Here is a 72,089-nt window from a genome sequence, read left to right as displayed (position 1 = left end):
TCCTTTCTATAATAGGGTGACCAGAACTGTACACAGTATTCCAAGTGTGGCCTTACTAATGTCTTGTACAACTTCAACAAGACATCCCAACTCCTGTATTCAATGTTCTGACCAATGAAACCAAGCATGCCGAATGCCTTCTTCACCACCCTATCCACCTGTGACTCCACTTTCAAGGAGCTATGAACCTGTACTCCTAGATCTCTTTGTTCTATAACTCTCCCCAACACCCTACCATTAACGGAGTAGGTCCTGGTCCGAATCGATCTACCAAAATGCATCACCTCACATTTATCTAAATTAAACTCCATCTGCCATTCATCGGCCCACTGGCCCAATTTATCAAGATCCTGTTGCAATCCTAGATAACCTTCTTCACTGTCCACAATGCCACCAATCTTGGTGTCATCTGCAAACTTACTAACCATGCCTCCTAAATTCTCATCCAAATCATTAATATAAATAACAAATAACAGCGGACCCAGCACCGATCCCTGAGGCACACTGCTGGACACAGGCCTCCAATTTGAAAAACAACCCTCTACAACCACCCTCTGTCTTCTGTCGTCAATCCAATTTTGTATCCAATTGGCTACCTCACCTTGGATCCCGTGAGATTTAACCTTATGTAACAACCTACCAAGCGGTACCTTGTCAAAGGCTTTGCTGAAGTCCATGTAGACCACGTCTACTGCACAGCCCTCATCTATCTTCTTGGTTAGCCCTTCAAAAAACTCAATCAAATTCGTGAGACATGATTTTCCTCTCACAAAACCATGCTGACTGTTCCTAATCAGTCCCTGCCTCTCCAAATGCCTGTAGATCCTGTCCCTCAGAATACCCTCTAACAACTTACCCACTACAGATGTCAGGCTCACCGGTCTGTAGTTCCCAGGCTTTTCCCTGCCGCCCTTCTTAAACAAAGGCACAACATTTGCTACCCTCCAATCTTCAGGCACGTCACCTGTAGCTGTCGATGATTCAAATATCTCTGCTAGGGGACCCGCAATTTCTTCCCTAACCTCCCATAACGTCCTGAGATACATTTCATCAGGTCCTGGAGATTTATCTACCTTGATGCGCGTTAAGACTTCCAGCATCTCCCTCTCTGTAATATGTACACTTCTCAACACATCACTATTTATTTCCCCAAGTTCCCTAACATCCATGCCTTTCTCAACCGTAAATACCGATGTGAAATATTCATTCAGGATCTCACCCATCTCTTGTGGTTCCGCACATAGATGACCTTGTTGATCCTTAAGAGGCCCTACTCTCTCCCTAGTTACTCTTTTGCCCTTTATGTATTAGTAGAAGCTCTTTGGATTCTCCTTTGCCTTATCTGCCAAAGCAATCTCATGTCCCCTTTTTGCTCTCCTGATTTCTCTCTTAACTCTACTCCGGCAATCTCTATACTCTTCAAGGGATCCACTTGATCCCAGCTGCCTATGCATGTCATATGCCTCCTTCTTCTTTTTGACTACGGCCTCAATCTCCCGAGTCATCCAAGGTTCCCTACTTCTACCAGCCTTGCCCTTCACTTTATAAGGAATGTGCTTACCCTGAACCCTGGTTAACACACTTTTGAAAGCCTCCCACTTACCAGACGTCCCTTTGCCTGCCAACAGACTCTCCCAATCAACTTCTGAAAGTTCCTGTCTAATACCATCAAAATTGGCCTTTGCCCAATTTAGAATTTTAACTTTTGGGCCAGACCTATCCTTCTCCATAGCTATCTTAAAACTAATGGAATTATGATCACTGGTCCCAAAGTGATCCCTCACTAACACTTCTGTCACCTGCCCTTCCTTATTTCCCAAGAGGAGGTCAAGTTTTGCCCCCTCTCTAGTCGGGCCATCCACATACTGAATGAGAAATTCCTCCTGAATACACTCAACAAATTTCTCTCCATCCAAGCCCCTAATGCTATGGCTGTCCCAGTCAATGTTGGGAAAGTTAAAGTCCCCTACTATTACCACCCTATTTTTCTTGCAGCTGTCTGTAATCTCCTTACATATTTGCTCCTCAATTCCCCGTTGACTATTTGGCGGTCTGTAGTACAATCCTATCAAAGTGATCTCTCCCTTCTTATTTTTCAGTTCTACCCATATAGACTCAGTGGGCGAACCCTCGGATATATCCCCTCTCACTACTGCCGTGATGTTCTCCCTAATCAAGAACACAACTCCTCCTCATTCAGATAGGGTGCTGGAGCATTGTGGGTAACTGCGCTCGGCAACTGTCTCCCGGTATGAGTAACTGCGTTTAGGAAAGGGGAAAGGGAGAAAACAGGATAACATTTTTTTAAAAAGCCACACAACTAATACTCTGGAATTGAATATTTGCATGTTGAATAATTATCTTGAGGATAGGTCAGGGTGGCCTGTCCACAAAGTGCAAATAAACTTCCTTGCTTTTCTAAACCCTTGGACACAGACAGACTGTTTGAATCTACATCCATTAATTGACTGAAGAAATTAAATTCAGCATGGACCACTTGTTTTACACTTACCAGGAGAGTTGTAAAACTGTCATGTGTTGATGAAAAATTACAACTTAAGAAGTGCAGCCGTTAAAAAGACCTGACTCTGGAGTCTTCGAAATCCCTACCCTCTCATTTATGGTTAAAAGTCTGTAAATCCAGAGAGAAATGAATTATCCCTTGACTCAGGCCAATTTCGGGGGTCAGGGTGTTTTGCATAATTTTGGTAGGCTATCAAGTCTCTGCCAAAGAATGAATGCTGCAGACCTGTGACCAGCCGTCTCAGGCTAGGCCTAGACAAAAGTTTCTTTTTTAGCAAGCAACCTTACGATCAAAATAAAAATCTCCAACCTCCATAGCAAAAAAAAGCACTAGCCAGACTGGGAACATAGAGTCAGACAAGAGTGTTCAAAAAAGGGAAAGTCTCCGAGACAATTGGATGATGCTCTCCCTTCCAATCTGCTCCACCATAGTCTGTTCCTCTTGCTTCACTCCCATACCCTTGCTCGCATCCATTTAAAAACAAAATTAAAAATTGGAAACCCATCAAAACACTTGGCTGTTCAAATCCTTGGATTTTTTTTTGGTGTTGGATGGGTTGTTTAATAAGGACAGGAACATTAAAGTACATGTCCTTTTAAGGCTATAATCTATGGATTTTGAAATGGCAACAGGGATTGATTACGGGTCAGGCTGCACATCAAGGTCGGCAACCTTACAGAATTGTTCTGGAGTCTTCAGGAATTAAAGACTAATCTCTTGGACACTGCTGTGAGCAACCCAGGAGAAAAATCATAGGTCCATTAAAAGAGATGTTTGTATTTTTTCATTTTCTTCTAACACTTTCGCTTATTAGTTATAAAAATATTGGAGATGGGGAAAAAAAGCCGTTTGACCGGGTGGGCGGTTGGAGGCGGGAAGTTATGTGATGAAACTTCCAGGAATACGTCCAACCAGAGTTGGTAACCATACCGCACATCAGAAACATGACTTTGTTTGATTGACAGGCCAATTAAGAATGAGGGAGCATGGTAGAAACAGTATGTTCTTGGAGAAGAGGAGTTGAAACACAGCTTTCTAAAATTACGTCACACCTATAAGAAAGAGAGCGAATCGCCGAATGTACAAAGTGTAAATTATCCCAATTATAAGAATCATTGTTTAACAAGTTTAATCTTCCCATTATTAAGGAAGTAGTAACAGGGCACTTAGAAAAGCATAATATGGATTAGACAGAGTCAACATGGTTTTATGAAAGGGAAATCATGTTTGACAAATTTATTAGAGTTTTTTGAGGATGTAACTAGCGGGGTAGATAAAGGGGAACCAATGGATGTAGTATATTTAGATTTTCAAAAGACATTCGATAAGGTGCCACATAAAAAGTTGTTACAAAAGGTAAGGTCTCATAGGTTGGGGGTAATATATTGGCATGGATAGAGGATTGTCTAAAGGACAGAAAACAGAGAGTAGGAATAAATGGGTCATTCTCAGGTTGGCAGGCTGTAACTAGTGGGGTGCCGCAAGGATTGGTGCTTGGGCCTCAGCTATTTACAATCTATATTAATGACTTGGATGAAGGGACCAAGTGTAATGGATCCAAGTTTGCTGATGATACAAAGATAGGTGGGAAAGTAAACTGTGAGGAGGTCACAAAGAGTCTGCAAAGGGATATGGACAGGTTAAGTGAGTGGACAAGAAGGTGGCAGATGGAGTATAATGTGGGGAAATGTGAAGTTATTCACTTTGGTAAGAAGAATAGAAAAACAGAATTTTTTAAAATGGTGAGAAACTATTAAATGTTGGTGTTCCGAGAGACTTGGGTGTCCTCGTACAAGAAACACAAAAAGTTAGTATGCAGATACAGCGGGCAATTAGGAAAGCAGATGGCATGTTGGCCTTTATTGCAAGGGGGTTGGAGTACAAGAGTAAGGAAGTCTTACTATAGTTCTACAGGGCTTTAGTGAGATCTCACTTGGAGTACTTCGAACAGTTTTGGTCTCCTTATCTAAGGAAGGATATACTTGCCTTGGAGGCGGTAGAACGAAGGTTCACTAGATTAATTCCTGGGATGAGAGGGTTGTCCTATGAGGAGAGGTTGAGTAGAATGGGCCTATACTCTCTGGAGTTTCGAAGAATGAGAGGTGATCTCATTGAAACATATAAGATTATGAGGGGGCTTGACAGAGTAAATGCTGAGAGATTGTTTCTCCTGGCTAGAGAGTCTAGAACTAGGGGGCATAGTCACAGGATAAGGGGTCGGCCATTGAAGACTGAGATGAGGAGGAATTTCTTCACACAGACGGTTGTGAACCTTTGGAATTCTCAGCTATTTACAATCTATATTAATGACTTAGATGAAAGGACCGTGTATAATGTATCCAAGTTTGCTGACGACACAAAGGTAGGTGGGAAAGTATGCTATGAGGAGGACACAAAGTGTCTGCAAAAGGATATATGCAGGTTAAGTGAGTGGGCAAGAAGGTCGCAGATGGAGTATAATGTGGGGAAATGTGAGGTTATTCACTTTAGTAGGAAGACTAGAAAACAGTATATTTTTTAAATGGTGAGATGCTATTAAATGTTGGTGTTCAGAGAGATTTGGGTGTCCTTGTACTTGAATCACAGAAAGTTAACATGTAGGTACAGCAAGCAATTAGGAAGGCAAGTGGTATGTTGGCCTTTATTGCAAGGGGGTTGGAGTTCAAGAGTAAGGAAGTCTTACTACAATTGTACAAGGTTTTGGTGAGACCATACCTGGAGTACTGTGTACAGTTCTGGTCTCCTTACCTAAGGAAGGATATACATGCCTTAGAGGCGGTGCAACAAAGGTTCACCATATTGATTTCTGGGATGAGAGGGTTGTCCTATAAGGAGAGATTGAGTAGAATGGGCCTATACTCTCTGGAGTTCAGAAGAATGAGAGGTGATCTCATTGAAACATATAAAATTCTGAGAGGGCTTGACAGGGTAGATACTGAGAGGCTGTTTCCCCTGGCTGGAGAATCTTGAACTAGGGGGCACAGTTTCAGGATAAGGGGTTGGCCATTTAAGACTGAGGTGAGGAGGAATTTCTTCACTCAGAGGGTTGTGAATCTTTGGCATTCTCTACCCCAGACGGCTGTGGATGCTCAGTCATAGAGTATATTCAAGGCTGAGATAGATAGATTTTTGGACTCTAAGGAAATCAAGGGATATGGGGCTCGATGGGGGTGGAAAGTGGAGTTGAGGTCGAAGATCAGCCATGATCTGATTGAATGGCGGAGCAGGCTCAAGGGGCCGTATTGCCCACTCCTGCTCCTATTTCTTATGATCTTATAGAACCTTGGTTGGACCATACTTGGATTACGGTGAACAGTTTTAATCTCCACATTGTAAAAAGGATATAGAGGCACTGGAGAAGGTGCAAAAAAGATTTATTAGGATGATACCAGAACTGCGAGGTCATACCTATCAGGAAAGATTGAGCAGGCTGGGGATCTTTTGTCTAGAAAAGAGAAGATTGAGGGGTGAAATGATAGAGGTCTTTAAGATTATGAAAGGGTTTGATAGAGTAGACATGGAGAAGATGTTTCCACTTGCAGGGGAGACCAGAACTAGGGGCCATAAATATAAGATAGTCATTAATAAATCCAATAGGGATTTCAGGAGAAACTTCTTTACCCAGAGAGTGCTTAGAATGTGGAACTCGCTACCAGAAGGTGTAGTTGAGGCGACTAGCATAGATGCATTTAAGGGGAAGCTAGATAAACACATGAGGGAGAAAGGAGTAGAAGGATATGCTGATGGGGATAGATGAAATAGGGAGGGAGGAGGCTCATGTGGAGCATTAACACCGGCATGGACCTGTTGAGCTGAATGGCCTGTTTCGGTGCTGCACGTTCTATGTAATTCTATGTAAAGGGATGCAGAACAAATATTCTGGCAGGGGACCCTGACCTTGCAATGGACACATAGTAGAACTGAAGCGTATGCGGCAGATGGAATTGCTGAAAGGTGAGGCAACAGGTAGCGACAAAAGGTTTCTGCGATCCAAATAGTGGCTTGAAATTCCTTTATGCGTTACATTTATCTCATATTTGGACTATGACTTTGCCCTTGGGACAAATGCAATGCATCGAGGAATTTCCATCCTATAGGGAGCAAAGTTGGCGTAGACACCGATGAGAAATAGATCATCAGATTAGATCACGGCATATGATGTATCTGATTTGTTATTCAAACCCTAATTAAATTTCATTGATTAACCTTTCAATCAGGGAGTAATCTGAACACATATTAAAAGAATCACAACATGATTTGCAATTTAAAAAGGACTTGTGTTGCAATTTCAAACTTCTGACTTTGCAGATGGGGGTATAGGTCATGGGCGAGGTACTTTACATTGCAAAACGTACCTTGCATTGATGAGGTTGAATGATTGATAGTCAATCATCTTGATTAAAACAATTTTGTAGGCTTCCTTGAGTCAATCTTACACATCAGTCGTCGTACAGTTTGCAACAGTAAGCACTCTTATCCTACTTCGTTTCATGTGGCTGCAGTGCACCGGCAACTGGTGTAAAGAGAAGAGGACTTGTTGCATTTCATTTTTCACCTTTTATAATGTTAGCAGGGAGGTGTCTGTCCTGGCTGAATTTTCTCTTCTCTTGCCCAAGGTGAGTTGAGGCCAATTGTAGACGGTTATTCCCACCCTGCAGCGATCAGCTAACTCAGCACATACTAGGAATCTCACATGGCCCTGTTCCACGCTGTGGAGTGCCCTTACCAACTGAACCATTAGGGATCAATGCATTGTTAAGCAGCTCTGGTTTGCCAAGTAACAGTTACCTTTAACTACAGCCGTATTGTCAGAAACATTAAAGGGGTGAATCTCCACAGAGGTTCTCCTGCTCAGCCATCGTAACAGCGGCAGAAGAGACGCAAATTCCCAGGAAAAATGGAGTAAATGTCGACTAAGCCATTTTCCTGGGATCTCCGTGGCTTTTCTGCCGCAGTTACGGTGGACAAGTGGAAGAAATCCTTTGGAAACTCAACCCCTAAGACTTAGACAAACAGGAAGATGAGGACCTTGCAAGTGTACGCTTTCACTTAGCCTGTCTAGCCTATTTGAGGAGGTGGTGTTGAGAACACATGACACGGAGATAAAGTGATGCAATGAGTCGGAGCTCCAACTTTCTGCGCCAAAGTCACAAGACCTGGGTTCACACCTATTGGTGAGCTCTTTACCTCAACTGTATCATGGGTAGGAGATGAGCAGAAACAAACTATTTCACCACAGGGAAGGAGAGGAAATCAGAGAACCAGTTACCCTTCATGCATCATCTGCTATCCACTGTAAAATAGCACTGGTGCAGGCCTGGGAAAGTCTCCAGACTATCTGAAGATATATGGCAAGTGGAGTCTCATGGTGGAGAAAAGGAGAAACCATGAAATAATCTATCAAAAAAGAGATAAATTTGAATAAAAATGTTGGATTGAAAATTATTCGGTTATAAGTTATCAGAAATGCATTTATACAGTGCCTTCTTGCATTGAAATATTTCAAAGTGTTTCACTATGAGTTAGTTCTGAAGTGCAGTGACTGTTGTTAGGTGGACAAACACAACAGCCGTTTTGCACAGAACAATGGCCACAACCTTGAGATGAATGACCAGATAATGTTTTCTGGTGGGATAGATCGAGGAAGGAATGTTTTAACAAGCACCCGAAGGAGTACAATAAAAACAAGCCCTGAAATCCCTGGGACCAGCAATCCTGGAAAGGATTACATCCACCAGTGATCTCTGCCACTGACCCTGCCAGAGTATGGGGGGGTCGGGGGGGGGATCACTCCATTGGTATATCATGGAAGAGCGTCCGTGCCACAAGGGCACATCTTGGATGCCTGTCTGTCCCAAAATGCCAGGACTTCGAGCGACTGCTGGCAGGTTGGAGGGGGGGGGGGCTGCTGGGGCCCCTCCCCAGAAACAGTGCTGACCCAGCTAAACTTTGCTGATATCTTTTTGGAGCTTCAGGGCTGGATCATGGCCCAGACCCCTAAGTAGGCCCCACTTCTGCCACTTGGCAGGCAGCACGCCTGTTCTCACCAGGCGTATCTTCACCGAGGATACGTTGGGTCCCTTTGAAGGTCGGGTCGTAGTATCTCCCAATGTCGGGAATCCCTGCTTCCGCCCCAGTTCTCCTCTGACACCCCTGGCCTTATAAGGCACAGGCAGAGGTTCTGCCTTTCACACAGCCTGCAGGAACTCTGATACTAGGCTGGAACCTGACGTACCTGGATCCTGGCCTTTCAGCGCACTCCAGTCAGAGTTAAGGTGGCAGTGCACCAGCGGGGCCAAGAATTAGGGCTCCAGAGGGCTTTAGTTTAACGTCTCATACAAAGGATAGCACCTTCGACAATGCAGCACCCTTTCACTACTGTATTGAAGTGTCAGTTCAGATTATGTACTCAAACCCCTGGTACGGCGTTAAAACCCACAGCTTTCTCACCCAGAAGCAGGAGTGCTACCGACTGAGCCAAGCAAACACACGCTAATGCCAAGTACACAACAATAATGCCGTGATTTTACTGACACTTCAATACTAACAACACTTAGATTTCCTGGCACAAAACCAGCTGGCACCAGACAAGTTTAATCATTAGTGAAGCACATACTTTTTAATTGGCTATCATTCAAATACAAGTTAAGAATGTTTTTGTCTATTGCACATGAACGAGGTACAATATTCATGGGAGTTTTTTTTCACGTTCTTTCATTACAGCAGGTAACAGCAGAAACTTTGCTAAAACTGATTTTCTAGTATCATACCAGCATTGTACAGGAACTAATGTGCAAAGTTACAACGATAGCCTTTGCAGCTCTCACTGCAATAGAAATAAGTCCCAGTAACTTACCCAAGGGTTGTACAGTAATTAACTCGGTGGGCTGACATTTAAAAAGGGAACTTAGGAAAAACTAAGTCACTGTCACTATCTGACTACATAAAATGTCCTTGTTCATTCATTTCCTCCTTAACTACTGCTTGTTGTCAGACATCAAAGACTTCAACCAGGAAATTGCTGGGAACAAATTTATCATGTGCTTGCTTAGCACACTGGTATGAAATTCCTCTTTTCTCTGCTATTTTAATGGAGGTATTAACCCATTTAAAATGAATATGTTATGGCAGAAGGTGAATTTTATGTAAGTGTGTTCAGCATTTACACAAAAACATCTGTTCACGGTATTTTCTTGGCTTTATTCATCTCATATCTCTAATTATGCACCCTTACTTCAGTAATCATTGAAAATAGAGATGTTCTATTAACCATTAGCATCGAGCAGCTGTGGCTCAGTGGTAGCACTCTCATCTCGGAGTCAGAAGGTTGTGGGTTCATCGTCCCACTCCAGAGACATGAGCACAAAATGCCAGGTTGACACTCTAGTGCAGTACTGAGGAAGTGCTGCAAGGTCTGAGGTGCTAGCTTTCAGATGAGATGTTAAACCAAGGCCCTGGCTGCCCTCTCAGTTGGAGGTAAAAGATCCCATGGCACTATTTTGAAGAAGAGCAGGGGAGTTCTCCCTGGTGTTCTGGCCATTTTTTATTCGTCAACCAACAGAACTAAAAAATAGATTATCTGGTCATTATCACATTGCTGTTTGTGGGAGCTTGCTGTGTGTAAATTGGCTGCCGCATTTCCTACATTACAACAGTGATTACACTTCAAAAGTGCTAAATTGGCTAAAATGCTTCGGGATGTCCTGAGGTTGTGAAAGGTGCTATATAAATGCAAGTTTTTTTTTATCTTTCATCAAACCATAAGGTTGACTCCTGTCCTAAAAACCCAGATCCCATGTCATGAGAGCAATGAGGTGACCTTGCTGGATGCTGCGGGGTCAGCTCACGAGCATCATTATCATACACTCCCTGCACCGCTGGAGCCTTGCGCAGGGAATATAATTGAAAGGGGATGGGGAACCTACAGAACGTCGTGAGTCTGCAGCCTTTAACAGGCCGCTGCTCAAAAAGTAAAGGAAAAGTGACTGAGACGAGGAGGAATTTCTTCACTCAGAGTGTCATGAACATTTGGAATTCTCTACCCCAGAGGGCTGTGGATGTTCAGTTGTTGAGTAAATTCAAGACTGAGATCGATAGATTTTTGGACCCTAAGGGAATCAAGGGATATGGGGATTGGGCAGGAAGGTGGAGTTGAGATAGAAGATCAGCCATAATCTTATTGAATGACGGAGCAGGCTCGGGGGGCCATATGGCCTACTGCTGCTCCTATTTCTTATATTTTTATGTTCTTATGAAATTGGCTACTGAAAGGTAAATGGCCACATATATGGGGATAAAAGTGCTGAATCCTTTTTAAAGGCTCAAAAATAGTTTACTCATGTTTTCAGCTTTCTCAAAGGCACTTTGAGGCTAGGTCAATTGGGGGCATCCTTACCACAAGATGGCAGTGTCTCATTCCTGGCAGGAGGTGGGGACGAGGCTGAATGCTGTCCACAGTACTTGTAGGATACTGGGAACAAATCTGAGAGAAGATGGCAAATTTTAAGGAATCTGGCAAGATAGCAACACCCAACAGTATCGCATATCAGGTAGGTGGCACATGCCACAAAGTGTATGCTGGCTACATGTACTGCTCACCTCTGTCAAGCCCTCACACAACATTACAGCCTTTTCATTGCATCTTATACATACCTAAACAGGGCGCACAGTCAAGATAGAAACATAGGAACATAGGAACAGGAGTAAGCCATTCAGTCCCTCGAGTCTGTTCTACCATTCAATTAGATTGTAGCTGATCTGTATCTTAATTCCATTTATATGTCTTGGTTCTGTAACCCTTAATACCCTTGCCTAACAAAAATCTATCAATCTCAGTTTTGAAATTTTCAATTGACCCCTGGCCTCATCAGCTTTTTGGGGGAGAAAGTTCCAGATTTCCACTACCCTTTGTGTGAAGAAATGCTTCCTGACATCACCCCTGAACGGCCTAGCGCTAATTTTAAGGTTATGCCCCCTTGTTCTGGTCTCTCCTACCAGAAGAAATCGTTTCTCTCCATCTACCCTATCAACTCCTTTAATCATCTTAAATATTTCAATTAGATCACCCCTTAATCTTTTACATTCAAGGGAATACAAGCCTAATCTATGCAACCTGTCCTCATGAGATGCAACATGAAAGCCTATCTATACCCACATCTTCCAAGGGCTTCAGGTTGGGCACATGGAAATTACCAGTGATCCCCTGCACCAGTGCAGTAACAGTGGGCATCCACGTCATGACGTTCAGTGAAAAAGGAGATGAAAGTCATGACAATGCTGACCGCAGCTTCTGTCAGCTTTTGGATCCATATTTGGGTAGAATGTTTAAATATTCAATATGACAGTGCTACAATGACAACAACTTGCATTTTTATAGTGCCTTTAACATAGTAAAATGTCCCAGGAGCGTTGTCAAACAAAATTTGACAACGAGCCACATAAGGAGATATTAGACAGGCGACCAAAAACTTGGTCAAAGAGGTAGGTTTTAAGGAGGAGAGAGAGAGAAGAGAGGCGGAGAGGTTTAGAGAGGGAATTCCAGAGCTTAGGGCCTAGGCAGCTGAAAGCATGGCTGCCAAAGGCGGAATGATGAAAATTGGGGATGAATGAGCAATCAGTACAACAATTGAGGGCACCGGTGACCTTGCCAAAACCCGGTAGTGCTATCCCTCTGCTACAAGTTGACTACAGATGTTCCTTGGTGCAGATAAGCAGAGGTGGCCTTTCTCACCACTGAGGCCATTGTTCTCGGTCATTGGCAGGTAAGCATAAAAGGATCTGCAGAAGGTTCTGACGTTTGCTGATGTCCTTAGCATGCCTTCTTTCACCTTGTACAAATTCAACCATGAAATACTGCATTTGAGGCATTTTATAAGGGATTAAAAAAAATATAATGGTCACCAAAATCTTTCTGAAAAACTTTTATGCAAAAATGTCTGACCAAAACCACTGTACTAAAAAGATAAGCATTAAAAATAAGAGAACATACCAAGTTACTAAAGGTTACTCCTGTACCCATGGAGCTTCTCTCGTTTCCATTCCAAATGTGCACAGACCATCAGTGACCATCTTATCTGAAATTTTTTCGTCATCATCTGTTCCCTTCCGCACCCCCCCGCCCCCATCCAGACATTGTGAGACCAACCCTCATCTGTCTTGTGAATAAAGAAAAGAAGAATTAGTTAGTTGATTTGCTATCCCTTGGCCACAATATTCATGTTACCTCCAGGATCTTTCAATGGACCCAGTATTTGCTTTTTCATCTGCTTGCTGTGAGTATATTTAGAAATGCTTGGCATTTCTTTCTCTGCGATCCGAAACTCATTATCGATTTTAGCTTCCCTGACTAGTTTCTTAGCCTCTTTCATCTTGTTTTTATACTTGTCTGTACATAGATAGTTTAGAGCTGTATAGATAGTTTAACCACCATAGGATTGCAGCTATATATTAGTATTCTAGCCATATTTATGTATGAGAATTGGCAAGATATTTTAACAAAATATATTTCTAAATATTCTCCTTTAATTTTTATAGTTATTTCTTTTTTGCTTACCAAGCTGAAAGATGTAAAGCAGGACATAGAACTAGTTTAATTTTTAAAATTGGAGGTGGGAGTGCGTAAACGCCCATGACGACACCAGTATGAAGCCTGGGCCATCTTAACTCCTGGGCCTCATTTAAATGACAGAAATGGGAATTCTGCCCGAAGCTTTGGGAATGACGTGGAGGCCCGAAGGGTGGAAGCGGGATATCGGGCGGCTTGAGGTCGCTGCCAAGGATCTGAGGGAATGATCCCTGGCACTATAATAAAACGTCAAGGTGGAGGAGGGAGGTGGGGGTGGCGTCTGAATAGAATTACAGCCAAGGAAGTGGGGGGAAGCCGACAGCAGAGGAGGCTCCCAAGGTTTCCTTCTAGGGCCAGGAGAAGCAGCAATTTTTAAGAAACAATTTAAATCACTTACCTAGGCCTACTCTGGCCCTGGATCCTGTCTGCTGCCAGCTTTCTCTGGTGGCTCCGGCACTTGGAGCCATGATTGCCAGTTAAAATTGCGCGGGGTTCCAATGACACCATCGAACCGGGAAATTTCAATGTTAACGAGGTCCCCTCGCTGCCTGCGGCGAGTGACCACGACGCTCCCAAAAACCTGGCGGGCGCGAATGCCGTGGGAACGTGGCAGGAATCATCCGACCGCTGCTTTAATTCCCACTGCTCGCACCGTTCCTAACACACATGCAGGATTAAAATCAGGGCTCGATTGATAGCATCGAGCACTCCTAAGGCAGTGTTGCACCGTCTAGGTGCAGAATGAAGCTCCTTCCTACTCTTTACCAACACTGTGCTTGGGAATGGAATCGTTTATTCTGCTTTTTGCTTCCAATGTTAACACTAGGCACTCCCAGGTCAGTGATGACTCAGTGGTAGCACTCTTGACTCTAAGTCAGAAGGTCGTGGGATAAGAACATAAGAAATAAGGGCAGGAGTAGGTTATATGGCCCCTTGAGCCTGCTCCACCATTCAAACAATGGCAATGACAGACCGCTAGAAATATACACCTGGAATGTTCCATGGTAGCTCTCCCGATCTCCAGCCACAGTTTAGAACATAAGAACATAAGAAATAGGATAAAGAGTAGGCCCTACAACCCCTTGAGCCTGCTCCACCATTCAATCAGATCGTGGCTGATCTTCAACCTCAATTCCACTTTCCTGCCCTATCCCCATATCCCTTGATTCCCTTAGAGTCCAAATATCCATCGAACTCAGTTTTGAATATACTCAATGACTCAGCATGCACAACCCTCTGGGGTAGAGAATTCCAAAGATTCACAACCCTCCCAAACCCACGACCTCTACCACCTAGAAGGACAAGAGCAGCAGGCACATAGGAACAACACCACCTGCACGTTCCCCTCCAAGTCACACACCATCCCGACTTGGAAATATATCGCTGTTCCTTCATCGTCGCTGGGTCAAAATCCTGGAACTCCCTTCCTAACAGCACTGTGGGAGAACCTTCACCATATGGACTGCAGCGGTTCAAGAAGGCGGCTCACCACCACCTTCACAAGGGCAATTGGCGATGGGCAATAAATGCTGGCCTCGCCTGTGATGCCCACATCCCATGAACGAATAATAAAAAAAATTCCAAAGATTCACAACCCTCTGAGTGAAGAAATTTTTCCTCATCTTGGTCTTAAATGGCCGACCTCTTATCTTGAGACTATGACCCCTAGTTCTAGACTCTCCAGCCAGGGGAAACAGCCTCTCAGCAAGTACCCTGTCAAGTCCTCTAAGAATTTTATACGTTTCAATGAGATCACCTCTCATTCTTCTAAACTCCAGAGAGTATAGGCCCATTCTACTCAATCTCTCCTCATAGGACAACCCTCTCATCCCAGGAATCAATCTAGTGAATCTTTGTTGTATCCCCTCTAGGGCAAGTATATCCATCCTTAGGTAAAGAGACCAAAACTGTACACAGTACTCCAGGTGTGGTCTCACCAGAGCCCTGTATAATTGCAGCGAGACCTCCTTACTCTTAGACTCCAACCACCTTGTAGTAAAGGCTAACATACCATTTGCCTTCCTAATTACTTGCTGTATCTGCATGTTAACTTTTTGTGATTCATTCTCAAGGACACCCAAATCCCTTTGACTAACAACATTTCTTAGTCTCTCACCTTTTACAAAAAAATTCTGCTTTTCTATTATTCCTCCTAAAGTGGATAATTTCACATTTCCCCACATTATACTCCATGTGATACCTTCTCGCCCACTCACTTAACCTGTCTGTAACCCTTTGCAGTCTTTTTGCGTCCTCCTCACAGCTTACTTTCCCACCTAGCTTTGTATCGTCAGCAGATGGATACATTACACTCAGTCCCCTCATCTAAGTCATTGATATACTTTGTAAACAGCTGAAGCCCAAGCTGCGGCACCCCACTTGTTACAACCTGCCAACCCGAAAATGACCTGTTTATTCCTATTCTGTTTTCTGTCCTTTAACCAATCCTCAATCCATGCTAATATATTCCCCCCAATCCCATGAGCTTTAATCTTGTGTAACAACCTCTTGTGTGGCACCTTATCGAATGCCTTTTGAAAATCCAAATATACTACATCCACTGGTTCCCCCTTATCTACCCTGCTAGTTACACCCTCACAAATTTCTAATAGACTTGTCAAACACAATTTTCCTTTCATGAAACTGTGTTAACTCTGCCTAATCAAATTATGAGTTTCTGATTGCTCTGTTTACTACGTTCTTAATAATAGAGTCTAGCATTTTGTCTACTATTGAAGTCAGGCTAACTGGCCTATAGTTCCATGTTTTCTCTTTCCATCCTTTCTTGAATAGCGGGGTTACATTTGCTACCTTCCAATCCATGGGGACTGTTCTAGAATCTAGGGAAATTCTGGAAGATCAAAACCAATGCACCCATTATCTCTGCAGCCACCTCTTTTAGAACCCTAGGGTGTAGGCCATCAGGCCCAGGGGATCAAATCCTACACAAGAGACCTGAGCACAAAATATGATGTGGAGATGCCGGTGATGGACTGGGGTGGACAAATGTAAGGAATCTTGCAACACCAGGTTATAGTCCAACAGTTTTATTTGAAAATCACAAGCTTTCGGAGATTATCTCCTTCGTCAGGTGAGTGAGTCACTCACCTGACGAAGGAGAGAATCTCCGAAAGCTTGTGATTTTCAAATAAAACTGTTGGACTATAACCTGGTGTTGTAAGATTCCTTACACAAAATATGGACTGACACTCCAGTGCAGTACTGACGGAGTGCTGCATTGCCAGAGGTGCCAGCTTTCAGATGAGATGTTAAACCGAGGCCCCATCTGCCCATCTGGACGTAAAAGTACCCATGGCACTATTTCGAAGAAGAGTGGGGGTGTCCTGGCCAATATTTATCCCTCAACCAACATCATTAAAACAGATTATTATCTCATTGCTGTTTGTGGGACCTTGCTGTGCATAAATTGACTGCTGAGTTTCCTACATTACAACAGGGACTCCACTTCAAAAGTACTTCATTGGCTGTAATGTGTTTTGGGAGGTCCTGAGGTCGTGAAAGGTGCTATATGAATGTAAATCTTTCTTTTCTTTATGTAACATAACCAGGTACAGGGTAAAATGTCCTCAGTTCTTACCAAACATTATATATCAACCCCATCCTCAGAAAAACTCTTGTTCTGCATCACAGTGACCTTTTATTTCTCACACCAGCCATTCTTATGTCCTTACTGGGCAATGGTGATATTTTAGTGTCAATTTGTACTGAATTAGCTCCTGACATGGATTCACGAGTATCTGGATTAAGATGGCCGAAGCTTGTTTCACATGGTTGTGTGAATAGGAATTCATCCTTTAAAATAGGAGTGCAGAACAATATATGGTGAAGCATTAAATACAGTCATTCACAATAGAACATGATAAACAAGATAGAGAGGAGACTTTCCTCCCATAAATACCGGACAGTTTCAAACCCAGATCCCAAAGGCAAAAAGGGAGTATCTAGATTACTGCACCACCAAGACCTCTTGTAACTAATCACTTTTAGTTTGTGTGATCCCTTAAAATTAATCTCTTAAAAACAAAAGTGCGGAACAATAGTATCTGCTGCAGCAATAGATACTGTTACAATAAAATGAGGAACTGTGGGGTGATATCTGTTCTGCCAATAATGTTAGCAAAAATGTCTGTATGACCACCAAGTGAGATTTATCTGTTTCTGCACAATTTGATTTAGATGACAGTATAAAAGGCAGCGGTGTCATATATTGTTCTAAACTGAAAACTGGTAAAGGTCAGATTATACCCATGCCTCCATAATGACCTGCAGTATTAGTCTTGGGAATTTGGAGGTTCCACGGGTTGTAATATTTCAGATCATAGGAAACAGTCTGAAAAATATCATACATTTTAATAATCAATTAGAACCAGTGTAAATATCATGACTTTTTTTGTATGTGAATATATATTTTTAATTAATAGAGCCAAAATGGATTTCGTGACCTTATATAAGTGACAAGTGATCAAAAGGTCTGGATATTTTTCATCTTTTCATCCAAGCTCATGACGGTTCAGCTTTCCAGAGCTATTTTTTTGTCCCCTTATATTTCATACATGATGTTTTGGTGCCAACACTTTTCTACAGGCAATTTATTGTTTAAATATATCACTGTTACAACTAAAGCATGTCATTTCCACTAGGCCGTACTATATACTGACCCAACCACATCACACACAAAGTACATACCGACATTTGAGTTTAATGTTTTCATTCAATACACACACATACATTAACATACTGAGGCAGTTCTATAATTTCCACAGAGCCCAAATCTATACTGCAGCAGAGCAAGATAGCATTCTTGAGGCAGAGGCCCAACTGTTTGCTTTCATGTGCTGGAACTAGTTTCCTATTTGAATGAGACATTGCCAAGCAGTGTGCAGAAGGGTGTGTACATTTTCTTGTCACTTAACCCGACAACAACCCACTGAGCCCGTATACAAGTATCTGATAAAACAAAATCATAGTTGGAAGCATTGAAAACATGAGATAGGATCTCCCTCAAAGGTTCAGTTGTCAAATATATCACGTCGCACGACAAAAAGCCATATAATGACATAATTGCGACTGTGCTCTCCGGAAGAGGTTAAACAGGATCTCTTTGGGCTCAGGCTGGCTCCAAGAAGGCATGCCTGGTGATGGGACATTGGAATCATGTCAATATTCCGTGGATTACTCAGTAATCAGCTTAGCTGAGTCAAGCCAAGCGTGTATGCAACACACCAGGCTGCAGTTGGTGAAACCTGGAGGAGTAGACCTTTCACCAGGACTGGAGTTCTTCCTACTTAGCTCTAGATAACCCTATAAGCCAATGCCCTAATGGCCACAGTGGTTCCCACTGGACAATCAATGGGAAAGTTATCAGTGCTTTGCGCCAGTAAGCTACATGGTTTTAAATGTCAGCAGTACCCCAGCACACTCATGGATCTCTAAGCCTCGGCTCTTGCCAACCTGCACCTAAGTTCTCTGGTCTTAGGTAAGCGAGGGCGTGTCCCTATGGGGAGAGAGTTCACATTCCATTGGTAAAGATTTTCTCTAGATATTTACAAATGCACTTAAAATTTAACGACATATAGTGCATGAGGGAAATCTTTGTCTCATATCAAGTGGATGGAAGTTGTATTTACGTAGTTTACTCAGTAGATTCCACGTACGTTACATGTCCATTTAAAAAAATGAGGTTCTTGGGAAGTTTCCGTTTGCTGACTCAGCCCTCAGTCTTTCTGTCCTCCCACAGGCTTTAAAATCCTAAACTGGTGTCCCCTAACCACTTGCTTAATTTTTCTCATTTGCTCTCCTACTATTTTCAACCTTGGTGGTGCTCAGTGCTTTAACAGTATTTCCTGGGATTTCACCTTACCCAGTAGGGCATAGTCTAGTTCTACTCCCTTATTTCAGAGCTAATATAACAGTCTGGCCCTAGCCTTGCTAATTGCTTTAATCCCTGGTACTTACCCTTACTGCTGTTAAACCTTCTGACCATCTAAAACCATCAACCAACAAAATCAGTCCCAGGCACATAAAAATGTGCAAACTACTCTGTCGCAGGCACAGTTGTTACAAGTCAGATTGGGTCACAGGTTTCAGGCAGCATAGAAAATAAAAATCCCCAAACAAAAAATGCACAGTTCTATGTCCTTCTGTCCCAACAACTGTGATGGTTTTCTACAATTATGAAAGAGAGATATGTGTACCCGTCTCCCCTGACTGCCTCAATCAATCAAGTGACTCTAACTGCACTGGGCTTGGGAACCTCTAACTGGCAACTTATGCTACCTGGTACCTATTTGTGGCTGCACATCCTTTACTGTAAGATGAGCGAGGAACCATTTTAGTGGTACACTTTTCAGTTCTTATGTGTCCAGTAGTATAACTTGAAGCAACAAGTAAATAGTAAGAGTAGACATAAAGTGTTGGCCCCTTACAAAAAGTGCATGTAAAAATGTTGAATTCATGCCTTGTTTTAAAGTAAACTAACATTAATAAATAGGGCTGAACTGTTGGGTTGCCATCTCTGGCTGGATGTAATCCTGGAGGTTTCATCACATGACCTCCTCCCTCCCCCACACTTCCCCCATTGATCGCCAAACATGTCCATTCTCACGGGGCAATGCCTTCTCTTGTCAATTGAAAAGCAACGGATTCTGTATTACCCGATTGACCTTTTCTTTTGAAAACAGCCTTTTCTTTTCCAACTCCGACATTTTTATAACTAATAAACAAAAGTGTTGAATGAAAATGCCCCTATGATATTTCTCCAGGGTTGCTTCCAGCAGTGTCCTGGAGATTAATCTTCAATTCCTGGAGACTCCAGGACAATCCTGGAGTGTTGCCAACCCTAATGATCTGCCCATACCTTACTATACTGTAACCAGCGGGTCGTAGACAAAAGCCAGGGATAAAACCCTGGAGGTCTTTTAGGGTCAGAGCTGAGGCTAATACAAACTGACATCCCCATGCTGTGTACTTTGTACATATAGTTAATCAATCTCTTTTTTCTGCTAACACCGCATGTTTTGGCTTTCCCTTTTTGACTGTTGCCAGTGGGGTGTGGGCTGTGAACCAGATCTCAGCTGAAACCTGATAACACATCCATTAAATTGGGTTCAGAAGGCTTTGGGTTGTGGTACCAGCGTTACGGTAAATGTGGTCATATCCTGGAAACGGTGACCATAATTACTAGTGCAGTGTTTAGTTACAATCTGTCAAAACTAAAAAGCCGCTTCACTGCAGTGACACGATCCCAGGGATAGCACTCACAGAAATGTGTGTTCGCAAAAACCATTTACAGCTATTAAAATGTCGGATCCTAAGGTCATAATTAGAAAAACTGACACTGTTGCTGAGAACACTTACCCTCGGCCTGTCTGCCAAAAGACATTGATCTTATTGCCTTTTTAATCTTTGACGAGGTAATGTTTTATTAATATGTTCCTATAGAGGAACCCATTTTCATAAGGTTAGTCTAGTGGGAAAGAAACCCAAGTAAATGCAAAAATATAGAACAGTAACAGTAAAATAGAAGACAATTTCACACGTGAAACGTAGAAAAATGGAGGGTTGATTGGACCTGTACTTCTATTCATTATCATATTGCTGTTTGTGGGACCTTGCTGTGTGCAAATCGGCTGTCACGTTTTCTAGATTACAACAGTGACTACGCTTCAAAAATATTTAACTGGCTGTAAAGCGCTTTGGGACATCCTGAGGTTGTGAAAAGCGCTATAGAAATGCAAGTCTTTCTTTTTTAAATGTCTCTTTATCAGTGAGAAATGGAGGGAAAAGATGTTTGAGTTTGAGTGTTCTTGCATAAAGGGGAAAATGTTCGATGTATGTGGTTGGGGCAAGGAACTTCAACTGCTGTCAAAACATATCGGAAAATTGCTGGCACGCATATCCGCTGGTGGTGGGTGAGGCTCTTGGCCACCACTGTGTCCTCGGAGAATTTAGGCCCTAATGTGGTATGGTATTCCCTGTATCAATTGGTAAACACCCCTGCTTGAAAACCACATGCGCAGTATCACTTATCAGCACTTCTTATTAACAGGACTGAGAAGCCTGTCATTCTCCACCGTGAAATATCTAGAGCAAAAAAACACAGATTACAGTAAGGGCGCACTATAGTTGCGTGTATTATAGAGAATACCACAAAAAGCGTTTCGTGAATATGTTGCAGGATTAAGATGATGTTGATGAACCCTTTGAACTTTGGTTCTCTGAGTATTAATATTGTTTTATTTTCCAATTATCTGCCCTCCATTCTGGAAGGCGCAAACTCATTCTGGGTTAATGTACCCCCCAGTGCCCCTATTACCTCATGCAACTAGCCATTCTTCATGTATGACCTCAGAGAGTGAAAGCCAGCAGGCTATTTGACTTTGGAGTCACAACTGAGCTCATTCCTCAACATCAATATGTGAACACTATCCACCAGAGGTCATTGTAAAATGATCAGGAATGGGGACCATAGCTGATTTTTGTCGTTTTACAGACACAAATGTCAATTGTAGTGCCTGTATTGTCATCCTGGCTGAGATCAAACCTACAATATTCCTGGTCGACATGGCTGAGTTATATACTGGGCAATGTATTTACCGATCAAGCCAAAAGAAAGAGTTTATTCATGTAAGGGGTTTAGTTTCCGGGGCTTATCGTAAGTCAGCCAGTTATGTTTTCCTGAGCTGCCCTGCCCGCTGTGCGGTTTCGAATCGCTTTCCCCTTCCTGATTCTGAGCTCAGGACTTATCGAGCGGTAATAAGGACAGACGAACAGACCAGTGGATTGGTGCAAGGAAAACCAATGTTTATTAATAAGAAAACTAAAACTACAAGGGAAACAGTATTATACAGAAGATAAAAGGAATCGCTATGGATGCAATACAGTCTTACACTTAACGGGGTAGAAGAAACTGACACATTGAGGGAAAATTCTAAAATCACAATTTTAGCAATACCCCTTTAACTCCCACCCTTACACCTAGCTAGGTTGTCTTGTGACGGCCAGAAAAAAAATTATGTTCACCGATGAGACAGATGAAAAAGCCTGGCCCCTGTGTCCTGCTGTTGCCGTCGACACATGGTTGCGATGTTTACTGAACGGCCTTCCTTCTTGGTTGCTAGCAGGCAAGCAGGACGCTGGACCGAGGTGAAGAGAAAGAGAGAGAGAGGTTCTGGGACGCCCCAGTTATACCCTCTCGGTAATAGGTTATTTTCGCGCCTCATTAGTTTGCTCCATTGTCCGATTTGGGCGCGAAAACGTAAGACAATAGGGCCCCGATCTTGGCCCATTTACATTAATGGCCGGTACCTGTACTGATCTGTTCCATAACTGCCTTCCATTGTTCTGAATGTTCCTTAATGGGTCACCTTAGTCCTGGGATCACTCCTGCTCGAATTTTGATTGTGTAGGCCGGCAACGTTGATGGCTTGCCTCAGGGCATGAATGCAACTGCATTGTTCAAAGAGCCCTGTCTGAAACACGGAGCCTGCCAAGCTGTCAGAGAATCCAATTTCAAATGCTGCAGGCCCTTGGCCATGTGTCTGACCGCAGCCATTTTGAGAGACCTTGGATTTTTTAAAACACAGTCACACCAGGGTTTCTTTAATAACTCCAATAAATCTTTGGCGGGGGGGACATGTGAAATTTTGCGAATCCCTTCATTCATTGTTTGAAAGAATATTACATAGTATTACATGTTATTTACAGCACAGAAACAGGCCATTCAGCCCAACAGGTCTATGCTATTGTTTATGCTCCACATGAGCCTCCTCCCACCTTACATCATCTAACCCCATCAACATATCCTTCTATTCCTTTTTCCCTCATGTACTTATCTATCTTCCCCTTAAATGTGTCAATAAATTCCTAAATAAGTTACAGATTACTATGAACTCAGGTAGAAATAAGCTACGAGAAGCATTATTTCTCTATGAAGTAAAGGTGATCACTGTTGTTATAAATTAACCAGTTTTATCAACTAAATACAAATACTTCAGACGTTTATGGATTACGCTGCAGATTTATTTGGTTTTATTTTAGCTCGGCCATTGCTGGCTCCCAGCTCTTATTTAATATTCTGTTGTTGTATAATTAATGTTTTCAGTAAAGCTCATTAAAAATGTATTAAATGTTGGTGTAATTGAATTAATTACAAATCGTAGATAACATCATTTGTCTTCTGACTCTTAGAATGTTGAAACGTAATTTTAGAAGGTGACCTTAAGCAGCTAATCACGTGCTTAGTTACATCTTGTACATATTTACTGAGGGGTGAGCAATAATCAGAGGGAGGGCAATAACCTCAGCAAAAGACTAATTAAAGAGTTAAAAAGCCCCATCCTATCTATAGCTTATGGGCGCAGGTTGCATTGAACTGTGCTTTATAACTTGAGCTGAAGGTGTTATACTAATGCGTGTCTTTAGTTCCTAGTCCTGCTTTTTTTTTTAATGCTCATTTTCTATAATTCCCCACTAGAAATTATCCACTGTCTTCAGGCTCACCTGGCATTCATGCCTACTGCTTATGAAAGTGCAGATGAGCAGAGTATTCCCTGACTGCGGCTAATGCCCTGTATAGAAGATGCAAGCTACCACCACAGCTGTGACTCTTCCTTCCAACTTGAACTCCTTTCCAGCAGGGAGAAGATTCAGCCTCTGGTCAGCTCTGGTTCAAATTCAGGATTGAACAGAATGCGTAGATTGAATTCTGAGCATTGATACACTGGTCGTCAGCCATCTAACTCAACACTTCTAGTAACTTTTAGTATCTAGAGTCAATCTCCGGAATTCAGTTTACCTTCTCAAGGGCAATTATGGATGGGCAATAAATGCTGGCCTTGCCAGCGACGCCCAAATCCCATGAACGAATAAAAAAAAAACTAAAATGGGGTTTTCCACTGCACTTCCAATGAAGTTAAAGGGGCAGAGCGGCAGCGGCTATAAGGAAATTCTCGGGCAATGTATTTGTCGAATGCTTGAAAAATTGATCACACACCAAGATAACCGGTCTAAATGTCTGCTCGCCTTCTTTTGTCTTCTTTTTGCTCTGAATTAAACACATCAACATTCTTTCTTTTGTCTGATGTCTAAAATAATCCACGACACCTTGCAACAAGTCTTGCTTGCTTTCTCAGTTGCACAATTTAACTCTTAGAAAGTAGTTGCAGGGGAACGATGTCCTCTAAATCCTCATCAAAATGTTTCCTTTAGACTTTATGTAGTTTTCAATAGATTCAATTTAGATGCTCCTTCAATAGTAGCCTTTCTTCCTTGGCTAGTAACTCAGCCTGCCAGTTTCCGTACCAGTGCACTTAGAAAAGTCAATGGACCAGATTTTGCTGGTAAGATTTTAATGGTAAGGCTAATGGCACTCGTTGTTATTTATGCGTAAATGGTACAGCAACTTCAGGCAAGGAGCAGGTGCGCGGTTAAATGCCAATATCCAAACGTTGCTGTCCAAGTTGCTCCACTCCGTCGTTAGCTTCGCGAAAATGGCATTTCTCCGTCTGCCTCATCCTTGAAATGCATTGAATGGCCTGAACTTGCTGTATTTGTGCGATCGATACGAACTAAACTTGCCACAGAAAGTTAAGTCTAGTCATTTCAAGCGTAAGTACCCTTTTTAATGATGTGATAATTGTTAATTACTGCCAATCAATCTCTCTGGCACTGAAAATTAACTATTACAAGTGTGGAGTCTCATTTCTTCAGGTATTAATTGTTGTTGGAGATGGAAATTTAAAAAATGTCAAACTCAAAATTTAAACATTTTTAATTTTCCTTTGTCTCTTTTTTTTCTCTCTCTTAATCCAATCCTTCTTTCCCTCTCTTTATTTTTCTTTCTGTACTTGATTTGACATTAAATTCACCCACTCCAATTTAGACTTCCTTCTCAGTCCTTCCGCTCTTAATTTCACAATCCTTCAATCTGATTGGTTAAGGAGATACACAGTTGCTTGCCCTGTTCACTCAGGTCCCAGATGCCCTGTTTCCCTCGCTGCGCCGTTATCAACTCGCACTTTCAGCAACTTAGTGGTTAAAAATGTTTTGAGCTGAAAGGTGCAGAGGCAAGTCTAACTAATGGCAAACACCATTAGATGCCCTGCTACAGCAAACTCTGGCCCAATGATTTTATGGCAGGTGATTGGTAAAACCAGTACATTCCGATACGTTCTTTTCAATTGGCAAATGTGGAACATTTTGGAGTAAAGGTGTCCTCATTACAGAGAAACATACACAGAAATAGCAATTAATAGGAAAAACAATTGATAAAAACTGTATTTACTTTGAGAGCAAACTTGTACAAACTTGGATTTTTATCTGGTTTGGATTTTTATCGTTTATGTGTGTGAGTCCAAGGTCACGTCTTCATCCTTAGCCCGAATGTATATTTTAAATCATAAAGTTGCCAGATGGGGTGGTTTTCCCCTGCATCCAATTTCATCACAAAGACCAAGTGTGATGGCAATTAGACTGACTTTTTTTCTTAACAGGAGACTAATGCATGGAACAAGTTTGGGCTCTTGTGTACTTTATAATAAAAATTTTGAACTGAGAAAGAAACCCTAAAAATGAACAACTGGAGATGGATAGCTGTAATCGCTGCTGCTGCAGTTCACACTTCTCTCCCAATACATTTTTTATCATGCTCACCACAAATGTCAACTTCCATAGGCAAATCTGTGCTTCCCATCAACCGAAAGACGACCTTATTAATGACGTATATGAGATAGTATGCAGGAGGGGGAACAAGCTACCCTTATACCATTGAACTATATACCAGAAATAGTATGGGTTGCTCCAATTTGCTATCACCCATATTACACGATCGCACAATGTCAAATCTATCCTCTATGAGTCGCTCTTTAGGAATCAGAGCCCTTAAGTCCCAGAATCATCCTTATCATTTACTTCCAAACTCTCTCCAACACATCGCTGTTCTTTTGATGGTCAGGTAACCAAATGCGCAATCAGTCTATTAATTGTGATCTTATCAATGAGTTGTATAGGGTTAAAATAACTTGCTTTGTAATTTAATGCGCCCAAAATATATCCCACGAGTTAATTAATCCTACTGATAGGAGCTTTTGGTTGATTGGATCCTTGCAGTGTCTCTTTGTAGAAATGGAAAATAAAAATTGCATTATATGCCTAGAATTTCTATGCTAGGAACAATTTGTCTCTTTGTCAAACGTTACTTTAGGCTATGTTTGGAGTTATTGCATGGATGCCCCCATTTTTGTGAACCTGCTGTAAAAGATTTGTACAATTACCGGGTGCGTTTCTGTGTGTAGGCAGATCATTTCATGTTGCCATGACAGCATAAAAATAGATGCACAGACAAAACAGAAAATTTCACAGAGAGCTAGGTGTCTCAGTCACGCCTACCCACCATTGAGATACTTTTGAATGATGGCCAACATATTATTCTTTTGATTTGTGTGTGTGTGTGAGAGGGAGTGGGCTGCCAATCAATAGTTGTTTTCTTTTGTTAAAGTGAAATGCAGCTGTGTTTCTTTTTTTGTATTTGCACGAAGTCAAGGGTGTGAGAACAAGAAAGTGGAGAGAAAGGAAACATGCACAAGACATAAATGGAGAGAGACAGTCATAGAGAGAAAAGAAAGAAAGAATTGCATTTATATAGCACCTCTCACAACCTCAGGACATGCCAAAGCATTTTACAGCCAAGTGTAGTCACTGTTGTAATGTAGGAAATGCGGCAGCCAATTTGCGCACAGCAAGGTCTCACAAACAGCATCATGATAATGATCACATTATCTGTTTTAGTGATGTTGGTTGAGGGATAAATGTTGGCCAGGACACTCAGGAGAAGTCCCTGTTCTTCATCAAAATAGTGTCATGGCATCTTTTACGTCTACCTGAGAGGGCAGACAAAACATTGGTTTAAAGTCGCACTGACAAGACAGCTTCTCCGTCACTACTGCACTGGAATGTCAGCCTAGATTTTATGTTCAAGACCCTGGCGTGAGACTTGAACTCACAACCTTCTGAATTCAGAGGCAAGAGGGCTACCACTGAGCCACAGCTGACACCTGAGTGGTAGTGGAAGAGTGCCAGAGACCTATTTAGTCACCTGGCAAAGACTGAGTAACGCACAATAGACTTTGAAGAGCCTGTCTGTCAGATAAATATATTAAGAGTAACTGTCCAACTAGGTGCTACTGGCTGGGAGCCTCGCCCACCGGAAACATATACAGTGCATGATTTTCCGACCATTTAAATTAGTGGTTGGGAAATCCTGTGCGGCGCGCGTCTGAAATTCCGACATGCGCTTCCGGCAGAGGAGATTCTCCGCCAGCGGTGTGAAGTCAGAAAGTGACTCCTTTGTGTCCAATAGCATGGCATAAACAAAAAGAAACATAAATTATTTTTTTGTCTTAAGTTGATATTAGGAGGAGCAGAAATTCGAATAAAAGTGAATTGGTCTCATTGCTGATTCAGGCAACATCGCATAGTGTGATATGATGAAGTCATAGAAAACTTGATTACTTTTACTCAGAGCGGTGAAAACATGCTGTCATTATCAATGTGGTCATTTCCACAGGGACCGTTTAACCTCCTGTTCAACGCTGGCAGTTTGCTTGGGCAATACTTATGCGACCCAAAACGTTTCGGAAGGGTGAAAAAGGAATGGGTGTCAAAATTTGAGGTGGAACCTGCTTCAGCTGGTAAATCAGTGGCACTCAGCATTGTTCACATCTCATTTTTCTCTCTATTTGCGTATTTGATTGTACCTATCTGATTTTTCACTCTGTACGGGGAGTAAGGAATTAATGGCCATGTACAACCCCAGCACCATCCCCAAATCCCTCCTACTCCTCAGTTTCCTGAAGCCAACTCCGAGAGATCATGTTTCCCTCAGGCTTGTAAGAACGTCTGGGCGACGGGCACTCGTGTAAGTTAGATAGATGATTTCAGTTCATCGTTACATTCAGCCTGGGAATGAAATCACTGTAAATTGAGATGTTCCAGATTTGACTTTCTATACTGCATCATTAAAAATAATCTCTAAGGACAAAACATAATTTTCACCTTATGTATCAGTGCTAATGACTTAAAATATTATTTGGCAGAAATACAGGATGATCAGTTTAATCCTAGTTAAATAAAACTTTGGTCACACTTTTGCACTGCTTGTTGTTATAATGAAGACATATGTGTGGTGTCAGTAATTAAAGTGCCACTCCTGCAGCCATTAAGTTGTACAAGGTTCGATCTGGATTAGATTCCAGGAGATGGTTCTTTTCCCAGAGAGTAGTGGACCTCTGGAACAGGCTTCCGGCTCCTTCAAGCGAAAGCTGGACCTGTTTCTGGCCGGGGTGGAGATCACCTCGTACAAAAGGTAGTTACTGCATAGAATTATCAGGACCAGAGTGATCTCCTGGACTAGTTTCGATCGCCTTGGGGGGGGGGAATCGGAGAGGAATTTCACAGACATTTTCCCCCAAATTGGCCTGGGTTTTTATCTGGTTTTTGGCCTCTCCCAGGAGACCACATGGTTTTGGGTGGGGTGAAGAATATAGATATTGCGATACACAAAGTATCACAATTGTGTGGGACAGGCTGGATGGATCAGATGGTCTTTTCTTGTCTGTCATTGTTCGTATATTCGTAACCTTGGCTGCAGTCCAAAAATTCTGCACTGTAACCAATGGGCAGGGGAGGGGAGAAGGTAAAATGAGCCACTGTTCTAACACTCTGCTAAATAAAGTCAGCACTGCACGTTGTGGTGCAGCCATTGACTGGGGTTCATTTGCCTCCTCTGCTTCTATGCAAATTCTGATTGATGTAAGTTCTGTTAAGGTCCCCTGCATTTGTAAATGAGAAGCTCTTATCATACATGGTAAAGACAAAAGAGAATAGCCTAGAAACCTTAGGATCTTCGGGCTTTGGAGAAATCTAACTCAGTGGGGGTGGAGGGGCAAAAATTTGGGGCAGGACCACGTTTCAACAACAAAAATAACGACTTGCATTTAAAACAAAAAGGGGTTTTACCCCTCTCTGGCTCTGAAGATAAATTTCAATGGAGGGGCTAGAGCTTCTTCCAGCTGTCCAGCCCTCCCGTGCGATGTCACTTTTGGGGCAGAACTGAGAGAATCCTGGGCTCCCCTGTAAATCCTGTCAGTTCTACCTCCTGTATGCCCATTGGTAAGTGTGCCTGCATGTGTACGTGCCGTTCAGGATGTTAAGTGGGGTCCATAGTGCCATATCCAAATGGCAATTGATCCAAGATTGAATTGCTGTTTGGATACTTGCAAACTTTCAAGGGAGCAGCATTGAAAGAAGATTGGTGGCTATAGATACCTGGGTCAGACCAGCCCACACGCACACCCACACCCACAGCCAACAACCCCCCCACCCGTCTCCACCCCTGCCTCCCCCCCCCCCACCCTCCTTCCAACTAGAGCTGCATAGCATCCTTCTGGAACTCTGCTTACTCTGTGGGATGGGACTCAGCTCTAGTCGGGGTGAGGGGGGGAGGCAGGGGTGGAGGTGGGGGGGGGGGGGGTGGTGGTGGGGAGTGTTGGCTGTGGGTGTGGGCTGACCCAGGTATCTACAGGAAGTTGCGTCCCAACTCACACCAGCAACCAAGCACCCAGAGCCCAATTTCTATGCTGATATCTGTACAGTGCACACTAAAAAGGTGGGAGATTCCCTCTGTGTATTAAGTATAGTGAAATTGTAAATTATTTCTCTATAAACTCATCAACGCTTTCCTTAACACCTGGGAAGAAAGGGAAAAACTTCCTTCATAGTCTCTGCAGTTTTCTGCAAGTTCTCCATAATTTTCCTCAAATAATAGTAATTGTGGCCTTTCTTTGTAGATTTTTATTGCTCACAATCTCTGACTGTGGAGTTTCGACTGAATTCTGCTTTGAACAATCACTTGAAGCCATGTTATCATAGGTTTGAAGCATGTGATAGTGTTCAATAAAAATAATCTAGCATTTGTCGCCTAGCAGAAGATTAAATTGCAGGAGTTTGCAGACGCCGCTATTTCTTACCAACAATGTAAATACAGCACTGTCTCGTCAATGAGATTTATTTGGACAACATCGTTCTCTTTTCTGAGATTTGGAGAAAAGAATGAGAGAGGCATGCACTAGACAAGATAGCATCTGAGATGCCTTATTTCAAAAAATGTTCCTACTGATAATGGTTTATATCTTAAGTTTTTAGATAGGATAAAAAGGTGTTGACAGATCAGCCATGATCTAATTGAATGGCGGAACAGATTTGAGGGGCTGAATGGCCTACTCCTGTTCCTTTGTCCCTGTTCCAAAAGACCAAAAGATGCTTTTGTTTCTGAACAAGCTAAAACTTTTCTACTTTAGTAGAGAATCTCCATTTTGTTTGATTTATTAAAGCCCAACACTTGTGTATAATTGTATCATGTGCACAAAGGAAGGTGAGGTTGCAGGAAAAAGGAGAGCTGAAATATCCGTGGCAAAGATTTTATACTAAAATATTGATTGAAATCTGTAAAAGTGTTTGGAGGTTCACTATTTCGTCTGTGTGGGGATGTGTCAGTAATGGGGAAGTTACTAGAATCTGTTATTAGGGACAGCGTGACTGAGCATTTAAACAAATATGAGCTGATCAGAGAGAGCCAGCATGGATTTGTAAAGGGCATGTCATGTCTAACGAACCTGGTTGAATTCTTTGAGGAGGTAACTAATGTGGTAGATAAGGGAGTGTCCGTGGATGTTATTTATATGGACTTCCAGAAGGCATTCAACAAGGTTCCACATAAGAGACTGTTAATAAAAATGTGAGCGCGTGGAATTGGAGGCAACCTATTGGCTTGGATAGGGAATTGGTTAAGAGGTAGGAGACAGAGAGTAAGAATAATAGGTATGTACTCAAATTGGCAGGATGTGACTAGTGGTGTCCCCCCAGGGATCTGCACTGGGCCATACCTTTTCACTATATTTATAAATGAAGGAATGAAGGAATAGAGAGCCCTATATCTAAGTTTGCTGATGACACTAAGTTAGGTGGCACAGTAAGTAGTGTAGATGGGAGCAGAAAGTTGTAAAGGGACATTGATAGATTAAATTAATGGGCAAAACTGTGGCAGATGGAGTTCAGTATGGGAAAGTGTGAGGTCATCCACTTTGGACCTAAGAAAGATAGATCAGAGTAGTTTATAAATGGCGAGAAGCTAGGAGCTATGAAGGAGCAGAGAGATTTAGGGGTCCAAGTACAGAAATCACTAAAACCCAGTGGACAGGTTCAAAAATTAATTAAAAGGCTAATGGAATGTTGGCCTTTATCTCAAGAGGGCTGGAATACAAAGGGTGGAAGTTATGTTACAGCTGTACAGAGCTCTGCTTAGACCCCATCTGGAGCACAGCATTCAGTCCTGGGCACCGTACCTCAGGAAGGATATATTGGCCTTGGAGGGGGTGCAACACAGATTCACTAGAATGATACCGGGGCTAAAAGGGTTAAGCTGTGAGGACAGGTAAACTAGGCTTGTATTCTCTTGAATATAGAAGATTAAGGGGTGATCTAATTGAAGTGTTTAAGATGATAAAAGGATTTGATAGGATAGAGAGAAATTATTTCCTCTAGTGGGAGAACCCAGAACAAGGGGGCAAAACCTTAAAATTAGAGCTAGTCCATTCAGGGGTGATGTCAAAAAGTGCTTCTTCATGCAAAGGGTAGTGGAAATCTGGAACTCTCTCCACCAAAAAGCTGTTGATGCTGGGGGACAATTGAAAATTTCAAAACTGAGATTTTAGTTAGGCAAGGGCATTAAGGGTTACGGAACCAGGGTGGGTAGATGGAGTTAAGATACAGATCAGCCATGATCTAATTGATTGGCGGAACAGGCTCGAGGGGCTGAATGGCCTACTCCTGTTCTTATGTTCCTGTGTATATGTGTCAAAAATCATCAGATACTCCAAAGTAGCAGCCGATGACTGTTGGTAAGTTTGACATCCATCACTGGTTTTAGGTAGCAGGTAGCTGGAGAATGAAGGGGCAATCAGTTATAGCAGACAATGTGAGATGGAACTCGAGTTGTCAGTAGAATAAAGTGCAGGGTGGGGCACAAGCTACAATTATGTGCTATCATTCTGCTCTGTTATGTTATGTACTTGGAACATTACTTATGATTACACTGCGCTTTATGCAAAATGTTGCGGCTGCTTTTATTAATCAATGCGGATACATAGAAATCTGTAATGAACTACAAGCCTCCATTAGAAGTAAGTCTGTTAAATGTAATTGCAGACAAAGTTGGAAGACTAGAATATAGACTATTTTTAACTTAATATTTTATGCTGTGTATGTGTCAGTCCTAGGAATTTGTTGGCGCTTCGCCCATTTTTCAGGCACAAAAGAGGCGCCTAAATGTACAATATGGCGAGTGGCATGCGCACGTGCTTATTCTGCAGGGGAGGTGCGCTGCCCGGCATATTGGATCGGGCTGCTCTATGGGCGTCCAGGGTGCGCATTGGAAGTATGAATAAAATATTTAAGTAAGGGTCCCACACTTGTTGTAGGACCCTTTTATGAAACTGGGCTGCCCCAGCACCTGACTCACTTCATGATAAGCTCGCTAAGCAACTCATGGCGCCAACAGGCAGGAAGGACCCTTCAGCAGCGCTATTTAAAGGACTCATCCACTACATACAGGTTAGTTGCTCCTAGCTGGCCTCCCACCCTCTGTAAATTTGAGCTCATTCAAAACTCTGCTGCCCGTAACCTAACTTGCACCAAGTCCCATTCACCCATTACCCTTGTGCTCGCTGACCTACATTGGCTTATGGTCCAGCAACACCTTGAAATTAAAATTCTCATCCTTGTGTACAAATCCTTTCAAGGCCTCGCTCCTCCTTACCTCCTCCAGCCCTACAACCCTCCGAGAACTCAGCGTTCCTCTTGTGCATTCCCAATTTCCTTCGCCCGACCATTGGCGGCCGTGCCTTCAGCTGCCTAGGCCCTAAGCTCCGGAATTCCCTCCCTAAACCCCTCTGCCTTTCCACCTCTCTCCCCTCTTTTAAGACGCTCCTTAAAACCTACCTATTTGACTAAGCTTTATGTCACCCGTCCTTATGTGGCTCGGTGTGAAATTTTATCTGATAATGCTCATGTGAAGTGCCTTAGGACGTCCTACTATATTAAAGGCGCTATGTAAATACAAGTTGTTGTTGTTGTATCAGTTGGTTACCATGTTCATCTACATAATGCCCTTGCCATGACTACCCTTCAAAAATGTTGAAGTGTGATATGTTTTGCAACGTCCTGAGAACATGAAAGGTGCTATATAAATGCAAGTCTTTCTCTTATTCTTTACTGATATGGAGAAACAACAGTAAAAATAAAACTCATTCCACTGGTCTGGCAATAATAGAGATATTATAAAGCAACTTCCTGTAATTTTTTGAACTATAAAAACAAAAGAAAGAACTTGCATTTATATAGCGTCTTTCATGACCTCAGGACGTCCTAAAGTGCTTTACAGCTGATGAAGTACTTTTGAAGTGTAGTCACTGTTGTAATGTAGGAAACGCGGCAACCAATTTGCGCACAGCAAGGTCCCACAAACAGCAATGAGGTAATGACCAGATAATCTGTTTTTTGATGTCGGCTGAGGGCTAAATATTGGTCAGGACACTGGGGAGAACTGCCCTGCCCTGCTTTGAAATAGTGCCGTGGGATCTTTTACATCCACCTGACCGGGCAGATGGAGCCTCGGTTTAGTCTCACCCGATAGACAGATGAGATCTGAAAAGTAATTAATAATTATTCCAACTATTAAAAGTAGTGGATTGGATGGGCAGCAGTGTGGTTTCTTAATGCAGGAGTTGACCAGATAACCTGCAAGTAACTTGCACCCCACTGTGAAATGATGTGCTTATTTTTCCCCTTTTCTTCACTGGGGAAAGCTTCCTCTCCAGGCCAAGATAAATTATTCAGGACTAGTACAGATTTTTATTAAAACCAAAAAAAGGAAAAGCTAGAAACACAGATCAGTCAACACCTATAGAGAGAAAAATACAACTTAACATTAGAGATATAGTCCGTTTTCGCAGGGTGTATTTTTCCAGCATTTTCTGTTTTTGTTTCATATTTTCAGCACTTGCAGTTTTTTTGCTTTTTATGTAGGTTTTTATTTGGGTATTTATCATCAAGCTTGGCATTAGTCCTTATTACAATTTACCACAGATAAAATGTGCGACTGTAAAAGTGTGACTACACATTGTAACTGAGAACACTTGCAATAATGAAAAACGACAAGAATTAAACTTATGGTAGATGCAGTATAACCGATTTCAGGACATGGCAATCGGTCCTATTGTGAAATATCTCCATGCATTTGTTGACATTTCTGTTGCATCAAAACAAGTATAACTGAGCAGGCAAAATGATTTTATTCTAGTCTCTGTACCAGAGGGCAGGTGTCATTTCTAATGCATCTACTTATCTCTGATATACTAAAAATCAAATGTCAGAGTTGTCGGCGCATTGGAAGTGGGAACACAATGCTTTATAAAACAGAATATATGTATCGTAAAATTCACAGCAAGGTATAGCACACCCAGCAGTAAGAATACGTCACAGAAGTCTCTGGTCCCGGGAATAATGTGGAACTGTATAGATTTCTTGTTAGTTGAGAAGGCTTCAGCATAAGGCATTAAATATAAAGCAGTTAAATATAAGTCTCGGACAGGAGCGTCTTTTTAAGGGAGATATATTTTTATTCCATGTATTTGATAAATCCACCAGATGTCTGTGGACATGTAATATTATTTTATTAAAATCATTGTATATTGTGATTTTTTTTCCCCCCCAAATTTATGTCAGCAGCTTTCTGACTCAAGCATTATTTCTACTTCTACTACTTATTGCTTCCTACAATGTATTGTAGATTGGACCAGCAAATCAGAGGAAATAGGGGTAAGTGTCCCAGGTGGTCAGCTTGGCTGACTATAGCACTATTGCCACTCAATCAGAAGGCCATGGGTTCAAGATCCTTTCCATGGCTTGAGAACTTTCGTGACACTGCAATGCAGTTGGCCAGGTCCAGGCAACCACCTGTTTTCCTTGTGTCCTAAACAATATTCCTCCCTCAGCCAGCATCAACAAAAGCAGACTTATTGGTTGATTAGTGTTTTTGAGATCTTACTGTGTATAAAATGGCTGCTTCGTTGATCTATTTATGAACAGTTACTGCACTCCAAAGTAATAAAGAAAGAAAGACTTGTATTTATTTAGTGCCTTTCAAGACTTCCCAAAGCACTTTACAGCCGATGAAGTACTTTTTGAAGTGTAGTCACTGTTGTAATGTAGGAAACGTGGCAGCCAATTTGTGCACAGCAAGGTCCCACAAACAGCAATGTGATAATGACCAGATAATTTGGTTTAGTAATGTTGGTTGAGGGATAAATTTTGGCCAGGACACCCGGGGGCAACTCTCCTGCTCTTCTTCGAAATAGTGCCATGGGACCTTTTATGTCCACCTGAGAGGGCAGACCAGACCTCAGTTTAACATCTCATCTGAAAGACGCCACCTCCGACTGTGCAGCACTCCCTCAGTACTGCACTGAGGTGTCAGCCTGGATTTTGTGCTTAAGTCTCTGGAGTGCAGCTTGAACCCACAACCTTCTGACTCAGAGGTGAAAGTGCTACCAACAAAGTGCTACTTTGAAGCCCACCTGAGCGATAAGACACTTCTTAAATTCATATCTTTCTTTTCTTTTTCTTTTTGTTTTTGCAGGAGGTAGAAGGGAAGCCAAGTAGACTAACCTGGCTGCTTCAAGTCATTTCACTCCAAACCCTATCGTTTTTAACACTGAGCTGTTTCCTTCTGATGCTGGTCCTAAATCAGTTTAGGTCAACGGAGCCCACCAATCAGCAAGATTTTTGAAATCCTGAAAACCAACAAACTGAAGGGTTGGAAATGAAAGACTGTGGTTAATCATTTGAATCCAGATTAGATGCATATAAAAAGTCAGGAAAGTAACGGTGCTATTAAACAGAAGGGCATGCGTACATTCACACAAAAGATGTGACATCTTTTCTCTGTGGCATTTCAAATGTCCTGTTTATCTAAAGGGCCAGCTTGGCCTTGGTAAAATTGTGCTTGTCTACAGTAATGGTACTGACTCATTTGTAATGGTAGTGAGACATTTCAAGGGCACTTGACAAATATAAAAGCTTTCTGCTTGATGCAATGACATTTTGCTAAAATGTGAAAATGTCACCATGGCAGTGTGACAGATCTATAGTCACAGTTTAATACCGCGTGTCAATTAAAACATCTTTGATGGACATAGATAATATCAACGCTAAAGAAAAGTTCGCTATATGTGAGTAAGAAAGGGCTACAGATTGATATTGGTATGCAGAAAATGCTTTGTGTATCCACACTAAAAGCTTCATTTTAGCCGGCAATTTCTAAGCAATGCACTAAAGGCATTCAGCATTAAAAGTATGTTATTTTTAAGCTGACTTTTGACAAGCTTTCATATGTTTCACAGTGAAGTTTCTATGCAAATAAATAGCATCACAAATGGAGGACGGTACCATATAATTTGTGTTGATTACTAATATTTTTAAGGAGACAGCAAGGTAAAAAGAAATACTACAAATCATGGGAATCTGAAATGAGAACAGTAAATGCTGGATATGCACAGCAGGTCGGTCATCAGATGAAAGAGAAAGGTTAATGTTCCGAGTACCATCTTTCATTGGAACTGGTCCAATATACCTGGAGAGCAGTGGCAGTAAATCAAACAGTGCAGACAAAAATTGAAACTGCAAATATTGGAAATCCGGAATGAAAGTGGAAAATACTCCTACAGGTGATTATTGCTGGAATGTGCATGTGTGGACATTAGCTATGATCAGAATCAGACTTGGCTATGATGCGAACCCCCCAAGGTTGAACAGTCAGTCACCGTTCAATGTTTAGGCTTACACATGAAGAATGGCCACTTGGATAGGTATAGGAGGATGGATGGTTCTGCTGGAACTGTATCCCATCATGAGCCAATGCCTTCAAAAGAGGAAAGGAGAGTACCAGAGGGAGGAGGAATACGGGGCCGACAAGGAGTGAAGGATTCAGGGCTGGCTATGTGATTATGTGTTTTCTAGGGATTAGTGCAATATAATTTGACAAATTTGTGATTCCAGTTGAATAAACAAGCAACCACTGAGAGAATTGGAAATAAAAATATCTTATAAACTGGATTTACAGCCAAAAAGTTCTAAGAAAGTAGATCATCTCTATTGTATATAATGGTAAATGGGAGATGAATTGGCAAAAGAAACTCTCTATTCTAAACCTTGTGAATTGAGACTATTTGGGATAATCAAAACCTGACATGGAACTCTCAACATATGGATGTTGATGATTTCCCTAAACAAATTTGCACTTTTAATTAACATTGAGGTGGGGGGGCAGTGGTCTTCTTCATATGAAGCAGTATGGTGGTGTAGTCATTACGGTACTGGACCAGCAGCTTAGAGGTCACGAGTTTAAATCCCACCGTGGCAAATTGTGAAATTGAATTCAATAAATTTGCTAAGTTGTGGGCTATCACCAGAAAAAATGGCTATGAAAGCTGCCGAATTGTCATAAAAACCTGATTGGTTCACTGATGCCCTTCATGAAAGAGAACATGCCACGCCTACTCAGTCTGGCCTACATATGACTCTAGTCCATACTATGTGGTTCACTCTTAATGTCCTCTAGGCAACTAGGGATATGTACTAAAAAGTATAGAAAAAAACCCAGGAAAATTATAAACAAAAACGATACCCACGCACTAAAGAAAGAAAGACTTGCATTTATATAGCGCCTTTCACAACATCAGGACATCCCAAAGGGCTTTACAGCCAACAAAGTACTTTTAGAAGTGTAGTCCCTGTTGTAATGTAGGAAACGCGGCAGCCAATTTAAACACAGCAAGGTCCCAGAAACGGCAACGTGATAATGACCAGACAATCTCTTTGAGGGATAAATATTGGCCAGGACACCGGGGAGAACTCCCCTGCTCTTCTTTGAAATAGTGCCATGGGATCTTCTACTTCCACCTGAGAGGGCAAATGAGATCTTGGTTTAACATCTCATCCGAAAGACAGGTATACCTACAAACATCTTAGAATGGTGAGATGAGTAAATTTATGTGATCTACCTATTGTAGCTCCGGTTTTAACCTAGAGCAGGTGGTTGAAGGGCGAGGCGAGCGCTAAACCCAGCCCGCCCACCCAACCTTGGCATTGTGAGGCCTCATCTGCATGCCATGGGAAGAGGCAGCTGGACCAGCGGGCAGGAGCAGAATTTCAGGTGGCAGGAGGCTGCAAGTCGGCACCAAAGGGAGGCTCACTGGCAAGAAGACAAGTTGTGTGGGAGGGCCTTGTGGGAAGGGAAGGGGGAGCCGGGAGTAAGGGAGGCCTAAACTTTCATTGTGGGGTCAGCAGGAGCCACGTGGAAGTAAAAACGTAAGTAAATGGCCTCTTCTAGTACCAGATCCTCTTCCCGCTATCTTCACCTGGCAGGAAAGCCACAGTGACTTCCTCGCTCAGGCCTAGGTTAAAATTGCAGTCGGGACCCAATGACATCATCGGACGCCGATCTTCATTATTTAAAGAAGAGCCCCGCTGGCTTCAGGTAGGTGTCCTTGCGGCTGCTCAGAAGAACAGGTCAAAAGTGAAAACAGCGAGATCCATGCAGGATGTTGGTGGGTAAGACACCTGCTGATTTTAACTGCCTGCCCGCCCGGTATTATTAAAATCATCCCCTTATAAATGTCAACATTTTCAGAAAGATAATTGATATTTGAATGATGCCAACCTTGGCTCAGAGGTTGTGGGTTGAAGCCCCAATCCAGAGACTTCAGCACATAATCTAGGCTGACACTCCAGTACAGTACTGAGGGAGTGCGCCACTATTGGAGGTGTCGTCTTCCAGATGAGACATTAAATCAAGGCCCCATCTGTCTTCTCAGGTGGACGCAAAAGATCCCATGGCACTATTTGAAGAGGAACGGGAGTTCTCCCTGGTGTCCTGGCCAACATTTATCCCTCATCAAACACCTAAAACAGATGGGGGGCTAAATTGGGCCGCATAGCGCCCGTTGTATAGGTGCTATGTGGACTTCTAAGGACCAAAAACGGTGTCCAAGATGTGTATGCACACTTCCGGCTTGACATGTGCAGGATGCTATATTGGTAAAGGTGTTTGAGCACTTAACAAACACCGGCAACATGTAAAGTGGGGAGGTTATGTGGTAGATCAGTTTGTAACACTGATTTAAAGGGACAGATGCGATTTTGGAACTCCACGCTCCAGCACAGCTGAACAGGTCGTAAACGGCATGAAGGACCACCCACCAGCGCTATTTAAAGGGATCATGCAGGAGTTACAGGTTCGTTGCTGGATTATTGCTTCTGGCTGCTGATGCATTTGTACTTGTTTTTGGAGGTCTCCTATACTTGAATACTAGGACTAGGGTACATAGCCTAAAAATTAGAGCTAGGACTTTTAGGAGTGAAGTTAGGAAACACTTCTACACTCAAAGGGTGGTAGAAGTTTGGAACTCTCTTCCGCAAATGGCAGTTGATGCTAGCTTAATTATTAATTTTAAATCTGAGATTGATAGATTTTTGTTAACCAAAGGCATTAAGGGATATGGGGCTAAGGTGGGTATAAGGAGTTAGGTCACAGATCAGCCATGATCTCACTGAATGGCAGAACAGGCTCGAGGGGCTAAATGGCCTACTCCTGTTCCTATGTTCCTATAATAAAGTTTCAATACTCTACGGGGAGTGGGCTGGCCAGCTGACAGGCAACAACAAGGGCAGGAGTGGGACAGGAATGCTGTCATCTGAGAGAGGACAGCAGGTTCATGTTCCATGGAACCACTGCCACTTGTTGCCTCCTGTTATGCACCACCTCCTCCTGCAAGAAAGTGGAACGTGTGTTGGTGAGTGGATGTTTGGGTGATGTGCCTGTCATGGTTGAATAGTTGCCAGTATGTGTGACCTGTGAGTTGTGGGTGTGCGGCTTGCAACAGTGGTAATGTGTGAGTGTGAGAGGAAGCATCTGATTGGAAGAGTTGAGTACTGATTGAAAGAGTTTGTTGGGAGGTGGGTGATGGGGGGGTGTAGTATGTGGAGCAGTGGATGCGGCTAATGGTACAGTTGTTAGGAGATGCCACTTGACAGTTGAACTTACGCACCTTAACCACTCGTGTCAAATCATTGCACTTCTTCCTGGACTGCATCCATGTCCGTGGTGCTATGCTCCTGGCATTGACTTCCCCCCCCCTACTCCCCTACTGCCTCCTACTGCCTCGGGAGCATATGTCTGGAGGGCCTTTTGCCCCACTGTGGATATAGGAAGCCTCTCCTTCTGTCCACCTCTTGCGCCAAGGCCTCTAGTGCATCAGCAGAGAACCTTGATGCCCGCTCTCTCGCAGGCCTGGTGCAAACTCAAATTGGCAGATTGGCGGGGTCTGCACATTGGAGGATGGGGGGGGGTGTAGTTGTGAGCAACCTTTATTCAATGTTTTGAAGGAACTCAACAGTTTGTAAACATAATGATGGGACCTGCATCTGTGTTTTAGGTGTGCAATTTCTGATCTCCTTTCAGACTCTGTTCAGACCTGTATCTTATATTTTGAAAATATAAGAGTCCCACAAACCAAGTTGTTGCTCGTTAAAAATTCCAGAGTTCCCATCGTCACCATGCTGCACTATATTGCAGCACAGATTCTCTTCACCATTGACTTCCACCACTTCCCGCAGCCACAGTGCGCCTTCCCTTTAAGAGGTGCAGACTGCCTTTAAGTGGTGCTAGCCACTCCCTGTATCTGGGCCCCCTGCTGGTGAGCAGCCGCTCACTAACCCAGGTAGTGCTGGCTGCACGCAGCAATCGTGTAAAACAGCGGGCAGCACGAATGTTACGTCCCCTAGTGCGGATTAATCACGCACCGCGATCCTGGTGCCCATTTTTGGGGGTTAACCAATTTAACCCCCATGACCTGGTCATTTATTTCATTGCTGTTTGTGGGACCTTCCTGTGCACAAATTGGCTGCTGTGTTTCCTACAGTACAACAGTGACTACATTTCAAAAGTATATCATTGACTGTAAAGCACTTTGGGACATCCTGAGATTATGAAAGGTGCTATATAAATGGAAGTTCTTTCTTCCTTCTCCCTTCTTTCATTCAAAAAGAAACAGGGAATTACAGACCAGTTAGCCTAACATCAGTAGTGGGGAAAATGCTAGAGTCTATTATAAAGGATGTGATAACAGAACACTTGGAAGACATTAACGGGATTGGACAAAGTCAGCATAGGTTTATGAAAGGGAAATCATGCTTAACAAATCTACTGGAGTTTTTTGAGGCTGTAACTAGTAGAATAGATAGGGGAGAACCAGTGAATGTGGTGTACTTGGATTTTCAGAAGGCTTTTGATAAGGTCCCACATAAGAGGTTAGTGTGCAAAATTAAAGCACATGGGATTGGGGGGAATATACTGGCATGGAGTGAGAATTCATTGACAGACAGGAAACATAGCAGGAATAAACGGGTCTTTTTCCGGGTGGCAGGCAGTGACTAGTGGGGTACCGCAGGGATCAGTGCTTGGGTCAAAGCTATTCACAATGTATATCAATGATTTGGATGAGGGAACTGAATGTAACATTTCCAAGTTTGCAGACGACACAAAGCTGGGGTGGAATGTGAGCTGTGAGGAGGATGCAAAGAGGCTCCGATGTGATTTAGACAAGTTGGGTGAGTGGGAAAGAACATGGCAGATGCAGTATATCGTGGATAAATGTGAGGTTATCCACTTTGGTTGTAAAAACAGAAAGACAGATTATTATCTGAATGGTGATAAATTAGGAAAAAAGGGATGTGCAACGAGACCTGGGTGTCCTTGTACACCAGTCACTGAAAGCGAGCATTCAGGTGCAGCAAGCAGTTAGGAAGGCGAATGGTATGTTGGCCTTCATTGCAAGAGGAATTGAGTACAGGAGCAGGGATGTCTTACTGCAGTTGTACAGGGCCTTGGTGAGACCACATCTGGAGTATTGTGTGCAGTTTTGGTCTCCTTATCTGAGGAAGGATGTCCTTGCCATGGAGGGAGTGCAACGATGGTTTACCAGACTGATATCTGGGTTGGCAGGACTGACGTAGGAGGAGAGATTGGGTCGACTCGGCTTATATTCACTAGAGTTTAGAAGAATGAGAGGTGATCTCATCAAAACATATAAAATTCTAACAGGACTAGACAGACTAGATGCAGGGTGGATGTTCCCGATGGCTGGGGAGTCCAGAACCAGGGGTCACAGTCTCAGGATACGGGGTATGCCATTTAGAACCGAGATGAGGAGAAATTTCTTCACTCAGAGGGTGGTGAACCTGTGGAATTCTCTGCTGCAGAAGGCAGTGGAGGCCAAGTCATTAAATATATTCAAGAAGGAGATAGATATATTTGTTAATGCTAAAGGGATCAAGGGATACGGGGAAAAAGCAGGAACAGGGTACTGAGTTAGACGATCAGCCATGATCATTTTGAATGGCAGAGCAGGACCGAAGGGCCGAATGGCCTACTCTTGCTCCTATTTTCTATGATTCTATGATTCTATTATGACATTTCCTTGGGTATCAGTGGACTTTTTGTGGAGGTATTTTCTGTTGAACCACACTTCAAAACAATTAGTAAAATGGAATTTAAAACTCGGTTAGTGTTTTCCTATATTATAGTTGCAGTTACTTTTAACTGGATGTCCGTAACAAGTTGGCTGTCACGCCTGTGAATCCGTCTACTTCACAAGTAGCTAGAGGGTATCCACCTATTGTGAACACAGTGACCAGCCCTTATTCATAAATGGATATTAGCTAGCAGTGAAGTCTCACTAATCTTACCCCCATATCCCAGTCAAAGGACAAATACATTCAATACTGCTTTAAATACACTGTGGGATTTTATTGGACCAAATCTTTGTGGGCCCAGGCTGCGATCCAGATCTGAACCCACAAGGTGGTCCCCGCATGTGCCATTGAAGAGGATGATATTCCTCTAGCTACTTGGTGTACTGGCCTCAAAAGATTCACCAGGCCTCTGCTCTATAAACAGGGCACCGGTTCCACCCCTTATAAGGCCCTGCAGGAAGTCCCAGCATTGACCGGGACCCAGCATACCCAGGTCCTGGCCTATTTTCCAGCCCTTCCACAACCCTCCTGCCAGAGTTACGCTGGAAGGGCTGAGGGATTTCTGCATCAAGACTTTTTCATCTGTTTTCTGTTCGTTTATGGTTTTGCTCACTGCATCACGGCAAGTACTTTGTAAAAACTATTGACTCCAACTGTGCAAGGACAGAGAATTTACATATACACATTTGACATTAGGTAATCACTAAAGCACCCAGAGTTAATTAATGACCGTCAGATTCAATAACTCCTCTATCCAATAATTCCTTTAATGGCCTTGACAGCACCCACTGTTTATACACAAGGAACCAAATACTATCAGCAGTAACACCCAAGATGTTAAAATCAATCATAATTGCATGTAGCTGACTCTGAAAAAGAGATACTGATGGCAAAACTCCCTCTTTTGAGATATATTTTGTTTCTGCACAATCATTTAAAACTATTGATTGAACACATTGTGGGATCTGCTACAGAACACTCCTGCCACCCAGTGAAGCAAGTTAAAAGGGTAATTGTGTATTTGAATACGTCTTATCGCCTTGCAGTGACAAAGACAGATTATGGCAATGGGATGCCCTGGTGATGGCAGACAGCTTTCAAGTTCAAAGACTGCAGAGGAGTTGTATAGTACTTGCCCGCACAAAATCTGACAGAAACTGAGTATATGTTAGAGGAAGCTGCACTTAAAACTGTCTGGTGCTTTGGTCAGACCAGCTGCTCCCGCTCCGAGGGCTGCCAACCCTCCAGGATCGCCCTGGAGTCTCTAGGAGTTAAAAACTAAGCTCCAGTTCACTACTGCGAGCAACCCAGGAGAAAAATCATGGAGGTAATAAAAAACTGTCTTTAAAAAGAATTCTTTGAAAACTTTTGTTTATTAGTTATAAAAATATTAGACTTGGGAAAAATGACAGTCAAGAACCGTCCAATCGTCCAATGAAGTGCCTATTCGCCTTTTAATTGGCTTGGGAAGGCGATGCACTGTGTGTATGGACATGTTGGGCAACCAATGGCAGGTTTAGAATAGAGAGTTTCTTTTGCCAATTCATCTCCCATTTACCATTATATACAATAGAGATGATCTACTTTCTTAGAACTTTTTGGCTGTAAATCCAGTTTATAAGATATTTTTATTTCCAATTCTCTCAGTGGTTGCTTGTTTATTCAACTGTAACAAGGAAAGAAAATGCTGGAAACACAGAACAGATCAGTCAGCATCCATTAACTTGCGTTCTGTAACTGGAGATCTTTATTGTTTCTTTGTTGCTTCTTTTTTCCGATTCTACTAAGGTGCTAGTTTATCTTCCAGTTTTCAGTTCTGAAGAAGGGTTCTATTCAAAACATTAATTTATCCTTTCTCGTTACAGATGCTGTTTTTTTTTATTCGTTCATGGGATGTGGGCATCACTGGCGAGGCCGGCATTTATTGCCCATCCCTAATTGCCCTTGAGAAGGTGGTGGTGAGCCGTCTTCTTGAACCGCTGCAATCCGTGTGGTGAAGGTTCTCCCACAGTGTTGTTCGGAAGGGAGTTCCAGGATTTTGACCCAGCGACGATGAAGGAACGGTGATATATTTCCAAGTCGGGATGGTGTGTGACTTGAAGGGGAACGTGCAGGTGGTGTTGTTCCCATGCGCCTGCTGCTCTTGTCCTTTTAGGTGGTAGAGGTCGCGGGTTTGGGAGGTGCTGTCGAAGAAGCCTTGGCGAGTTGCTGCAGTGCATCCTGTGGATGGTACACACTGCAGCCACAATGCGCCGGTGGTGAAGGGAGTGAATGTTTAGGGTGGTGGATGGGGTGCCAATCAAGCAGGCTGCTTTGTCTTGGATGGTGTCGAGCTTCTTGAGTGTTGTTGGAGCTGCACTCATCCAAGCAAGTGGAGAGTATTCCATCACACTCCTGACTTGTGCCTTGTAAATGGTGGAAAGACTTTGGGGAGTCAGGAGGTGAGTCACTCGCCGCAGAATACCCAGCCTCTGACCTGCTCTTGTAGCCACAGTATTTATATGGCTGGTTCAGTTAAGTTTCTGGTCAATGGTGACCCCCAGGATGTTGATGGTGTGGGATTTGGCGATGGTAACGCCGTTGAATGTCAAGGGGAGGTAGTTAGACTCTCTCTTGTTGGAGATGGTCATTGCCTGGCACTTGTCTGGCACAAATGTTACTTGCCACTTATGAGCCCAAGCCTGGATGTTGTCCAGGTCTTGCTGCATGGAGCTCGGACTGCTTCATTATTTGAGGGTTGCGAATGGAACTGAACACTGTGCAATCATCAGCGAACATCCCCATTTCTGACCTTATGATGGAGGGGAGGTCATTGATGAAGCAGCTGAAGATAGTTGTGCCTAGGACACTGCCCTGAGGAACTCCTGCAGCAATGCCCTGGGGCTGAGATGATTGGCCTCCAACAACCACTACCATCTTCCTTTGTGCTAGGTATGTCTGACTGGTTTATTTCCAATGGTTGCTGTTTTCACACCAGAGAACCTTGTATAGTGAGGTCACAAAGACAGAACGGAAACAATCCCGAGATACAGTGGAGAGAAGAGCCGTGAAGTTGATCTTAGTATCAAAAGATTGAGTTATGAGGAAGTATGGGAAAAACTTGGGCTATTCAGTCTTGAAAGGAGGCAACTGGAGTTTTTAGGAGATATATATAAGATAACCTGTTCTATTTGACTCTGAGCTGAGCTTCCGACCCCATATCCTCTCGATCACAAAGACCACCTACTTTCACCTCCCTAACATCGCTAGCCTCTTCTCCCACCTCAGCCCATCTTCTTCTGAAACCCTTAGCTGTTGCTTTGTCATCTCCTGACTAGACTATTCTGATGGTCTTCTGGCTGGGCTCCCACCCTCCAGCTTCCATATACTTTGGCTCATCCAAAACTCTGCCGCTCGTAAGTTTTTCCTCACCATGTTCTGCTCACTAATCTCCCCTATTCTCGCTGACCTGCAATGGATTTTAGTTTCCCAACAGCTCACATTTAAAACTCTCATACTCATGTTTAAATCCCATCATGGCCTCACCCCTCCCTATCTCTGTAACCTCTTCCAGCTCTATAACCCCTCCCTCAAACTCTTTATTCCTCTGACTCTAGTCTCTTCCCCCTCCCTTCACCCCTACCATTGGTGCCTAGGCTCCACGCTCTGGAATTCCCTCCCTAAACCCTCTCATCTCTCCATCTCCCTCCCCTCCTTTAAGACTGTCTTTAAAACCCATCTCTTTGACCAAGCTTTTAATCAACCCTCCGAATATGTCCTTTTTGGCTCTGTGTCCATTTGTTTGATTATACCTCTGTGAAGTGCCTTGGCATGTTTTTCTACATTAAGGGGCTTTCTGCGTGAGCTAGGATGCCCATCCTCATCTGTGTCTAACTTGTGACATTTTGATCACTGCTGAAATCTAAAGTACCAAATATTAACGAAAAACTGCAATTTTTAAAATCATTATTAATAGAGGTGAGCAAGTTAGTAATTAATCACAATTCCTATATTCTGAAAACCCAGAACTTGGTACATTTAGGTTTGAATACATCTGCATTTAAAAAAATGTGCATTTACAGGAGGGCATTTGTGGGTTTTGTAGCTTTTGGGAATACTCTTCATCTTATTGCAAGTTGGGACTACACTCAGTGCCAATATTTGGCCTGTCCTAGAAGAATCAGGCACCATCACTGTGATTTTTGGAAAAAGAAAAGATATGCTTTTTTTTGAAGGAAAGTTTTATGGATGCTGGAATCAGAAGACTCAGCCTGATTTTAAAAATGATTGTTACCATTATTGAAAAGGAAAAAAAACAATTACAGACAGGGAAGCTCCAGTTACTAGGCATTCTCTTTTATATTTTATTGATCTAGAACTGAATTTTCATACCTAGTTGAGCCAATTGATGTCCTAGTCTTCACATAATTGTTTCATATTAATAGAAGGTTAAAAGCCACGGGTCTCTCAAAGGATGAGAGATATTGACAGTATTTCATTCTTCAACAAAGAGATTTCTTTGAAATTAGTACAGCAATAAAAAATCAGACTTCTAAAACTTGCTTTAACTCCTGATGGATCAATGGGTACATCAGTGTTGGTGTTGAATTGAGTGACAGTTCTGTGTCCAGGAGGATCGCAGGTTAGATCCTTGGCCTCCATTGAGTTAACTGATCTCAGCCTTGGCAGTGATAGGAATGTAACAATTGGCTTTGGTGTCCCTGGGTTAGGAAGTGGTTCTCACTCCTGAACACTGTCCAATGAGCCTTGTGTAAAGCACATGTTTATGGATGCCAGATGAGGACAGCATCGAGCTTGGGTCTGATAACCCCCATGATTGAATAGCCTGCTCACACATGGGTGAGACTCAAAAATGTTATATAAATACATAAAGAGCAAGAAGATAACCAAGGAAAGAATAGGGCCTATTAGAGACCAGAAAGGTAACCTATGTGTGAAGACAGAAGATGTGGGTGTGGTTCTTAATGAATACTTTGCGTCTGTCTTCAGATAAGAGGGGGATGATGCAGAGTTTGTAGATAAGGAGGAGGAGTGTGAAATATTGGATGGGATAAACATAGTGAGAGAGGAAGTATTAAAGGGTTTAGCATCTTTGAAAGTGGATAAATCACCAGGCCCGGATGAAATGTAACATAAGCTGTTAAGAGAAGCAAGGGAGGAAATAACGGAGGCTCTGACCATCATTTTCCAATCCTCCCTGGCTACAGTTATGGTGCTGAAGGATTGGAGGACTGCTAATGTTGTACCATTGTTTAAAAAGGGAGAAAAGGATAGACTGAGTAATTACAGGTCAGTCAGTCTAACCTTGGTTGTGGGCAAATTATTGGAATCAATTCTGAGAGACAGTATAAACCGTCATTTAGAAAGGCACAGTTTAGTCAAGGACAGTCAGCATGGATTTGTTAAGGGAAGGTCGAGTCTGACTAACTTGATTGAATTTTTTGAGGCAGTAACAAGGAGGGTCGATGAGGGTAGTGCTTTTGACCTAGTTGACATGAATTTTAGCAAGGCTTTTGACAAGGGCCCACATAGAATCATAGAATCATAGAAAGGTTACAGCACGGAAGGAGGCCATTTGGCCCAACAAGTCCATGCTAGCTCTATGCAAGAGCAATCCAGCTCGTCCCACTCCCCCGCCCTATCCCTGTAGCCCTGCAATTTTTTTCCTTTCAAGTACTTATCCAGTTCCCTTTTGAAAGCCACAATTGAATCTGCCTCCACCATCCTCTCTGGCAGTGCATTCCAGATCCTAACTACTCGCTGCATAAAAAAGTTTTTCCTCATGTCATCTTTGGTTCTTTTGCCAATCACCTTAAATCTATGTCCTCTGGTTCTTGACCCTTCCGCCAATGGGAACAGTTTCTCTCTATCTACTCTGTCTAGACCTTTCATGATTTTGAATACCTCTATCAAATCTCCGCTCAACCTTCACTGTTCCAAGGAGAACAACCCCAGGTTCTCCAGTCTATCCACGTAACTGAATTCCCTCATCCCTGGAATCATTCTAGTAAATCTTTTTTGCATCCTCTCTAAGGCCTTCACACCTTTCCTAAAGTGCAGTGCCCAGAACTGGACACAATATTCCAGTTGTGGCCGAACCAATGTTTTATAAAGCTTCATCATAACTTCCTTGCTTTTGTACTCTATGCCTCTATTTATAAAGCCCAGGATCCCGTATGCTTTTTTAATTGCTTTCTCAACCTGCCCTAACACTTTCAATGATTTGTGCACATATGCCCGCAGATCTCTCTGTTCCTGTACCCCTTTTAGAATTGCGCCCTCTAGTTTATATTGCCCACCTGATCTGACATGGCAGGCTGGTCAAAAAAGTAAAGGCCCTTAGGATCCAAGGGAAAGTGGCAATTGAATTCATAACTGGCTCAGTGGCAGGAAGCAAAGCGCAATGGTCGATGGGTGTTTTTGTGACTGGAAGGCTGTTTCCAGTGGGTTTCGCAGGGCTCAGTACTAGGTCCCTTGTTCTTCGTGGTATATATTAATGATTTAGTCTGAAATGTAGGGGGCTGAGAGGTGTAGAGGAAGAGAGGGACCTTGGAGTGCAGATCCCTGACGGTAGCAGGATAGGTAGAAAAGGTAGTTAAAACGGCATGCAGTATACTTTCCTTTATTAGCCGAGGCATAGAATATAAGAGCAGGGAGGTTATGCTGGAACTGTATAAAACACTAGTTAGGCCACAGCTTGAATACTGTGTACAGTTCTGGTCACCACATTACAGGAAAGATGTGATTGCACTAGAGAGGGTACAAAGGAGATTTACGAGGATGTTGCCAGGGCTGGAGAATTTTAGCTATGAGGAAAGATTGGATAGGCTGGGGTTGTTTTCTTTGGAATAGAGGAGGCTGAGGGGTGATTTAAATGAAGTGTATAAAATTATGAGGGGCCTAGATAGAGTGGATAGGAAGGACTTATTTCCCTTGGCAGCGTGCTCAATAACCAGGGGGCATAGATTGAAAGTAATTGGTAGAAAGATTAGAGGGGAGCTAAGGAATTTTTTTTTCACCCAGAGGGTGGTGAGGGTCTGGAACTCACTACCTGAAAGGGTGGTAGAGGCAGAAACCCTCATCACATTTAAAAACTACTTGGCTACCCACTTGAAGTGCTGTAACCTACAAGACTATGGACCAAGTGCTGGAAAGTAGGATTAGGCTGGCTAGCTCTTTTTCGACTGGCACAGACACGACGGGCTGAATGGCCTCCTTCTGTGCCGTAACTTTTCTATGTTTCTAAAGACTAGGGGAGAAAATTAGTAATAAAAAACCTGTTACTTTAAAAACAAATGAATGAAGATAACAGCATAAGCAATTGAAAAGAAGCCGGGCGTTATCTTTGCTCTCCAGGATGATCCTAGGGTAATGGCCATTTTCAACAGAGGAGAGTGAGGGCCAATAGTGTTTGATATCAAGCTGCTCATTTAGTGGTTATTCAGTCTGTCTTGTGTCAGCTGTGGTTCTCTCGATACCACTCTCGCCTCTGAGTCAGATTAGAATCATAGAATCTTTACAGCACAGAAGGAGGCCATTCGGCCCATCAAGCTCGTGCTGGCTCTTTGTAAGAGCAATCCAGTTAGTCTCATTCCCCTGCTCTTTCCCTGTAGTCCTGCAATTTTTTTCCCTTCAAATATTTATCCAATTCTTTTTTGAAAGCCACGATTGAATTTGCTTCCACCACCCTTTCAGGCAGCGCATTCCAGATCACAACAACCCACTGTGTAAAAAAGTTATTTCTCATGTCACCTTTGGTTCTTTTGCCAATCATCTTAAACCTGTGCCCTCTGGTTCTCGACCCTTCCACCAATGGGAACAGTTTCTCTTTATTTACTTTATCTAAACCCAAAGGTTATGGGTTCAAGCCCCACTCCAGAGACTTGAACACGAAAATCTAGGCTGACACTCCCATTGCAGTGCTGAGGGAGTGCTGCACTGTCGGAGGTGCCATCTTTCGGATGAGACGTTCAGCCACTCAGGTGGATGTATTGTAGAGAATGATTGAATAAAACAACTGAAGGGAAATGTTGAATGACAATATACTGGTGCATCACGGGATACTTGAAATGTTGTACTCAACTATGTTGAGCAAGAGACATTCTTTGTGAATTCAACAGTAACCTTGTCTTCAAGCTACCCTGAGGAAACTTAATGTGAGATAGAAAAACAAAGGATCAAAGGACGTGATGCGTTAGGGACAATGAATGTAGCAAAGGTGTGAGACCAGAACACAAAGTGTGATGGGCCTGCAGATCACCAAAAAGCAGATCAAAAGCAAAATACTGCGGATGCTGGAAATCTGAAATAAAGGCAGAAAATGCTGGAGAAGCCCGGCAAGTCAGGCAGCATCTGTGGAGAAAGAAACAGAGTTAACATTTCAGGTCGAAGACCTTTTGTCAGAACTGGAAGATGGCACGAGTGATTAAATGACAAAAGGGATGACGGTGCAAGGCAAGGAGGGTGGTAATGGGACAGATTAAGAAACAATAGATTGATCAGGAGTAGGTGTAAATGGCAGCAGCAGAACCATTACCAGCACTAGCTGACTGAAAAAATGGGTGCAGTGGTTATGATCTGAAGTTATTGAAATCAATGTTGAGTCCAGAAGGTTGCAAAGTGCCTAAACGAAAGATGAGGTGCTGTTCCTCGAGCTTATGTTGAGCTTCATTGGAACAGTGTAAGAGGCCGAGGACAGAGAGGTCAGAGTAGGAGTGGGAAGGGGAAGGAGAAGGAGAAGAGCAGATGGCTGATTAAAACCACCTCGGACACAGAATATGATGCTTTATCCTGTGAAGAAGTGCTGAACCAGCAGCATAGACTGATAAGGAAAAATATATTGAACCAAAGAACATACTTAACGATGTTAAATGTAGAAACAGAAGATTGAGATTATAAGAACCCCGAAGCACCACTGGCTGAGGCTGTGTCACCAATGACAAAAGCACAACTGTGCAGGAAAACCAAGAAATAAGCAGTGATAAGGAGACCCCAGGGCCCACCTAGGTTGCTAACCAACGGTGGAAATGAAGAAACTGTCTACGAGGGAGAAGAGTGCAGATGTGCGTGTGAGAACCTCCAGGGATCTAAGGAGTTGATCACTTCTTGATTCTGGGTGCAGTACAGTCCGAACAAATGTTGTACGTATTTGGTTACTGAATTTTATAGTAAATATAGTTACTAAGTCTTGTTAAACTAAAAAGTAGGAATTGGGATTGTGTAGTGAGTATTCAATTTTGTTTTAATAAAGTGAACAAAAAGGGAACGACTCTTTGCATCTGTGGCTAAGTTTGTCACTCCACTTAGTAGCTCATTTAAAGTGAATCTCACGGGGTTAATGAAAAAATCCTACAGAATCCCATGGCCCTATTACGAAGAAGAGCAGGGGAGTTCTCTCCGGTGTCCTGGCCAACATTTATCCCTCAACCAACGTCACTAAAAAATAGATTTTCTGGTCATTATCACATTGCCGTTTGTGGGACCTTGCTGTGTGCAAATTGGCTGCTGCTTTTCCTACATTACAACAGTAACTACACTTCAAGAAGCACTTCATTAGCTGTAAAGTGCTTTGGGACATCCTGAGGTCGTGAAAAACGCCATATAAATGTAAGTCTTTCTTCCTTGAAGAAATACACATGCAAAACACGCAAGTATCCAGTCCAGATCACGAGGGGATGCTGATAAATTCCTGGGTTATGCTATCAAACAAGTAGATATAGGGCAATAGCAGTCAACTCCCATAAAAGTAAAGAGTCGTACAACACCAGGTTATAGTCCAACAGCTTTATTTGAAATCACAAGCTTTCGGAGCTTTCCTCCTTCCTCACCTGACGAAGGAGGAAAGCTTTGAAAGCTTGTGATTTCAAATAAAGCTGTTGGACTATAACCTGGTGTTGTATGACTCTTTACATTTGTCCACCCCAGTCCATCACCGGCATCTCCACATCATGGCCCATAAAAGTAAGACACTCAGACTTTTTAAAGGAGCAACTGACACCATTGAACCCAAGAATTAATCTATGGAGGATACAAATTTGTAGCAATGCCCAAATGGGTTAATGCCTGTGTAAAAACAGGAATGTAGTATGAATGCATTAAGCATTTTTACATAAACCACTTGATTTATATGTGCAATGGAATAGTTTCCATGTGGATGTTTTTTTTGTATCAAGAAATAGCATCACACAACATTTGAGACAGTCCAACATCAGCAGATAAACATACTGATCATTTTAAATGGTTGATCCTCCCAGTGCAGCTCAAAATACAAATGCATTGAATGTCTGTCACCCCTTAACCCCCCCTGCCTGCTCCAGGCGCACATATATGTGCCTAAGCACAGATTACATAGCGGAAGCTCTTACTTTTTAAATGGATAGATATTTAAAATGATGCAAAATGTATTTTATGTTTATTGACTTAGCTTGAAGTTTGGCTCATAAGCTCATAGTTTGAGCTGCTCGAGAAAAGCTGTGGCTTGCTTACCTTTGTGTGGTAACATATGGTAACTTATCACCATTCTAAAGATATCACAAGAGACACCTTGATTTATCTTCCTTAGTTAGGATGAAGCCTTTTGCACGGATCTGGATGGACTGGTCTTCTCAGCTAATTAGTCTGGTAATTAGCTCGCAACCTGCATTAAATCTTCCATTTGAAACCTAACCAGTTAACTATCAGTTCATCTATTAAGAAAATACACACAACATATAGCGGTGCTATATTTCATCTTGCTGATGTGGATTTTACTGCAAAGTATGTCCATCTGAAGACTATTTTGTTCCTTTTTAATGCAGGGCTTGAAGCCTCATTTGTGAAGATCTGCTGACATCGGCTGTTGTCTTGGCAGTGAAGAATGAGAAGGCCAAAACATGCAAACATAACAACAATCGAAACAGCAAATTTCCCTGATGCAGCTTACAGAACTGTATAAAAGTTTCAAAGGCAGCCAATCTCCATTGTTAAGTGCAAGATGGTCTTAAGACCATAGAACCACAGAACCATGGAAAAGATACAGCACAGAAGGGGGCCATTCGGCCCATTGTGTCCGCGCCGGCTCGAAGAACAACCAGGTGCCCATTCTAATCCCACCTTCCAGCACCCAGTCCATAGCCCTGCAGCTTACAGCACTTTAGCTGTAGGTCCAGGTACTTTTTAAAAGAGTTGAGGGTCCCTGCCTCTGCCACCAATTCGGGCAGCGAATTCCATACACTCACTACCCTCTGGGTAAAAAAGTTTTTCCTCATGTCCCCTCTAATCCTTCCGCCAATCATCTTAAATCTATGTCCTCTAGTTCTTGAACTCTCCACTAGGGGAAACAGGTACTTCCAGTCTACTCTATCTGGGCCCCTCATAATTTTGTACACCTCAATCAAGTCTCCCGTCAGCCTCCTCTGCTCCAAGGAAAACAACCCCAGCCTATCCAATCTCTCCTCGTAGCTGCAATTTTCAAGCCCTGGCAACATTCTTGTAAATCTTCTCTGCACTCTCTCCAGAGCAATTACGTCCTTCCTGTAATGTGGTGACCAGAACTGCGCACAATACTCCAGCTGTGGCATAACCAGCGTTTTATACAGTTCCATCATTACATCCCTACTTTTGTATTCTATCCCTCGGCTAATAATGGAAACCATTCGGTATGCCTTCTTCACAACCTTATCTATCTGTACTGCCACTTTCAGGGACCTGTGCACATGCACTCCAAAGTCTCTCACTTCCTCTACCCCTCTCAATATATTCCCGTTTACTGCGTATTCCCTTTTACTGTTTGCCCTCCCTAAGTGCATTACCTCACATTTCTCCGGGTTGAACTCCATTTGCCACTTTTCCGCCCACTCCATTGATATCTTCTTGGAGTCTACAGCTATCCTCTTCACTATCAACTACACGGCCAATTTTTGTGTTGTCTGCAAATTTGCCAATCATGCCCCTTACATTCAAGTCTAAATCATTAATATATACCACAAACAGCAAGGGACCCAACACTGAGCCCTGTGGCACACCACTGGAAATGGATTTCTAGTCGCAAAGACATCCATCGACTTTTACCCTTTGTTTCCTGTTACTGAGCCAATTTTGGAACCAATTTGCCACATTTCCCTGTATCCCATGGGCTTTTACCTTTCTGTCCAGTCTGCCATGTGGGACCTTGTCAAATGCCTTACTAAAATCCATGTAGACAACAACCACTGCACTACCCTCATCAATCCTCCTTGTCACTTCCTCAAAGAATTCAATCAGATTTGTAAGGCATGACCTTCCCTGAACAAATCCATGCTGACTATCCCTGATTAAACCATGCCTTTCCAAGTGACAGTTTATCCTATCTCTCAGCATTGATTCTAATAGTTTGCCCACTACTGAGGTAAGACTGACCGGCCTATAATTGTTTGGCCTTTCCCTCATACCCTTTTTAAACAATGGTACTATGTTTGCAGTCTTCCAGTCCTCTGGTACCTCCCCTGTATCTAGTGAGGATTGGAAAATGATCCTCAGAGCATCCGTTATTTCCTCCCTGGCTTCCTTCAATAGCCTAGGAAACAATCCATCCGGCCCTGGTGACTTATCAACTTTCAAGGATTCCAGTCCCTCTAGTACTTCCTCTCTCGTTTTGTTTACCTTATCCAATATTTCACACCTCTCCTCTTTAACTACTACGTCCAGATCATCCCTTTCCTTTGTGAATACGGAGACAAAATATTCATTTAAAACCCTACCCACATCCTCTGCTTCTACACACAAGTTACCCTTATCATCCCTGATAGGTCCTACCTTTTCCTTAGCTAACCTCTTGTTCTTAACGTACTGATAAAACATCTTTGGGTTTTCTTTAATCTTACTAGCTAATATTTTTTGATGCCCTCTCTTTGCTTCCCTCACAGAAGGTATGCTTGTAACAGTAAAAAGAAATATTTTAAAGAAACTGCAATAGCAACAACAACAATTTGCATTTATATAGCACCTTTAATGTAGTAAAAAGTCCCAAGGCGCTTCACAGGAGCATAATCAGACAAAAATTGACACCGAGCCAAAGAAGGAGACATTAGGACAGGTGACTAAAAGCTTGGTCAAAGAGGTAGGTTTTAAGCAGTGTTTTAAAGGAAGAGAGAGAGGTGGAGAGGCAAAGAGGTTTGTGGAGAAAATCCCAGAGCTTAGGGCACGGCTGCCAATGATGGGGTTAGCGAAGTGCGGGATGCACAAGAGGCCTGAGTTGGAGGAATGTAGATTGTGTAGAGAGAATTAGAAGGAGCATTTCAAACAATGGCAGTGACAGACCAATGGAAATATACACCTGGAATGTTCCATGATAGCTCTCCCTATCTCCAGCCACAGTTTAGAACATAAGAACATAAGAAAAAGGAACAGGAGTAGGCCATACGGCCCCTCGAGCCTGCTCCGCTATTCAATCAGATCATGGCTGATCTTCGACCTCAACTCCACTTTCCCTCCTGATCCCCATATCTCTTGATTCCCCCAGAGTCCAAAAATTTATCCATCTCAGCCTTGAATATATTCAATGACTCAGCATCCACAGCCCTCTGGGGTAGAGAATTCCAAAGGTTCGCAACCCTTTGCAAGAAGAAATTCCTTCTCATCTCAGTCTTCAATGGGCGACCCCGTATCCTGCGATTATGCCCCCTTGTTCTAGACTCTCTAGCCAGGGGAAATAATCTCTCAGCATCTATCCTGTCAAGCCCCCTCATAATCTTATATGTTTCAATGAGATCACCTCTCATTCTTCTAAACTCCAAAAAGTATAGGCCCATTCTACTCAACTATTCTTCATAGGACAACCCTCTCATCCCAGGAATTAATCTGGTGAACCTTTGTTGACTGCCTCTAAGGCAAGTATGTCCTTCCTGAGATAAGGAGACCAAAACTGTATGTAGTACTCCGGGTGAGGTCTCACTAATGTCCTGTACAACTGTGGTAAGACTTCCTTACTCTTGTACTCCAACCCCCTTGCAATAAAGGCAAACATGCCATTTGCTTTCCTAATTGCTTGCTGTACCTGCATACTAACTTTTTGTGTTTCTTGTACGAGGACACCCAAGTCTCTCTGAACACCGACATTTAATAGTTTCTCACCATTTAAAAAATATTCCATTTTCCTATTCTTCCTACCAAAGTGAATAACCTCACATTTCCCCACATTATGCTCCTTTTTCTGATCAGTGTCTTGGGCCTGGAGAGGTGGTCTGGAAAGTTCTTTTACCTGAGGTGTAAATGCAAGTTTTCATTGTTGTTCCTTAGGTAATGTAGCATTGTGCCTTTCTGAATAATGTAAACGTATCTTTAGAAAATCTTTGATTATTTGCTGACTAAACAATTTAGATAGGGTAGATACAGAGAAACTATTTTCTCTGGTGGGAGAATCCACAACAAGGGGGCATAACCTTAAAGTTTAAAGCTAAGCTGTTCAGGGGTGATGTCAGGAAGCACTTCACATAAAGGCTAATGGAAATCTGGACCCCTCTCCCCCAAAAAGCTGTTGAGGCCAGGGGTCAATTGAAAATGTCAAAACTGAGATTGATAGATTTTTGTTAGGCAAGGGTATTAAGGGATATGGAACCAAGGCGGGTAGATGGAATTAAGATGCAGATCAACCATGACTTAATTGAATGGTGGAACAGGCTTGAGGGGCTGAATGGCCGACTCCTGCTCCACTGTTCCAATATTTGCTCTGTTATGGATTGAAGAGATGCTAGCAGCAGGAATAATAAGCACTGTGGCTCCCTTCAAAACCAATGATAAAGAATGTTCCATGTGCGACTGACACTTCAAATCCTTTTGTCGTTCATCACGGTAGTTTTTTAGCATTTGTTTATTAAATATGAATCCTCCTAAACAGTGCTGGTCAGATCAATCAATAAAAGCTGGCGTAGCATTCAGTACTGTGCTTGAGTTACATTTGAAATTTTGCAAAGAGAAAGCCGCTTTCTCACTGCTTCAGTAATGGTCAGGAGCAAGAAAAATCTATGGGCAGAGATTCTGTGGGAATTTTAATCACCAATTGTTTTCATTAAATCCACAGAATTTCTCTTATTGAGTGAAAATTTTAAAAAAAACAAAATCAACCTATTGTTTTCAAAGTGCAAAGATGTTATTTATCTGGCACTTTCCAACAGCACCTTAGTTAAAATAGCTAAAAAAAATGCCATGCCTCACAAGATGGCGGACTGTAAGAAAAGTTGATTGCAAAACCAAATAAATTGTATACAGGAAACATCTGCAAACTCAAACAAAATGGGAGCCAATTCAAGGAATTTCTTAGCTTACCCATTAGAATCGCTGGTGCAGATTTTCCACTTGAGTTACCTCGGCTCCTGGGTGTAACTCGAGTGGAGAATGTTCAGAAATTCTATGGGAATTACTCTGCCAGTTGTCCTCTTGGTCCCACAGCTTCCAATACTTTCATCCGGAAGTGACATCGAGCATATAATACGTCTGCCCAAGTGTGTTATCATTAAACAGAAATGATGGGACAACATCAGACAGGGAATTAGATATATACTTGAAAAGGAAAAACTTGCAGGGCGAAGGGGAAGGGGAAGGGGAGTGAGACTAATTGGATAGTCAAAGGCACGATGGGACGAATGGATTCCTTCTGTGCATTTGATTCTACAATTCTATGAACCTAGGTCTAGATATTTGTGCCTTAACAACACTGGGCACAAGGGATGCCTGTTCACTCCTGGTGTCAAATGTTACAATGGAAGGTCGAGTGACACTTTAAAATTGAAATGGGTCTGTTTTTTTTATATTCATTCATGGGATGTGGGTGTCGCTGGCAAGGCCAGCATTTATTGCCCACCCCTAATTGTCCTTGTGCAGAAATGATGAGAGATACAAAGGGGAGTCTTACCTTGGCACTCTTGGTGAGATCATTAAATTTCTTTTGGTGCTGCAGCCAGGTCCTGGAGAAAATGTTGATGGTATTCACATGTTGTGCCCCTCTCTATGCCCATACACCAATTTGCCAGCTCAGTGGGACTGACTCTCGCATAGTTTCATTCTTACCTAATCAATCTTAGCCAGAGCATCTCCAGCAACAGCTTCTCATCCCAGCCCCGCACTATTACTTCTGGAATCGCCCAAGGATCTATCCTTAGCCCCCTCCTTTCTTTTAAAAAAAATTTGTTCATGGGATGTGGGCGTCGCTGGCGAGGCCGGCATTTATTGCCCATCCCTAATTGCCCTTGAGAAGGCGATGGCGAGGTGCCTTCTTGAACCGCTGCAGTCCGTGTGGTGTAGGAAGGGAGTTCCAGGATTTTAACCCAGCGACGATGAAGGAACGGCGATATATTTCCAAGTTGGGATGGTGTGTGACTTGAAGGGGAATGTGCAGGTGGTGTTGTTCCCATGTGCCTGCTGCTCTTGTCCTTCTAGGTGGTAGAGGTCGCGGGTTTGGGAGGTGCTGTCGAAGAAGCCTTGGCAAGTGTTGCAGTGCATCCTGTGGATGGTACACACTGCAGCCACTGTGCGCCGGTGGTGAAGGGAGTGAATGTTTAGGGTGGTGGATGGGGTGCCAATCAAGCGGGCTGCTTTGTCCTGGATGGTGTCGAACTTCTTGAGTGTTGTTAGAGCTGCACTCATCCAGGCAAGTGGAGAGTATTCCATCACACTCCTGACTTGTGCCTTCTGGATGGTGGAAAGGCTTTGGGGAGTCAGGAGGTGAGTCATTCGCCGCAGAATACCCAGCCTCTGACCTGCTCTTGTAGCCTCATCTACATGCTGCTCTTTGGCAATATTATCCGAAGACGTGGCTTCAGGTTCCACATGTACGCTGACGACACCCAACTCTGCCTCACCACCACTTCGCTTGACCCCTCCACTGCCTCTGTGTTGTCAACCAGTCCAGGGTGATCCACAAGTTCTTACAGTTAAACATTGGGAAAACTGAAACCATCATCTTCGACCCTCGCCACAAACTCCGTTCCCTCACCACCAATTCCATCCCCCTCTCCAGCCACTGTCTCAGGTTGAACCAGACTGTTCACAAGCTCGTTGTCCTGTTTGACCCGGAGCTGAGCTTCCAACCCCATATTCTCTCAGTCACAAAGACAGCCTATTTCCTCCTCTTAAACCAGAGGGTGGTAAAAGGCTCCAGAGTTTCGTGGTCCTGGGAAAGAGTTGGAGTAGGAAATGGTGCGATGAGACATGCTTTCAATGCCATGAGAATGAAGGAAGGAGGAAGTAGGGTGGTTTATTGAGAGCTCAAGAGGAACAAGAGAGAAATGATCAGAGGAGCACAGACCATTGCAATATTGACAAGACAGAGAAGACAGGTTGCGAGGAAAGAGAAAGTTTGGATGTTAAAGGTGAGAGAACAATTGCCTATCAGATGATAAGCTTTTGATTTTTCTTAAATTGACTGATTCTAGATTTTGGTGTGCACAAAATAGCTTTAATTTATTACTGAGAGTCTATAGAGCTTGTTTTCATCGTTTTGGTAGCAGACTGACATCAGTGCAGTGGTTATCTTGCTATTTGCTCCCTGCTTAGAAGTTACCTGATAATTATAAATATTCTGCTACAGTTTGGAGGCAGTGAGATTATGAGGAATAATGGAGGTTGAAGTAATAAGTGGTTGACCTGAACCAGAGGCCCTAATTCCTATCCTAATTGCATAATTTTGATCTTTTAATGACAAAAGGAGACTAAGTTTGAACTTTTTCATTCTCAAAGCTCTCAGGCTGTGATAATATGGATTGTAAAAGATAATGCTCAACAACCTCATTAATGGAGAGGGTGAGAAGCAGCAGGATGAGCCAACCCACCTATTACAGAGGCGTCAGTCAATTATTATCCACATGGGTGGCAGCAACACTTAGGAGCATTGCCAGAGGTAGCAGGACTCTTTCTCAGCAACCGCTTACAAACCTGTCAAGTTCTATTCATTCCCAGGAACAGTAACTGATTCGGTAAAGAGAATGAGCTCTTTCTCTCTCTGTCTCATTGCGGAAAAAAATAACCCCAGCATATTTCCTACCAGTAGTTTTGAAATGTATGACTATATCACTATATTGTCAAAAGTCTTCGCCCTGGAAATATCTGCTGCATGTATATATAAAGTTTAATTTTTTAAAATTTAAAGACAGAGAAGGGAATCTGTTAATTGTATCCGTGAGATTTATATCAATTAGTGTTAATTGTATTCAGGTGGTGCGTATCAATTGGGGATTCTCTTGCATCCATTTATAAGAGAGCTTATCAAGATCATGGGTGATGTTGATCTCTGTGAATAAAGGCTTGGAAGCAACTGAAGACCAGGCTCTAATATTATATCCTTCACCACCTGGCTATCCAGTTTGTAACAGTGGGTTGGGGGTGGGACTTATGCCCAGGTTGGGTTTGTGGGGGGTGGGGGGGTGTGGCCAGGAGGAGCAAAAAAATTGAAAGCTTCCTGGGCCGTTTTTTGAGCTGCCCTTTTAAGAACCGCTGGTTAGGCCACTCAGTGCCTGGTGCAAATGGGCGGAGCGTACACAATGAACGTTCCGTTTGTTTGTATTTGATATTTAGAATCAGGATCCCATAACTGACGTAGAATCCTGATTTGCATATTTCAGCAGCCCCCCCCTTGCCTGTTTCAGGTGGGGGGGCTGCTTGCTTATTTACAGGACCGCCTGAAAATTAAATCAGGCTGGTCTTGGGCGCTAATGGGGCGACCAAGGTGTCCCCTCGGTTGTCTATTTAGGTGTAAAACGAGCGGTGTACATTGAAAATCGCCCCCACTGTGCCTTCAGTCAGTTCGTGAGAACGTTCTACCTTTTCTTATGTTTCTATGTATCCTTTAATCTCTTCACCAGCTACCACTTTCCAAATTAGAGATTCATAACGTAGGTGATTAAGATAGAATACTGCGCAAACACTCCGAGGTTAACAGCCCCACTCCCACTGCACCTGTTTCCTGTTCTTCATGGGCTGGGTCATCAGTATCAGCAGTGTCACCATCAGGCTTTTTGGCGTCCTCTGGGACACCCTTACCATCAGCCCTTTGCTGACTGTGAAGTTGTGAAGCACAAAACACAGTATCACAATGCGGGCACATTAAGGGAATAGGAAGCCTTTGCGGTTCATATAAATATGGGGGTTTACATCTGGGGCATGTAACGGCCCTCAGGGGCAATCAATTGCCCTCACAATCCTAGGGAATCCGGCAATTTTGAAACATTTGATAGCCCTCTCAGTCATCTGTCTGGAAGCACAGTTGTATAAATAACGATGCCTTGGCAAAGAAGTTATTGGTGACTTTCCTTACAAAGGAGTGCACTGTAAATTGGCTGATTTGGCAAAAGTCTCCTGCAGAAAGTGCACCTGGGTCTATACATCCTCAAGGAGGGCTATAGCCAGGATGGTCTGGCTCTCGTCTGGTGCTGCTTGATTAATGTAGCTTCCTTAACAGCCTCCTGTTCCTCCTCTTCCTCCAGCATATAAATCATGTAAAGTGGAAGTCCCACTGGGAAGCCCTCTGATATGAGCTCAGTAATTCTCTTGAAATACAGTGCTTTCCAAGGGTTGTGAACATAACAGTGAAATTTGTTTTCCAGCACCTGCAGTGAGTTCTGAAATATGGCCACAAGTCTCCACGATCAATCTCAGTTCAGCAGTGTCCCTTTAACCAAGCCTTGATAAATGGGTCCTAGCAAACTGCAACTATTAAATACTGATGCATGTTCTCAAGGGTTGATGGGAAGGGGGAACACCCTGAATTTAGGACGGATGACATCGTCCCATCCTAATTCCGTAATTTGCATGTGGCTTCCGCTGGGAGGGCAGATCGCTCTTCAACTCGCCCTGAAACTCCATAGACTTTATACTGGGGCAGTTCTGCAGGGAAACCCTGGTGTACACAAACCCTGTCAAAAATTCCTGGCTACTGCAAAGGCGTAATTGCGGACTTACACCTTCCCCAGCCCAGGAATTCCAAGGCCCACTTGGTGTTCCTAATGCACATCGTCAATGCAGTCACTTTGATTGAAAAGCATGATTGGAGAGGATAGGCAGTAGAAAGGATAGCAATACATAATTTCGAGAAATCATAGTACCATACATTTACAGAACAGGAGGAAGCAATTCAACCCAACTTGTCTATGTCGGTGCTAACCATTCAACTGGGGCTATCTATCCTAATCTCATTTCCCTGCCTTTTCCCCATATCAATTTATGTTTTCCTTTTCAAATACTAATTCAATTCCACTTTCAACTGATGCCATAGTCTCTGCCTCAATAGCCACCTGTGACAAAGCATTCCTTATTTTAATAATGAGAATAAAGAGAAGCACAAAAGTAAGCTATGAATATATGATTAGAAAGTTGGAGCACAGGGAAAGTTGTAATTGTAAAAGGTATATTCAAACACGCTAGACTGCCGCAGAAATGTTAACAAGAATATTGCAAGTAAGACATTCAAAGTGAAAATGGCATCATGGGAGAATATATGTACTGCAGAAAGGAATTTCTGTGGGCCGAATTACCAAATCTAAATCCCCATTGCTCTGATGGCCAAAGGAAAAACTCTCACGTGATAGGGGGCCACAGTGTATCACAGGTGATGGATCTCCCATCCCAGACCTGATGAAGATGAGGAAGGAATAGTGGATTTGATCAGCAGGGATAGACCTGGAAGGGATTGGGTCTGTATGGATTAGAATACCAAAAAGAATTCATGGTATGTACTATATTAATCAGATATTTTATGATTTGCATGACATGGTACACGAATGTACCCATACACACACATTATGCATAAGTGCATTATAGTACATGTATTAGGCTCAGTAGTAGCACTCTCACCTCTGAGTCAGAAAGTCAGCGGTTCAAGCTCCAACCCAAAGACTTGAACACATAATCTAGGCTGACACTTCTGTGCAGTACTGAGGGAGTGCTGCACTCTCGGTGGTGCCACCTCTCACATAAGACGTTAAACCGAGGCCTCGTCTTCCCTCTCAGGTGGAAGTAAAAGATCTCATGTCACTATTTGAAGAAGAGCAAGGAAGTTCTTCTAGAGTCTTGGCCAACATTTATCCCTCAACCAACATTACTAAAAGCAGATTTTCTGGTCATTTATCTCATTGCTGTTTGTGGGGCCTTGTGTGCAAAGTGGCTGCCACGTTTCCCACATTACAACAGTGATGGCACTTCAAAAGTACTTCATTGCTTGTAAAGCTTTTTGGGACGTCCTGAGGTCATGAAAGTTCTTACTTCTTAATGATAATAAATGGATAAATGTACTTAAGTATTCATAGGGGCTGAATAATATCACGAAAGGATCCCTGGAAAATCCAGCATGGAAGCCTGAAGCCTGCAAGGCATCTCAGGAGTCTGTACACAAGCTGTAGCTGGGGCCATTTGGATCCCAACTTCTGTGTTAACTAGGCGACCACCCCATAATGCAGTTGGACCCTCTGAGCATTATTCTACATGGCGGAGGAAGGAATTTCAGACAAGCATGCTAAGTGTGCACACATTACTGTCCCACAGTCAATGGGGTAGATCTTGACATTGTGCAATCATGTAAAATGGATGATAGTGAGTCAGCAGCCTATTTTACATCTCTCCCAATTTTTATTTCCATTGATTTCAAGTCAAGATCTACCTCAGAGTGCCTAGTTAAGCCTGTTGCAAAAAACATAAAAGATACATTGAACCATTCAGCACAGAAAGAGGTCATTAGGCTCATCGTGCCTGTACCAGATGTCCGAAAGAGCTATCCAATTAGTCACACTGCTCTGCTCTTTCCCCATAGCCCTGCAAATTTTTCCCCTTCAAATATTTATCCAATTTTCTTTTAAAAGTTATTATTGAATCTGCTTCCACCACCCTTCCAGGCCATGCATTCCAGATCATAACAACTCACTGAGTAAAAAAAAATTCTCCTCATCTTCACCCTGGCTTTTTTTGTCAATTATTTTAAATCTGTGTCCTCTGGTGACCATCCCCCCTGCCTGTGGAAACAGTTTCTCAATATCTACTCTAACAATACCCCTCATAATTTTGAACACCTCTATTAAATCTCCCCTTAACCTTCTCTACTCTAAGGAGAACAATCCTAATTTCTCAAACAGATTAATATTGCGGATTTTAAAATATTTAGATAATTTCAACTTTAGACTTGGATCAATTTATAAAATTGAGGGATTCTGAGTTTATACTACAACTTGGTTACAACTTTGACATTTGGTAACAACCTTCTGTCTGTGGTATAAATGGCTGAAGGTCGTGATCAGATTGAAAAATAAATCATTATTCATCTGTAAGAAGGCATCGGTTATTTCTGTGCTTTTCCATAAAATCAATGGTGTCACCTGATTTCACAGGGCTGACCAGCCATTTGATAGCAATCTGATTGGGAAATGATGCAGAAGGGGAGATAGCAGAGAAAGCCATTTATCACTGAGATAGCCCGGTGGCCTTTTTAGTACAAATCTGACATGAGAGATCAGGTCTGGCATGTTAGCTTTTGCAAACTTGGGTCTTCATGTTTATATTGGATCAAATGTGTTGTCTTCTAGTCAGGAAATTAATAAAAGATCACTTATAATTCATTCGCCAAGCTCTGAGAAATCTGTAGAAAATTGCAAGAAAATCCAGAGGCAATTTAGTGAAACTTTTGGGGAGGGTCACATCGTTATCAATAATTACCATTCTCATTATCTGTATATAATTGTTTTCTGTGGAAGATTGTAAAGTGAATGTTTGGGGCTTTCACAGGAGAAAGTTTTCAAAATGACTTGTTTCTGTTGTTGCTGGAGCATGCACTAAATGAGGGGAAATTTGTTTACCTGCTGTTTGATATAATTTTGCTAAATCATTCAAAACACTAGGATCAAAGTAGCAGAGAGTAGACAAGAAAGGGAATCTTAGATGATGTTTTTTCCTCTCCCTATCCTGGAAACATTCGAGCCTATTACAAAGGACCTACATCTACTTCAGCTGAGACCAGGAAGTAACCCCGAAACCATGGCTCAGTGAGCAGCTGAGTCATAAAGCACAGAATGTTGCCAAGTTCCATCCCTAGTCTGTGTTGAGCTATCTAATTTCTCCACGAGGAAAGTTTAGGTCTCCTTGCCCTAGGCTCCCCCACCCCCCCGCCCCACCCCTTCCCTCCCAGGAGACTCTCAGGAAACCCTCTCCACTCGATTTACATTCTTGCCGGTGAGCCTTCCTCAGGTGCCGGGTGGCAGCCTCACGCGGCCTGGACCTCTGCTCTCACCGGCCAGCCAGCTGCTGTTTCCCAGCCATTTGGGTGGGGCAGGCGATGAGCCCTGGGACTTAAAATTGCCCAGATAGCCATAGTTGCATGATAAAAAAAGGATAACATTTTCAAGAAATGATCTTATTATTCCTGAAGAAGTAAAAATGAACAAATAGATAGGCAGTTCCCAAGGAATTAAACAAAGCCTCCAGACACTGTGCAAAAGGAACAGCTCTTCAATCGTAATGGATGTACAATTCCATGGAATTGAATGTTCTAAATATAGTAACTATCTATCTCTTAACAGTAGTCAAAGCCACTTGCAGCCCATTTGAAAAAAAAGTCAAACTGTTCTTCCTTTTGATGTCTTGAAACAAGTATCACTTTGCAGTTTAAATGCACTGGCCATTACTTTGACATATTCTTATATTGCTTGTCATTCCCAATCATATTTAGACTTGTTATTGCAGCACAGGAGTATGCCATGTCTAAAGGGAATTAAGTCTTTCCACAGTGATGCTTGAGATCCCAGCATTTAATGCTAGTACTCCAGAAATTGGAAGCAAAAAAAAGCCAATGGGGTAGATCTTGACTTTGTGCGATAATGTAAATCGGGTGATAGTGAGTTGACAGCCCGTTTTACATCTCTCCCAATTTTTATTTCCATTTAAGTCAATGAAATTTTTATTTCATTGAGACTTGAGTACAAAATCTAGGCTGACACTCCAGTGCAGTACTGAGAGAGTGCTGCACTGTTGGAGATGCTGTCTTTCAGATGAGACGTTAAACCGAGGCCCTGTCCTTCTCAGGTGGACGTAAAAGATCTTATGGCATAATTTGAAGAAGTGCAGGGGAGTTCTCCCCGGTGCCCTGGCCAATATTTATCCCTCAACCAACAACATTAAAGAAACAGATTATCTGATCATTGTCACTTTGCTGTTTGTGGGAGCTTGCTGTTTGCAAATTTCTACTGTGTTTCCTACATTTCAAAAGTGACTACACTTCAAAAAAGTACTTCATTGGCTGTGAAGTGCTTTGGGATGACCTGAGGTCATGAAAGGTGTTAGAAAATGCAAGTCTTTCTTTTCTTTCTTTCAATGTGTCCAATTCAACCAAATGCCTGCTTCGTTTCACTATATCCATTTCAAGTTATTGTAATAGTACTGGATAATTAGTACAGGTTTATTTTTAGTAATATTGCAGTTTTTGGAAATATAGCCATCCTCGTAAAGCTTGCCCCTTGGCAATCAGACTCCTGATACATATGATTTTGCAAAAATCAACTTTCAATACTGGGTGTTGTTTAACTCTAATAAAAAGAAACACAAAGGATATTTATTAATTTTAAACTTTATAGGCCCCTGTTACATAAAAAATGCATTAGAGCATTGTTAGTCAGTAGAAGCAGAAATGAGCAACAAAAAACTATCATTTGAATTTCAAGATAAAGGTCATGCGCATAATATTATGTGATTTTGTTTTCTCCTAAAAGGTGACAGAATAATCTCTTTCGGTTGAGAACGGTGAACAAAGCTTTTGCAATCACAAAGCTACATCCTTAGAAAGGATCACATTTCATGTACAACATTTCTAGAACAGCACATAAATCCATCAGAATGATTGAAAAGAAAGACTTACATTCATATAACCTTTTTCACAACCTCAGAACGTCCCAAAGCACTTTACAGCCAATGAAGTACTTTTTAAGTGTAGGGGGTAATATTAACCTAACTCACTGGGCAGGACCCCATGGGATCGGGTAAAATGCTGGTTTTACTCTCCCCACCCCCCCCTCAAGCAATATTACTCTTCAGTGACTTAAATGGAGAATAAAATTGGGCAGGGTTTAAAACCACTGTTGCACCTGAGGGGTCGGCGATTTAGGACTGAGATGATGAAAAAATTCTTTACTCAGAGGGTTGTGAATCTTTGGAATTCTCTACCTCACAGGGCTGTGGATGCTCAGTCGTTGAGTATATTCAAGACTGAGATCGATAGATTTTTGGACACTAAGGGAAGCGAGCGATGTGGGGATAGCATGGGAAAGTTGAGTTGAGGTAAAAGATCAGCGATGATCTTATTGAATGGTGAGCAGGCTTGGGGGGCAGTATGGCCTACTTCTGCTCCTATTTCTTATGTTCTTATCCCATCAGTTTCCTGACGGGCGGGTTAGGTTAAAATTGCTATAGTCACTGTCGTAATGTAGGAAATACAGCAGTCAATTTATGCACAGCAAGGTCCCACAAACAGCATTGTGATAATGACCGGATAATCTGATTGGAGGATCAAAAGGCAAAAGTGGGGACAAAATCCCAAGGAATGCACAGCTTAATGCACCTCACGTATAATGTCAAGAGAATATGCCACTGTAACATCAGTACAATGTGATGGAATTGACTATTCTTTTCAGGCAACAGGTGATTTTCTCCATAGCAGTAATAGCTGGTCCTGAAAGTATGTTGGTTATTTCCTTCATCCCTCTTCCAGATTGGCCAATTCCTCACAGGGAAGCCCATGAAGACAGAGTACTGGTTCATTGAATACACCTGCCAACACCATTTGACTCCACTAAACTAGTATGACTAGATTACAAATCAGGAGATGTGAAATTGCAACTCGCCATACCTCTTCCAACAAAGCCAGGTCTTCTTGTGTCCATTTGTGGAGGGAATTAGCAGAGTTGATGCAGTTTCTTTAAATAGCATCTTCTGTGCCCTCTTCCAGAGACCCAGTGATTGAGCCTCGGTCCACTACTGCTCCCACTTTGATGTCATGCCTCTGATCCAGCCTGTCCTTGACATCTGAACCTTCTCTTTACGTTCTGCTCTGACTCAGTAATTGGTACCTCTGAGTGACAATATTTTTCTGTCTACATGTGGTCCTATCACCTGCCCAGTGCAGAGATTTTTTTAAATTATCATGCAGCTACACAGTTCCATTTTGTGTTTTGTGATAGGTGCAGCTATACAGGCGATTGACACAGAGTGGCTGTGAGCACAACATCCATGCCTTTTTTACCTCTACACTTGACTATTCCAATGCTCTCCTGGCCGGCCTCCCATCTTCCATCCTCCATAAACTTGAGCTCATTCAAAACTCTGCTGCCCATATCCTAACTCGCACCAAATCCCATTCACCCATCACCCCTGTGTTTGCTGACCTACATTGGCTCCCAGTCCGGGAACGCCTCGATTTTAAAATTCTCATCCTTGTTTTCAAATCCCTCCATGGCCTCGTCTCTCCCTATCTCTGTAACTTCCTCCAGCCCTACAACCCTCCGAGATCTTTGCATACTTCCAGTTCTTGCCTCTAGCGCATCCCTGATTTTAATCGTTCCACCATTGGCGGCCGTGCCTTCAGCTACCAAGGCCCTATACTCTGGAATTCCCTCCCTTAATCTCTCTGCCTCGCTACTGCTCTCCCTCTTTTAAGACATTCCTTAAAACCTACCTCTTTGGCCAAGCTTTTGGTCACCTGTCCTAACATCTCCTAATGTGGCTCAGTGTCAAATTTGGTTTGATAACGCTCCTGTGAAGCGCCTTGGGACTACGTTAAAGGTGCTATATAAATGCAACTTGTCGTAGATGTAGTAGCAGTAGCACATGACTGAGAATGACTGTTCAATGATCAACAAACACATTGGCCTCGATTTCAACCCCTCTTGCCCAGCGAGCATGGTGCGTGGTAGGGGTTAAGATCAGGCCGAGTCCGTTCCCGCCCGGCCGACATCTTATCTTCACTGACTTCGAAGTCGGCCGAGGCTCCCGCTGAAGGCAAGCGAGGGCCTAATTTAAATTTAAAAGTCGTGGCTGATGAAAATCAGTGCCGTGGCGTGTTTTTCCCCGACGACTCAGGGGTAGGCCTGCCCGGTGTCAAACCCGCCAGAGAAACAGCTGGCCAGAAGAGGCCAAGGTAAGTTTAAAAAGAATTACCTTTCTGTGAAATCTTTGCGGGCCATGAAGAGCAGTAGTGCTCCCTCCCCCTCAGGCCCCACAAGAAGCCCTTGGACCTCCCCAGTCCTGGCCTTGCCACTATCTCTCAGCACTGGCATTGGCTTCCAAAGACCTTGGCCAGCGCTAACTTTACACCAAGGACCGGTCCCTTGGGGCGCCGGCGTCCAAAGGTACACGACCTGATTTCCCACTCCCGCCCACCGACCCTGACGTCAGTCCTGACGGTTTCGGGAGGGAGACTGTCCTGGATTATTTAGATGAAGTCCGGGATATAAAATGGCCCCGGCCTCATGCTGAGCTCCCAGCCGCACCACCGCCCGTCCCGAACGTGCGCCCCAAAAATCGACATGTGTTTTATACAGAAGCGTGCCTTAAGCCCTTTGGTAAGTGCATTAGCAATACGAATACTGAAACCATCAGCAATGTGTGCGGTTGGTCAGCTTCAGGGGCATGGAAACAGAAGAAAAGCAAGGAAAATTCAATAAATTTTCCACATAATGTGCGTCACTTTGACCTTTTCTTCAATTTGAAATGCTTGCTGACCAATATTCCTCCCTTTATCCATGCCAATTACATTCTGAATCATCCTCGCTGTAGGGGGTTGGTCATCGATGGGGGGGTCGGAGATCGTGGGGGGGAGGGGCGGACATGGTGGGGGGGTGGGGGTTAGTCGATCGGTGTGTGGGAACGCAGCAGGTTGTTGGGCCTGGAGGAAACACTCCTGTTCCTCCTGGCCTACAAGCAGTGCAATAAAGGCACTTACCTGCTGAGCCGGGCCTTACCACCTCCTCTCACGTGACGTGAATCAGAAGGCCTGGGAATCCTGGCCCCCCAGGAGTTAAAAATAAATAACCTATTAAAACGGAGGCCCGCAGCCTCCTTAAAAGATTTCACTGACCGACCCGCCTCCTGAGAGCGGATTGGTCGTCCGCCCCTTGACCCGCCTCCGTTAAAACCGGAAGTGGGCGGTTGGGGTTGGGTTTTACATTTTAAAAAATTTTTACCTTCCCACCCGCCCTTGGGGGTTAAAGTTGTCCCTCAGAACTGAGCACAGTATCCTAAGGTTATATAACCAAATAATACTGCACAGACAGCATCTCTTAAGCACGGCAATAAGGAAATCATGGCTTTTTTATAATGTCCCTCCCTCTGCATCTATTCGATTTCACAGCTTCTGGCATCTCCTCACATTTGCTTGCTAATAGCCATTGCCATGACAACCCCACGCTTTTTTAACAAGGAGATTACTGATTCAGTTCACTCTCATTAACTGCACTTAACCAAACTGCACAACACAGCTTTCTGAAAATGATCCACTGCAACCATTGCTATGACAACCAATTACTTTTGTTTTGGTTCCAACGTAAGCCTATTTTTCTGCTCTTCTTTTGGTCTTCCAATGTCACACACAATTGCTAGTCCAACAGGATCGGCAAGTAAATTACTCCCAGTTCGATTCTTGAGATAATTGTTAAGAGATGGTCCAGCATCACTTATCATCTAACTCCTACCCCTGCCTGTGAAGAACCACCTGACTTTAGTTGAGTATTCTGATGACTCCCTCCAAGCCCAGCAACTCACCATATTGGGACATATGTGTGCAATTCTGCATCCTATCATTCCAAGCACTGCATGTTAAAGAAAGAACAAACTTGCATTTATATAGCAGCTTTCACAACCACAGGACACCCCAAAGCGCTTCACTGCCAAGGAATTATTTTTAAAGTGTAGTCAGTGCTGTAATGTAGGTAAACATGGCAGATAATTTGCACACAGCAAGGTCCCACAAAGAGCGCTGAGATTAATGACCAGATAATCTGTTTTTGGTGGTGTTAGTTGAGGGATAATATTTGACTAGGCCAAATTCCCAACTCTTCTTAAGTAATGCCATGAGATCTATTACATCCACCTGAGGGGGCAGACATGCCCTCGATTTAATATCTTGGACCCTCAGTGCTGCAATGAAGTGTCAGCCTGGATTACCACCACCCAGAGAGTGGTTAGAATGTGGAACTTGCTACCACATGGAGTAGTTGAGGTGAATAGCATAGACGCATTTGAGGGGAAGCTAGATAAGTACATGAGGGAGAAAGGAATAGAAGGATATGCTGAAAGGGTTAGGTGAAG

Source organism: Heptranchias perlo, chromosome 7, assembly GCF_035084215.1.
Source record: "Heptranchias perlo isolate sHepPer1 chromosome 7, sHepPer1.hap1, whole genome shotgun sequence".
Classification (NCBI taxonomy): Eukaryota; Metazoa; Chordata; class Chondrichthyes; order Hexanchiformes; family Hexanchidae; genus Heptranchias; species Heptranchias perlo.
This window is presented reverse-complemented; position numbering follows the sequence as displayed.